General features: G+C 41.0%; 3 protein-coding genes across 6 annotated transcripts in view; all 3 read right to left on the bottom strand.

The window, feature by feature from the left end:
- The window catches only part of HYI (hydroxypyruvate isomerase (putative)), a 2,789-nt gene extending 2,500 nt beyond the window's left edge, over positions 1-289 (bottom strand). The window contains exon 1 of the mRNA XM_072619982.1: positions 1-289. This exon is cut by the window's left edge and continues 2,500 nt beyond it. The gene's annotated coding sequence lies outside the window, so the exon portion shown is untranslated.
- Positions 290-6,901: 6,612 nt separating this feature from the next.
- On the bottom strand, positions 6,902-17,090 carry LOC140510962 (zinc finger and SCAN domain-containing protein 29-like). Of its 3 annotated transcripts, XM_072619922.1 has the most exons (9): positions 17,001-17,090; positions 15,538-16,046; positions 12,867-13,074; positions 12,158-12,234; positions 11,486-11,612; positions 10,157-10,903; positions 9,286-9,744; positions 8,464-8,571; positions 6,902-8,110 (listed from the first exon to the last, which is right to left on the bottom strand). In XM_072619922.1, the coding sequence occupies exons 2-9, from the start codon at positions 15,925-15,927 to the stop codon at positions 7,089-7,091; spliced, it is 3,138 nt and encodes a 1,045-aa protein (XP_072476023.1). In that variant the 5' UTR covers positions 15,928-16,046; positions 17,001-17,090; the 3' UTR covers positions 6,902-7,088. The 3 variants fall into 3 exon arrangements, with proteins under 3 accessions (XP_072476023.1, XP_072476030.1, XP_072476025.1); XM_072619929.1 differs by lacking the exon at positions 12,867-13,074; XM_072619924.1 differs by lacking the exon at positions 17,001-17,090 and having other exon boundaries at positions 8,464-8,550; positions 15,538-16,036.
- Positions 17,091-20,021: 2,931 nt separating this feature from the next.
- ZSCAN2 (zinc finger and SCAN domain containing 2) lies at positions 20,022-48,841 on the bottom strand. 2 transcript variants are annotated; one of them, XM_072619944.1, is made up of 5 exons: positions 48,691-48,841; positions 46,893-47,374; positions 31,692-31,783; positions 31,237-31,363; positions 20,022-23,742 (listed from the first exon to the last, which is right to left on the bottom strand). In XM_072619944.1, the coding sequence occupies exons 2-5, from the start codon at positions 47,293-47,295 to the stop codon at positions 22,313-22,315; spliced, it is 2,052 nt and encodes a 683-aa protein (XP_072476045.1). In that variant the 5' UTR covers positions 47,296-47,374; positions 48,691-48,841; the 3' UTR covers positions 20,022-22,312. The 2 variants fall into 2 exon arrangements, with proteins under 2 accessions (XP_072476045.1, XP_072476056.1); XM_072619955.1 differs by lacking the exons at positions 31,237-31,363; positions 31,692-31,783 and having other exon boundaries at positions 48,691-48,835.
- Positions 48,842-71,541: the final 22,700 nt, after the last annotated feature.

Here is a 71,541-nt window from a genome sequence, read left to right on the forward strand (position 1 = left end):
CATCCCACAAGAATGCACCTACCCTATGTGCCAGGCAACCATGCTAGATTACAAAGGCAAAAATTGGCCAGTTCCTGACCTCTCTTCTGAGAGAAAATAAGTACACATTCCAAGTAAATACGAAGTAATAGGGAAGATGCGAAGGGAATGGGGAAAATCAGCAAGCGTCTCCACCAAAAGGTGGCGTTTGAACTTAGCATTGTAGTGAGAAGGTGCATTCCAGGCATGAAGAAGAGCCTAGGCAAAAGTGCAGGTGTTGAAAGCTGCGTGTGAGGAACGTCAAGAAAGCCACCATTTTTGCTGTATAAAAAAGTGTGTAAAGGGGAGTAATGTATAGTAAGGTTAGAGAGGTAAGTGGGAACCAGGTTGTGAAGGGCTTTAAGTGCCAACTGAGGAGGTAAAAAGGAGCTGTGTGGGTGACCTTTCAGACCGTACTTAGGTTGCTAGCTGTTTACTGCGTATTTCAAACTGGATGCTCCCATCTTAAACACAGTATGTTCATATCAGGGGTCATTATCATTCGACTCAAACCTATCCCTTTTTAACCCTCCTTGTTTATATCAACGACATAACGATCTTTTCAGTTACCCATGTCTGCAAGCTTGGCTTCATCTTTAACTTCGCAGTCAACTGCCAAGTCATAGCTACTTAGTTGCCAAATGTTGTCATTTTCACTTTCATAACATCTCTTCTGTCAGTACCCTTTTCCTCAACATAAAAACATTCTGGTTCAGGCCTGTGTCACAGATATTGATCCTCACTGGTCTCACTGCCTCTCCTTCCCTACCCTCACTCCGGTCTATCCTTCACACAGCTTCTTTAATTATTAACCATGCTATTCAGTTAACTCCAGTGGCTTTCTATCCGCAATAATCATAAAGTTTAATAGGGATGCCGCCCCTGGTGGCCTTACAGACTCAACATGCTACCTTCTTCAGGAGGCCTTCCCCCATCCCACTCAAGACTAGAAGCCGAAATCTTTAGGTGTTCTTTCCCATCAGAATTTAAGCTACTACTACTTGAAAGCAAGGGCTGTCTTCCTTTTCTATTTGTATCCCCCAAATCAGTGATGTGTACTTTTCATTCCTGTATTCCACCAGCTTCTTGGGCTTTCCCCTCTAAGGCTACCTGCCGGCTGCTCTGTAAATCTCCGTGTTCGTCCTTCATTGCCGAAGAAGACCACACCATCAGAGATGACATGACTTGCACCTGACTTTGTTTTGAGTGAGGGAGGGCTGTGCAGGTCACCAGCCTCACTTCTCCTCCAGAGCCATCTGAATCCAGTGACCAGATACTCATCAGGATGACTGGAGATGACCCAGGATGAGGCAGTTGGGGTTAAGTGACTTGCCCAAGGTCACACAGCTAGTGAGTGTCAAGTGTCTGAGGTGACATTTGAACTCAGGTCCTCCTGACTCCTGCACTGGTGCTCTATCCACTGCACCACCCCGCTGCCTCTGCTCTGTAAATATACTTGTATAGACCTACTTTGTTTATACCCGGCTTCCCCCGTTAGAGTGGAAGCCCCTGCAGGGCTTTCTTGTCTCTCCATCACTTATCACGGCGCACAGACACGAGTCACCCTTTAGCGTGCGGAAGCTGACTGAAGTTCGGGCGAGGAGTGGGTTTGGAGGAAGAGGGGTTTCATTTTGGATGCGTGGGCTGAGGTGCCCACAGGACCACGCGGAAGACGCAAGGTCCCGGGGGCAGCTGGGGAAGCAAGTGCGTTATCTCATCTCATTAGGGGTGATTCTACACGTGAGGAGCTGGGGGAGCGGCTCAGAAAGCCTAACTGGCCTGCCGGGGCGCGCACGAGGCTCTAACCTGACTCCCGGGGCCGCGCGCTGCCCGCCAGCCTGCCTGCGCGGCCCGCCAGCCTGCCTGGCCCAGATTCGCAGAGAACGGCGGCCGCGGAGGCCCAGATAGCGCGAGAGTCGCTTCCGCTTCTTTCCTCTAGCACCGCCCCAAAGCTCAGGGTTGGTGGGTTTTAGAAGAGAGAGGAAAGCACGGGAAAGAGGGAAGTCCGAACTACGGAAAACAACCTCGGATTGGCCGGCCAAGCCACCGCCCCGGAAGCTTTTAGAGGCAGTGGCGGAAGTCCCGCCCCTCCAATGCGAAGCTTCCTCGGAAGCGGAAGTCGCGACGCTTTGCGAACAAGCTTGGGGCAAAGCCGTGGGCGGGGTAGGACCCCGGCTCTGTCTTCGCCTCCTTACCCCTTGCGCGGCCCGTTTTCGTCCCTCGCCTCATCTCCTCTCGCGGTGGCCGGAATGGTGGCAGTCCTTTAGTACGGGCCTCGCCAGGGTCTTTCCCTAACTCCTCAGCACCTCTGGAATGAAGCGCCCAACCGGGGAGCCTTCCGAAAGGAACTTGGTTCCCGTACTTACTCTTTGCCTTTCCCCTCACGTGGCTGAGGTGGACAGAGGTTTTGCGTGATTTCTCGCGTCTAACGGGCGTACTGCTGGGCTTCTCAGGTGAGGGAGTTTGGGAATACGGTTTTTAAGACTGAATGACAGAATGAAGTACAACTTTTTTAACGTTAAAAAAGAACAAACCTCGACAATTAGACTCCGTCGGCGGTGTTGCCAGACGCACTCCGGTCAAACGGGGCTCCCTGCTGTTTGGCGCAGGGATGTCTCCCACTTCCACGACCCTGTACAGGCTGTGCCCACCGGACCCGTGGAATTCCGTTTGCTTCAAGGCTGTGCCCCTGGTGTTTCCCCCCGATAGAGTGGGAGCGCCTTGAAGGCAAGGCCTAGTTGTAACTTTTATATTCCTATTTCCAGCGTCCGTCATAGCTCCTATGCTTGTTAGTGGGCAGCCTCTCTAAACTTCCTTAAAATTCTCCTCCCGTTACCATCTTTTCCCTTAGGTCTAAATGAACGGTGCCATCACTCGTTTGAAAACTTTCCTTATGCAGCCTTCTCTGGCCCCCCAAGCTCCTACAGCACCAAGTACCCCACAGATCTCTATGTGGGGTCCAGCGCCAAAGCTGAGGAGGCCTAGCTCTGGTCTGTTGAGCAATGGCATGTATTGCTTTAATCAATATGCTCAGAAGCTTGAGCCTAATGCCTATAATACAGATGGTACGATGCCTTGAACATGCTTGATATCTTTTGACTGAAATGGTATTATCACCGCTGACAATGCTTCAAGTCAGGCTGTGTGAATTGATACAGACCTAACATATAAGTAACCTTAGACAAGACATCTATAAAATGCTTATGTTCCAGGCACTGTGCTAAGCACTGGGAATTAAAAAAATTAACCACATGTGGTGGCAGCTTCTGACCTATTAATCAATGTAGCTTTCAGCCAACAGTAGACACATTTAGCCTAACCCTTTATTCTAGCTTCCCTACAGAATCTCTGAGTATAGGTCATCCCTTTAACTTCGTGTGGATGGGAAGGCTCTGAAAGCCTTAAGCTGTATATCCAGTGCCAAATCAAGTTCAAATAATTTGCCTCAGTGTCCAAGGAAGTAGGATCTTGTTGTTCAGTTGTGTCCGACTCTTTGCGACCCCATTTGGGGTTTTCTTGGCAAAGATACTGGAGTAGTTTGGCATTTCCTGCTCCAGCTCATTTTACAAATGAGGAAACTGAGGCAAACAGGGTGAAGTGATTTGCCTAGGGTCACACAGCTAGTAAATGTCTTCAATTATGTTTGAACTTAGGTGTTCCAGACTTCAGGCCCAGCATTCCATCCACAGTGCCACCTAGCTGCCCAGGTGAAATGATAAGCCTTCAAACATTTGGTTGTCAAGTGAAAATGGAATTCTTTTATCCCTATAGAGAATATAAGAGCAGTGGTGGAAGCCAAGAGGAGGTATATTTAGGTCCACTCCTGCCCATTCCCCCCAAAAAGCTAAACAATGAACTGTGCTGCCATTGATTTAGTGAGCTAAGTACTTGTGTATCAACTGGATGATCATGTGAAGATTCTTGTAGAAAATTCTAGTACTGAGCCCAAGTACTAAATAACCTTTAAAATCCCTTCATACTTCAAGGTTCTATGAAGATAAAAGTCAGGTGGTAGACTCAGAAATACTTTTTAATAGTTTTGTCTTAAGAATTTCTGTCATATTGGTCTACCCAGCCTAGTATTTCTGACCAAGAGATGTTCTGTAGTAAAACACAGTAGTTCTTTTCAACTATGTTCAGTTTTTTAAAGGACATCTCAGTCCTTAGGGGGTTTTGAGGAAGATCTTCAAATACTCAATTATTCAAAGCAGAGGTTATCTGTTTTGGTTATGGATATAATTCAATATGAAACATTAACTCCAGGACATAATTTACATACTGTATTTCTAATAGTAGAAAAGCTTTATGACCTTGTTTTAGTACATAAGTATATCTTTTCCCAACATGAAACCATTCAGGAACCTCAGGCAAAAATAGCTGGTCAGACATTGATTGAGGCAAGTAGGTTGATTCCTACAGCTTAAGCCTCTCTGTAACCAGTGTTTTATGGGGAGACCTCATTTAGCCTCTTTTTCTTATTTTGGAGGGTACTAAAATTCTGATATTATTAAGAAGCACCAAGGAAATTCTGAGAATGAGGAAACGAGAGAAGAACAGACGTGGGAAGTCAGGGCTGAAGCATTATTTGTGCTATATGATAATGACTAATCAGTTGTTACACTTAAGAGGAATTTCAGTTAGTTTCTGACCCTTCCTTGGATCCTAGGTATGTAGGGATAATGACCTAACAAAAGTGTTTCCCCTCTAAACCTTTTTATCCCAGCTTCATGGATACTCTACCAAGAAAGAATCACAGAAACAGAATTAAGAGTAAGATCTGGAGTGTAGGCCAAGCTGTCCCTATTACAGAACTGTGATGAAGCAAGAACAGCTTGAGAATTGTATTAATCTTAAACTAAATTATTCTGCCCAGTATTACTTATTACTTAATTCCCCAGGCACTCTAGGTTTCCCATAAATAAGGACAGCTAGTATCTACCTTGCTAAAAGGGAACCTATCACACCTATTTCTGCAGACTACAGCCCTTTCAGGTTAGTCACTGCACTGCTTCATCTTCAGTAAGGAGGTTAGCATATAACATCTTTGAGGGAAGTAACTCTTCACAGATGATTTTTCCCCCATGTCTTTTCTGGAGTTAACTTTGGTCAGCAGCCTCGATAGAGATCCTTTGAGAATGTGATTTTTTTTTTTCATATTACCATTACAAAGGATGGCCACTTAACTGAGTCCCAATGAAGATAAGAATGTTAATAGCCTCTACAGAATTTCTCTGGCCACATGGGTCTATTGCTCCTCCAACAGCACAAACGTTGGAAAATGTATACACATTTTCTGGGATCCCTAGACCTCCTAATTTCTCACTTCCCAGGTGGAGGTGTAACCAAAGGAGACATTTTAAAATTTCTCAAGGCAAAAAAAAGCAAGCACTTATCCAAATATGCCTGAGGTCTAAAAGAAATTGATAACGGGACAGAGTACAAGTATTCATGGACAGTGCATTCTCTTAGATTAGTGAAATGAAGAATAACATACTGGGAGAAGAATGGCAGGGGATACAGTGACTTCATTTAATTGTGTCTGATTCTTCATGATCTCATTTGGGATTTTCTTGGCAAAGATACTGGAGTGGTTTGCCATTTCTTTCTCCAGCTCATTTTATGGACAAGGTTAAGTGTGACTTGCCCAGGGTCACACAATTAGTAAAGTGTCTGAGGCCAAATTTGAACTCAGGTCTAGGATCCAGACTCCAGGCCCAGTGCTTTATTCACTGCGCCACTTAGCTGTCCCACTATACTTACAGGTGTGGACGAAAATTTGATGGAGATGATAGATTTTTTTGGCTGACTAAAGTAGCACTGGAATACAGGAATGAACCAAGAAGAAAATAGAATTCTGTTTTATTAAGACAAAGGGAAATTGTTAATTTTGAAGCTTCCTAAAATTTTCTGATTCCTAGGGGCAGGGTATAGAAACAGCTTCACCTTCAGAATTTTTCATCTTTTTGGGATATTACTGAGCCCATCCTGATTCCCTTGTTGTTTGGTGGGACTAGCAATGAGACACAGGGAGCAATCATGGGATTTGATGGGGGCAAGGGAAAGGAGTGCTCAACCTATCTATAGTCCAGGGCACTCAGGCCTGTCTTAAAACTGAGTCAGTTCTTAAAGACGCTGTACTATTTAGTTATTGCTCAGGACGCATTCCAGTAAACACTTCACCACACTGCAAGAAACCATTCACTTTGTCTCCTTTATAACCCAGTTAGTTACACTATCTTAAGACACAACCCCAGGTTCCAAAACCAAAGACTGTAATTCTTCAACATTATGGGAGCAGAGCTATAATCTGGAACAATTATTTTTGTATTTCTTCCACCCCCCTACCTATAGTGCACAGTGCAGTGCTTTGTGTGTAGTAGGCACTTAATATGATGGCTACTGACTTGAGTTAAATATAACACCATTACCCAGAGCCATACCTCATTAAATAAGAAAAAAAACAGGCTGGCAGGTGGAATTTGTGGTAGCTTAGAGAACACCAACCTTTGCCTCTGATGTTTGCTTCCACCCTCCCCTGGAAGAGACTCTAAGAGATGTGGCCTCTCTTTTATGTCCTTAGATGATGCTGGGCAGTGATAACTGCACACGCAGTGTGGGTCCACACTCCTGCTCTGCAGGTAGGTTATCTGACTGTTATTGTCACTGCTCTGATGGCGATAATGCCCGTCCTCTCTCCAGGCAGGGAGAGCATTCAAGGACAGAACTTCCCTCTTCCTATTTCTGAGGTGTGGAAGCAAAGGCACAGTCGTACAGGAGCCATACAGTGAGATGGTGACTGAGCCAGAAAAGAACTCTGGTCTCTAATGGCTTTGGAAACATGGCTTCAGCGTCAATATCATTTAAAAGAGAACCCTGAAGAATATTTTCTAAGACAAGTGCACATTTTAATAAAACAGAAACATTATTTCTGTTGGGTAGTGAACCTTAACTACTATAGTCTTTTTCAGATGTGGTACAGAATTAAATACAATGGAAACTTTTCTTTTGGGGTTGATTACCTGGTATGTGAAAGGAAGTTTTACTGATACTTTCCCAACGTTTGGTGCCATTTAGCGTTTCTCTCCCACATGAGTTCTCCGGTGTGCACTGAAGTGTGAGCTGTTATTAAATCTTCTGCCACATTCACTACATTCATAGGGCTTTTCTCCTGTGTGTATTCTCTGGTGTATAATAAGGCTTGAACTCTGATTGAAGCTTTTCCCGCACTCACCACATTTATAGGGTCTCTCTCCTGTATGAATTCGTCGATGTGTGATGAGATTTGAGCGATCACTGAAACTTTTCCCACATTCAAGACATTCATAGGGTTTTTCTCCTGTGTGTATTCTCTGATGGCTGGTGAGGGTAGAACTCTTACTGAATCTTTTCCCACATTCGGGACACTGGTAGGGTTTTTCACCAGTGTGAGTCCTCCAGTGAGCATTGAAATGTGAGCTATTAGTGAAGCTTTTTCCACATTCACTGCACTTATGGGGTTTTTCTCCTGTGTGAATTCTCTGATGCATAATAAGGCTTGAGCTCTGATTGAAGCTTTTCCAACACTCACTACATTTATAGGGTTTTTCTCCTGTATGGATTCTTTGATGTGCTGTGAGGTTAGAGTGATCACTGAAGCCTTTTCCACATTCAGGACATTTGTAAGGCTTCTCTCCTGTGTGGATTCTCTGGTGGCAAATAAGATGTGAACTTCGACCAAAGGTCTTGCCACACTCATCACAATTATATGATTTCTTTTCCCCAATATGAGCTAATCGATGTACAGCAAGGTGAGAACTCTGACTGAAGTTTTTTCCACATTCAGAACATGTGTTTGGGTTTTCTCTTATGTAGGTTCCCTGAAGACCTATGAAATTTCCCAGATTTCTTTCCTGAGGAGATGGTGGCCCTTGTGTCTCCCCTGGGAGCATTTCCCATTGCCTTTCAGTTTTATATTCACTTTCCCAGGCTTTCCTCCAGTTATGATAATGGGAAACATTTCCTTTGGAGCTTCCCAGTAATGCTGCATGTAGTTCTATTTCTTCAGATATTTCCTGGCTCGGATTCTCCTTGTTCTCATTGCACATTTCCAAATCTGAAAAAATGAGTAGAAAATAGATATTACTGATCTCCTTAATAGAGGGGAATAAAAACAGTCTATTTAAAACACTGGCATAAGTTCGATGAATGCTCAATAAATGCTCAATGACAAGATTACAAATTCAGCCTAGTTCTATAAGACAGCCATTGTCTTAGGTACAAGCCTCAAGAAGAGTGGAATAGGTCTTCTTGGGCATTCCTTTCTCCTGTAGTGTTCTTCTCTGTGCCACTTTGGCACTGGTGGGGTAAAGCAAGTGCAGCTGAAATAAATCTCCTTTGTGAATTCCCTTGTTCCCAACATGTCTCTTGTGTTCACAACCACAGATTTGACTGTTTCTTTGTTCTTACCTATCTGGGAAGTTCTCTGAATTTCCTTGGAATCAGGGAGACTGACATTCCACCGCTCTTCCTCCCTCTCTGGCTTGCAGTTTGAATCTGGCTTGGGAATGAGAAGTTCTGCTCAAGAAAAAGCAGACGAGTTCCATGAAACTTCTCTAGAACTCATTCTGAGGTTTCCTCTCCATAGAAAGTATGAAAAAGCATAAGAAAAAAATCTAGGAAAACTTAGTAAAGTTTGCTGTATAGAAAGTAAGTTAAAGATGTAGTAAAAATTTGCATTCTGAAGTCAAATGGGCATATGGACAGAGCTTAGGATTTAGGAGATGGAGAAAAAATACATATTTGTGCAATACAGTACCTATACCAGTGCTTGTCAAGTACTTTGGAAATCAGGAACAGCAAAATTTCTATCTCTGCTCAATAAAATTACTCTCTTAACCCATTCCCCATTGCTTCTGTAGTTTTCATTTCTATCAGTGGGAGGCATGATGACATTCTTGAGCCAAGAAAAGCAAATCCTGTCTGTCCCCAGTATCAGGCTGCTCATAGCCCTAGCACCTAGGGATCTTAGTGATTCACCCAGGATAGCTCCAGAGTCAATAGAAAGATTTGCATATGGAACATTTTGATGATGAGAGGTCAACAGCTTAGAATCAAGACAACTATACTAAAAAAGTGACTAGTTTCCCACCTAATAAGCAGATAGTGTTCTTGACAGAGAGCAGTAGCAGGGTAGGACTACAACCAATGTATCCTGATGCCTAGATCATGAATCTTTGCATTAAGACCATCAGGGAGTGAATATAAGGTCCCATAGAAAGAGCTGCTTACCACTGGGATTCTGAAATAGATCCTGTGACTTAAAGCTCTTGAGCTCCTCTGGTGATGCCTCCACTTCCACATGGTTGCCATATTCTGTTACTGTCTCTTGGTTCTCCCAGTTAGTGCTCTCCTTGGATTCTGCTCTCTCCTTTAAAAGTCCCCCTGCCATCTGTAGGACATCAAAGGGAGTAATGGTGGTCCATGGACTCATCAGGGCATCCATCTCCTCATAGAAGGGGCAGGTCCCTGCAGTGTGGCCACTTCTTGCTTTTCGGTAGTGTGTCTGAAGGTTTTTAAATCTGTAACGACACTGCTCCAAAGTTCGGAGGAAGCCACATTCACGAAGTCGCTCAGCCACAATTCTGTACACTTGACGGTTCCGATGACAGGTCCGGAGTTTTTCATAAATACGAGGCTCACCAAGAATCCCCAGAAAAATCTTGGTTTCTTCATATCCCCAGTGCACTCCTAGAGAAGAGTTTAGACCTGTCAAACAAGGGCTGTGTATTGTGGGGGTCAGTAGAAGAAGTTTTCTGAATCCTTCCCCCACCCCAATTCCTCTCTAATCTTTTTAAGCAGCAACTTTCTAAAAACAATCAGATTAGAGTTGTTTCCTAAGATTAGACTTTTGATAACCTATCTAAAACTTTAATTTGTTTTTACTTACACAAATTATTCTGATGTAATGGATGTTCTGACTAGTCCTATGAATGAGAACTTTTGTACATGTACAAAACTCTGGCCCACATGCCTTCCTCCTATCATCATAATGCCCTGATTCTATGACACTTCTGAAATATGAGGTTAAGACAACAAGACATCATCAAATTCCATGAAACCCCAGGAATTCCCAGCTTTGCTCCTGACATAGTAGTCTTACCTGTAGCACTCCGAAACAGGGTTGGGGTACCAGGGCTTTCAGATGTTTCATCATTACCCAATTCGTCACCATCAGAATCCTCTGTTACAGCTCCTGAATGCAGTTCTTCCAAAGATGTGGCTGGATGGCCCAGGTCCAGTTCCCTGGATCCACCCTCTAGCACAACCCCTGCCATTGCTATCTCCTCATGTTCCCAACTATCCCTCTCAAGTTCTTCAGTTTCAACATCATGGTCCCCCTGCCCAAGGAGATCCCCTTCCATCTCTGGGGCAGTGACACTGACACGGGGGCTCATCAGAGCATCCATCTCCTCATAGAAGGGGCAGGTTCCTGGGGTGTGGGTGCTTCTTGCTTTGCGGTAATTTGTCTGAAGGTTTTTAAATCTATATCGACATTGTTCCAGAGTCCGGAGGAAGCCTCGCTCACGTAGTCGTTCGGCCACAATCCGGTATACCTGACGGTTTCGGTGACAAGTTCGGAGTTTTTCATAAATCCAAGACTCGCTGAGAATCCCTAGAAAAATTTTGGTTTCCTCATAGCCCCAATGTACACCTGCCACCTTCTCATCTTCCAAGCCCTGACGCTCCAGATCATCCCAGTGTTTCACTTTCTTCATTCCTGATGCTTGAACAAGTTTTGGTCCACCCATTTGAGAATCTCTTGAATTTTCCTTCTCCTTAGAGTCTTGAATATCTGGGTTCTGTGGTTTCTCCTCTTGCTCTAACTGGGAGATTGGTCTGGGAAATCCTGTTCACAAAGAAACAGAGAACGTATATAGAAAATATAATAGAGAAACATATCTAAACTTCATGTAGGTTTCCAGAGGTGGGGTGTGAGGGGGAGGGGAAAAAAGAACAAAGTAAAAAAGTGCACAGCAGAGAAGAAAAGAACTCATAAGGAAGCAAAGAAAAGATGGATAATTTTCAACACAACAAGCATTATTTATCATACAGGTTTTCTTGAAATGAAAATGTATTGTTACATAATTTGAATCCTCTCTTATGTTATGCTATGCACATGATGTTTTTTTCTTTTTAACTTTGTATTTAAGTTCCAATATTTAAGTTTATATGTTTTTGTTTCTTTTCTCTATTCTGTATTTGTGTTCCAGTATTTGAGTCTAAAATAAAATTTAAAAAGAAAAAAAACAGACAACGTAGTGGTTTAGGCTGATCAAGAATGTGTTGGGTTTTTTCATTTTTTCTGTGCCAAAGGGAGGGGGAGGGAATGGATGCCTCTTTGTTATCTGTGATTAAAAGAAAACACTGTCAAAGTTCCAAGGAGATGAGTCCTACTGAATAGGAGTTAAACAGGGATGAGAGTTCTTACTCTGTGAGACACCATTCTCATAATTCTCCTGAGTTTGATCTTGGCAGAGCTCCTGTGGAGTTGAGTCCAACTGTCCCTGTGCCTCCTGAGAGAAGTATATGGCCACATCTCCAAAAGTCACCAGCTCCTGAAATAATGAAAAAATTGTCCCACTTTGAAATGAGCGACTCTAGAAAAATATAACTGCCTTGTCCAAAAGCAAAGGAATTTATTTCCAATTCTGAGTGTGGCAAGCCTCTCTGAGTGAAAGAAACACACAAGGAATGAAGAAGCATCCAGTAATTTAAAACAATCATACAAATTTGCACAAGTCCAAAACTTAAGCAGTTAGTGTGGGAAAATAAAAATTTTCATAAAAAGTAAGAACATGTTCCTCAACCCTGATTTTGATCTGGTTTTTTTTTAAGGATACTAATATCTACATAAGAAGTTTTAAGGTTTTTAAGGATACTAATATCTATATAAGAAAGTTTGTAAGCTAATGAAATATCGAAATCTATTTTCCAGGACAGTCAGGCTAGATATAATCACTGGGTGGGGTGGGGCTGGGGAAGGTGGAGAGAGGGAAATTGGAGCAATATTCCTCATGTGGTAAACAGTTCTAGGTGGAAGGAATGGCAAAGGACCATATTCAAATAGCAGTGATAGGACAAAGAGGAAATAGCAGCTTACCTGGGACCCACTCACCATCTCTTGGTTACCACTACTTGCTTTTACAGGAAGATCAAGCACCTGAGAAGTAGGTAGGGCTAAAGGAGAAAAGAATTATTAAATTATAACTGTTCCCATCCCCTTTTATGTATCAGTACTTCTAGATAACTTTAAAAAGGAGGAGATAAGCTATTTTTGTTATGTCCTCTTTCTGCCAAAGGGATTTGGTGAAAAAATGAAATGAGAAATATCTAAGGGATGCAATATAGATTTTGTCATTTCCAACCATTATCCTCCCTCCTTCTGTGGCACACCTGTCATCTGAACAGTTCTGTAACACATGACTGAGAATTATTGCAAGCTTCTCCTGTGGCTCTGCCACTAACCAGACCTGGGTTCCCTGCCCACCCTCATCTATTGGGATTATATAACCTTTGCCACCCTTCCCTTTTCCCTTCTAACTCCCACTTCTCTTTCCCATCTTAGAATCTATACACTGACTTCACAAGATTAAAGAAAAGCTCTTCCTCTTTAACTACATATAGATACTACTGGAGGTCTACAAATTGAACTTCTAAAGATTCAAATAAAGGTACTAGTTCTGTACACAATTCTTTCCAAAAGGCAGGAAAATGTCCCCATCACATATTTTCTGTTCTCAAAGCTGTCCGGATTCTCACAACTCCATAAACCTCCAAAAAGTGTTCCCTCTTTTCTTCTAGTTACTTACCACTTTCCTGAAGGGAATGGGGCTCTATCTTAGGATCACAGCTCAGTTCTTTCTCTGGTTCTAGGTGTAATCTCTCTGCGTTCTCCTGGAATGTACATTTGGATTTTGTCTGTCTTTGCTTCAGATGGACACTTAGTGAATTGGGTACTGATCCTGCAGCTGTTACCATCTCTGTGAGTACTTCCTGCCCTTTCATAACGACTGGGACCTAGGAAAAGCCCACAATTCCTGTCACTGCAAAGCCTGCTAAAAGTGGGCAGAATCTTGTAAGTTAAAATATAACCATCCAGACTATTCTAGGTAGGATCCCCTAGGATAAAAGGAGAAAACCAGGCTTACTGAAATTCTTTAAGCTATCAGTGAATAATATAGAGACATTCAAGAGTAGCTGCATGCACTTCTGCTAGAATCAGGTTCAGCAGTCAGGTGCCATGCAACTTGCCTACCCAGTTTTCCTGACATCCATTCCTACTACCTTTGAAACACTGACCATCCCTACTAAGTATCCCTTAAACAGTCATACCAATAATAGTAAAGTGATGCACAGGAATGTTCATGGGACTCTGTTTTCACTGTACTTAGGTGCTATTATTATCCCTATTTAATCAATGGGGAAACTGTTGCTGCCCTTGTAAACTTTTTTCTTCAGATGATGTGTGGCAGAAACTGTTACTTGTATAGTTATCCCAAGATTTGCCATTTACAAAGTTCTCCAATTCCATTTAATATTTAGGGAGTGTCTGTAAAGTACAAAATCTTCCATAAAATTCTATTGTGATGTCTCATTGTGCCAAGGAAGTGACCTGGTGTTCCTAAAGATGATGGTGGTGAAGAACAAATTTTGGCAGGTTCTACCAGACTATAAAGCTTGATAGATGATCCCTACTATAGGCCTTCTACTTTCCCAGGACCAAATTAGCTAAATGGGTAAAGGCTTAATGCCAAGAGGTTGGACATTTGTAAATAAATTTTTTTCCATGACTACCTATGAAATAAAAAAACATAACAAAAGGGCCTCAGTCCTACATAGTGCCCTCCTTCAGCAATGATGGTAATAGAGTGGTGTAAAAGGGAGCAGGGAGGGAGTACTAAGAATCACATCATTTTTAAATTATAAACATCAACTTAGCTACCGATACTCTAAATGTGAGACCTTTGTCCATTGATCAGTGAATGGTCATATTCATGGAAGTACTCAAGCATGCCAAGCTTGACATCTTCAATATCAAAGAAACAAGAAGAAAAAAAGAAGCTGTAATTAAATGGAAGGATTGTGCTTAGGTATTCCTTAGAAAGATAAGTAAAGAAGTTGGCAGAACTGGTTTTATCATGCATCCAAAGGAAACAAGAAAAATCATTTCATGGAGCATTTGGTCATATATTTTTGCAGCATTTATGATAAGTATTTGTAAAAAGGCCACCATAATAATTGCAGTATATGTCTCAACATCTATTGCAAAGGATGAGAAGAGAGAGGAAAAGTAAATTTATTCAAACACTGATTACTGATATTCAGTGAAGCATAAAAAGGTAGATGTTTGCCAAATGTGTTGCCATTTGGAGGCATGGAGGAAGTCCAGTACAGAGTCTAAATGAAAGAGGGATTCCATATGTTCCTGTTTGTGGATGATTATATCAAACCTGGGAACACTGCAGAGCCTCCTAATGAGATCCCTAATTACTCAAGTGTTTGGCCTAACACAAGAAAAATGAAATGGGTGAAGAATACCCGTTGTCCAGACAATGACATGTTGCCAAATGGACAACAACAAAAGTGGTCCATCAATGCCATACAGCTTACAAGACACCGAAGATGGACAGGGAGTTGGTCCCAGAATTGAATGGGAGGAAAAATGGGCTGGATTGCATCTGGAAAATTGGGTAATGCTTTTAATGAATCCAGGGTCTTCCCTGAAAAAAAGACCTTTCTTTTAAAGACATATTCTTCTGGTGGTGTTGTATGTATGAGTCATGGAATATCAGTCTCCAAAGAATTAAAGTTGCTATTCCCACAAAGACATGGAGAGACATGGTAGACATACGTATTCTGTAACATATTAGAAATGAAAAACTGTTCAAAAGAAGCAGTTAAAAAGATGTCACCAAAGAAATGTGTTACTAGAAGAACAGGTAAGTTAGTCATGTAGAAAGAAGAAGGGATAACCAATGAACTGCTCCTGTGGTATGCCTGCAATGTCAAGAGGTCTAGCAGAAGGTCCCCAGTGCTACCCATTGGGTTGACCCCTTGTGGGAAACATGAACAAGGGTAGTACAGAATAAGGCAGGTTTAGGTTGTGATCTGTGCCATTGAGGGGAGTACTCACATCGACAAGATCACAAATTCACTGAATTATTTGTAGGACATTTCTAGGCACTGATGACAAAAAAATGAAACAACCCCTGCTTCAAGGAACTTATATTTTCATTGATAACAATGGGATGGGCAACCTTTCAAGCTATTTTTCCATTCTGTATCAGACAGCAAGAAAGATTCAGGAAAGTGCTATATATGCTCTGAACATATTCTCTGAACACTGCAAGGGAAAATTCCTTTCACCTAAGCATCAAAATCATCCCAATGAGCATGAAACAGTAGGATGTCATGTTTTACCCATGTTGCCTCCAGCTCATATAGTTCTATTTTTATGAAACAAAGGTATTCCATTCTCACCTTCAACCCTGACCTTCCAGGTTCTCTTTGCAAATTTTCCACCAGGCTCACCGCCTCCTCTCCACTCTCTGGATGCTGTTCTCTAACCCAGGTCTGGATTTCTCTAGGAAGAACAGTCAGGAACTGTTCCAGCACCAGCAGCTCTAGAATCTGCTCTTTGGTGCACTTCTCTGGTCTCAACCACTGACGACAGAGTTCACGGAGTTGGTTCAAAGCTTCACGTGGTCCTGCTGCCTCCTGGTATTGGAACTGCCAGAAACGCTGACAGGAAGACTCAGGACCTTGGTCATTTCCATGAAGGAAATGAGGGGAATCATCTTCCAGTTTCACTATTAGGAATCCATCTTGTGTTTGAGGAGGCTGGACCTGAGGGTCCAAAACTACAGCCATTATCCAGTTCAGGAATTAGAGGTTTTGTTCCTATGGTAGGATCTCTTCCTTTTTTTTTCCTGGCAAGCTAACTCTTGCCTCTGGCTAGGCACCACTGAGTGGAACTCTTCCAGAGAGCTCTAGGTACAGAAAGACACAACAGTAGTATCAACAGATATTAACTGATGGATGTTAACCCATCCCAGATCCTTGTAGAGCTGTATAAAATACCTCTGTGCTTCTTCCTTTCCCAGGCCTCTTCAACAGAGAGAGGTCGGTCCCTACCTATTCCTCCATTATGATACCAAGTTATATTTGTCCCCAGAACTATAAATTGGAACCCAGAACAACGTTGAGAGCACATACAAGATAGCACCACGGAGAGCAGCCCCTGAGCACGGCATGGGATTTTAAAAAAGGTTAGGCTCTCTAGAGCCTACTTAGCTGGTAGAATGATTATCTGCCTCACGCTTCTCCATACCCTGTTCTCCTTGGGTCCCAGGTCCTCTGACTGAGCCAATGAATCACAAATTTTTAGTATCGGAAAGGACTTTTGGAAACGGAGTACAATCTCCTCTTTGTCAGGAGAAGTCAAGAAATTTGCCTATAGTCCCGCAAATAAATGAGTGTCAGAAAAAGAGCTCTGGGTTTCAACTTGCATTAGGTGATTCAGACACAGACAGGCTCCTTGGCTTAACACGTGCACTCTTTCACTGGAAGTTCTATGACGCACATACGCTTGGGACCACTTCTCCCGGAGCCAGCCAGCTAACTTTGGTGAGGCGGGGAGCGCACGCAAAGCACGCCGGGGACTGGGGACACGCCTCGGCCACAGCTCAAACCACGGGGAAAAGAGAGGGAAAAAAGGGGGCGCCTCTCCGGAGTCGAGAAGTAACGGTCAGGACGGGTGCTGCCCCCGGGGTCCCTCCCTGCCCGGCGCTGGCGAGTCTCGGAGCCTGCCGCCGGGGAAGCCCCCCCTCCCCTCCCTCCGCAGGCCTGAGGGCCCAGGGCAGCGTCAGAGCGGCCCGGGCAGCGTCCGGTCCCCTCCCCGAGCTGCTGCCGGAGTCCCGCCCCGCGCGGGGAGGTCTGCTCACTCCCGAGGGATCGCCAGCTCTTCGGAGAGCCCGCGTTCCCCGCGGCCTCCTCGCCTGCCCCTCAAGCCGCCTCAGCTCACGGCTCCGAGCCGACGGACAGACACAACAGCGGCATCACAGGAAGCGGAAATGCGGACCCTGTGAAGAGGGACCCGGGCGGAGTCAAAGCGACTACGTCTCCCAGAAGACTCCTCGCTCTCTTCTTGCCCCACAAGACCAACCAATGGGAAAAGAGTGAGTTCGGGTGCGGCTTCACACGGACCTATCACCGGAGGGGAAGGGTGGGAGCTTCTGACCTCACGATTCCCAGGTGCTTGGAAGCCGTTTGGCGGACTGGGCGGTTAGAGTCGTCTGCCGCCCCGCGGCTCTTCTCCAGCCGGCCCGCCACAGTCCAGAGCCGCGGTCCCGGGGCGGGGCCTTGTAGGGGGCGAGGTCGGCCCCGCCCAGCCCTGCCCTGCTGTAGGAGTCCCGGCCGGAGAGAGGCGGCTCTGGAGAGCGAGATCCCCGCCCAGTAACGATTTCATTCATTCGTTAGTTCGAGGAGCCCTGGTTCGGCGCCGGCGACCAGCGAGGCTACCCGGGCCGGCCCGGCCCGAGATACGTGCGGGAGGCAGCCAGCTGCCGAGGAAGCGCCCCCGCCTTCGAGACGGGACCGCTGCGTGCGAACGTCGGCTCCGCCACGAACTCGCTGTGTGACCACGGGCAAGTCGCTCCACTCCTCTGGCCTCTGTTTCCTCGCCTGTAAAATGTGGGGGTTGGACCACATGACCGCTGAGGTGTCTAAACCCTGGCATCCTGGGTCAAGTGATTGAGAAAGAGGTGACCCGACCGCCCCCAGGGAAGGTCCGGCCCTCGCCGCGTGTCTCAGACAGAGAGGGGACAGAGGGGGGCAGGGTCACAGAAAGGGGCGGGTTGGCCCCGTGCTGGGTCCGGGGGCCCGAGCTCCGATCCTCGTGCCGTTGGCTTGTGCCTTGCCCATCCATGCTTTGGGCCCACCTCGCGGGCAGTGGGGAAGGGTCCGGGAGATCATTTATGGCAAGGTGGTTGGAAAACTGTACCGTGTTAAACAAGTGAAGGCACTACTGTTGGGCGAGGAGAAGAAGCTGGACTGGGCTTTTTCACCTCCTTTTCCCGTGGCAAGCCCGGGCTCCTCTCTTTTGGACCGTCGGGCTCCCATCCCCATCATCTCTGCTGACTTAAAGAGGCAGGGCACGCACAGCGAAGTGTCTGTGATTACCCTCCTGCAGCTCTCCTTCTTCACTGGTGTGTGAAGGGCTGGCTTTGGTGGTCCCTAAGATCTCCAATTCTGAATCCTGTGGAGTCCATCTTTCTGTAGGGGGCGCTGGACAGAACATCAGGTGTTAAGCAATCCAGTGATAGGCACCTGGTCAATCAACATTCCTACCCCGACCGAAGGAAACCAAGACTCAACGCGTCCTCCGACTAGTTAATTTTTGTCGTTTTGGAACTTTTAACTAAGAATTCTATACATTCAGAACCTTTGAATTCTAAGATCTCTGCTACATAGATGCAACTTCTATAGAACATGTTTAATTGAAGAAACCAGTGCTGGAGTTTTCTTTTCCCCCAGTCATTTAGCCTTTTTCAATCAATGGGTACCTCCTCAGGCCTTCCAAGGTCTTTTAGAGAAAGTAGGGACCGTGATAAGGAAAACGTCAAACATGGAGACTATAGTCATACACTTCATCCCCTATCTTCAGGAGAAACAATAGATACCATTTTTGGAATTACTGTGTTTTGAAGTGTAATACCTGAGGGCTGACATTGGGTACCTTCTGTGTTCCATTCCCATTGGGCTTTTCCAATGGAAAAAAAAACTGGTTCTACCTTGATCAGTGAACCGCAATCTCCTCATCTCAGAGGATGCTTCTCAACAAAACCCTGATAATTCATCCTTGTAGAACACAGCTTACCTGCTTACAGCGCTGGTTGCTATGGAGACCAGATCCCCCAATGATCATTAACTGCCAGTACAACATCATTTAGAAGAAAACATCTAGCTAGTTCCTCTGCCCCTTAACTAAGAGCAGCAGAAGCAGTAGGGGCCAAGTAGGAGGGGCAGATTCAACAAAAAGTTTTATTAGGGTCAAGAAGGGGTTATGTGAATGGAGACTATGGGAATTCACAGATTTGTTAGGATTATAAGGTAATTTAGAAACATTATATATAGCATTATGTAAAAAAGCAGGAAAAATTCAATTTGCTTAGATTTAATGTTTTTGTTATTAAAGTAGTTGGGCATATATGCAGTTTTTTGAGAGACTGTTGGGATGTTCTTTCGTTATGAAAGCAATAGATTTATTGTAAAAGAACAATCTTTTGGAAGAACTATATCTGAGTTTAAAATGTGCTAATGAATATAAAACAGAAGTGCAACTAACCATAAGCTGTGGAGCATAGTTTTGACAGAACAATGGATAAACCTGTAAAAACCTCTCAGAAAACTAAAATTGACAGATTAAATTAAGCAGACATATGCTTCAGTTAGTACTTCATGCTATTTCTCACTGATTTAGTCATTTTATGTGCAGTTGTTTTATGATTTGTTTATAACCATGCAGTGGTTCATTTTGTTTGAGAAATCTCTATGTCCAATTATACGTAAAGTATCCAGGCCAGCAAGCCACCATCACCAGTACTTGGCAATACCTTTCACCTGACAGAATCAACCTGGGGTAATATAAAATGACTTACAAATAATTAAACACTCTCATTAGGACTTGCCTCAAACCCTACGAACTAATAAAAATGAGGGCAGACTTCCTTAGGAGTACATTTCCATGGAGCTATTAGGATTACATTACCCTTATAGGATTTAGAGCTCAAGCTTAGAGATCATCTAGTCCAACCCTGTCATCTGAGAACTTTGGTTATTTAAATGAGGAAATAGAAAAGAAATGAATGCTATGTGCTTATACTGTCAGTTACATTTTAAACTGGTAAATAGTTTATATTGGCCATTAAGGATATGATAGAATTGGAGGATGACTGTTTAAAATATGTTGTTTCAACGTGCCTTTATTTGGTTAGTGTATTTAGCTCTGAATACATTCACTAAGGCCAGTTACAAAGAATGAAATGTTTAAGTCAATCAGATGAACAAGTATCAAGGGCCAGCTCTGTCTTACAAAAGCCAAATAAGTTACACTTACACCAATGAAAAGAGTATTTTTAAAAAATCAACTTCCAGGTCATAATTCTAAACTGTAGCTGAAAATGAAGCCATGACAAATGGATTATGCATCATCTAAGAGAATGAACACTTCTGTTACATGATCAGACAGCCAAGGAAAGCTGGTGTCCTGTCCTTTACGACTTTTTTTCTCTCTGCTCAAAGGCTATTAAGAGAACAATCAACCGAAAAATATTTATTGATCACTTAATTTGTGCAAGGCACTATGTAGGGCTCTGGAATAATTAATGACTGAATATATTCTCCGTTTGCTCCAACTGGCCGGCTAGTTCCATGGGTTGGGGCTACAATAGGCCTGGTGGCAAATTCAACATACAACAGGGGTCCCAAAACTTTCTGAAAACTGAAGCCTCACCTTTCATTCCTCTGAAGTATTAGTAAGGTCATTTGGTGTGTGTGTGGGGGGGGGGGGGGCTGCGGGAAAGGGACAGGAAAAGAGTTTGGAGAATGATGGTAAAGTCTCTAAAATGGGGAGTGGGGTGAAGCAGCTTGATAATTCAAGTGCCCAAATAAGGAAGGAAATAAATACCAGCTGTCTTCCTCACCCTATCAGGACTGTTGGCAAACTATCAGAGGTTGGAGAATTATGACTGGCAGCAGTGACAACTGGCCTAATTTATTAGGTAGTCTTTCATAATCCTAATCCACTGACTGGGGCTTCCTGATATAGAAACACATGATTTTGAACCACACAAGTTAAAGGACTGAGTCAGCAGCGGGACAGGAATACTTTATTAAAAGAATGAAGGACCATGGGACCTGAGGACTCATCTTGAATCCAGGTTCCATGTGTAGAGGGAGGAGACAGCTTCATATTTCCCAGAAACACCTTCTCTGCCTGTCCTCTGCCCCACTAGTAACCCCCTTCAGCTGTTCTCCTTCCGCTGTTTTCACTGCTGAAAGAATCAGAGACCATAGGCACAAAGCCATAGCAGTGTCACAAAAAATGGGCACAAGCCACAGGATGACCTCCCGCAGAGGTCTAAACTCAGACTAGATGACATGAACACCAGCACTTTCTCAAAAATAAGTTTTTAGTATGCAATAAACTACCTGATAGAATTCTAGAGCTGGGTATACAAGAGAAATAATCTATAGGGAAATACAAGTGCATAGAATGAGTTACTATAAAATGATTATAGGGCTACATATCTGTGTGTGGCGTAAGTGAAAAAAAGTTTCCTCTGGCAGTGAGTGTCTCCCACTCTATGAGGAAGAAAATCATTAACTACTAGTTGTAGAAGTCACTGGGTCACAAAAGGCCTCCACCCTTTTAGATATATATTCTCAACAACAAATTCTACTCCCCTGTGTAGCCTCCTTATTCTAGCAGGGCTACTACATGGTTAGCTTAGTGGGCCAACTGTTAAATTCACTTCAGTTCATCAATTTCCAAACCAGGGAGACCCAGCCCCTCCCAGTGGAGTACAGACCAGTTTTAGGCTGTACCTACTCTATGTGCCTTCTCTGTGCTCCTGGCATGTTCCAGAAACAGAAAAGGACTCTTTACCTTGATGTCTATCCCTCTTTTTTTCATTACAGGGCTCTATTGCCTTATCTTTGTCTTTGACCTTAGAGATGTAGCCTAATATACTTAATCCAAGAAGAAAGTATTTAGTGGCAGCGCAACAGAATGGAATGAAGGCACCATAGCAACAACCAAGCTGGGGAAAAGGACAAGCATTCATATGGATCTCTGGCCTTTTCCTGAGCAATCTGACCCATGTTGCAGGTGTTGTTTTCTTCCTCACAACTGGAAATATTCTCATTTTACCAGGAGGAAATCTTAGGCACAAAGAGACAGGGAATTAAGCAGTGAATTGCTGGCAGAACAAGATACATGATCCCCATTGCCTGACCTTCCATTCCTGTCCTATTTCTTTTGAGCTCTTCAGACTACAAGACAGCATTCCAAATATCAGGTTGGGCAATGGTAGGATTTTGGCAAAAAGTTCTATAGAACATTAAGATGAATGGACTTTTCAATGGGACGTTAGATAAGACTTTTTTTTTTTGGTAGAACTATTCCCTTCAGGATGCTTGTAGCTTTCCTCTCCTACCAGTTTCCTGACAGCAGACTTTTCCCATGCTTGCTACATCAATAGAGTTTCTCTTTCATGTGAGTTCTCTGATGTGTAATAAAGTTGGAACTATTACTGAAGCCTTTTCCACACTCTGGGCATTTGTAGGGCCTTTCTCCTGTGTGTATTCTTTGATGTATGATAAGAACAGAATTCCAACTAAAGCCTTTCCCACATTCAGGACATCTATAAGGTTTGTCCCCTAGATGAGCTCTCTGGTGCATGACAAGGATTGATCCCCGGCTGAAGCTTTTTCCACACATGAGGCATTTATATGGCTTCTCTCCTGTGTGAGTTCTCTGATGGACCACAAGTTGTGATCGCTGGCTGAAACATTTCCCACACTCAGAGCACTTATAGGGCTTCTCTCCTGTGTGGATTCTCTGGTGTTTAATAAGGTTGGAACTCCAACTAAAGCTTTCCCCACATGTCAGACACTCATAGGGTTTCTCTCCTGTGTGCATTCCTTGATGGGCAATCAAACTAGAACTCTGGCTGAAACTTTTCCCACACTCACCACATTTATAGGGCTTCTCCACCATGTGAGTTCTTCGGTGTGTTGCCAGGTTTGAGCTCCGGCTAAAGCTTTTTCCACATTCGTTGCACTGATAGGGCTTTTCTCCTGTATGAGTTCTTCGGTGTGTAATAAGGGCTGAGCTCTGACTGAATCTCTGTCCACAGTCAGTACATTTATATGGTTTTTCTCCTGTGTGGATTCTCTGGTGCCTAATTAAGTTAGAGTTGTAACTAAAGCTTTCGCCACACTCTTTACATTCATAGGGTTTCTCTCCAGTGTGAATTCCCTGGTGTGTATTAAGGCTAGAACGGTTACCAAAGCTCTTTCCACACTCCAGGCATGAATATGGTTTTTCTCCTGTGTGGGTTCGCTGGTGAGCAATGAGGTTGGGACTTCTGCTGAAACTTTTCCCACACTCAGCACACTGGAAGGGTTTTTCCCCTGTGTGGATTCTCTGGTGTGTTATTAGGTTTGCACTCCGGCTAAAGCTTTTCCCACAGTCTCTGCATTTATAAGGTTTTTCCCCAGTATGAGTTGTTTGGTGTCTACTAAAGTTTGAGCCATCACTAAAGCTTTTTCCACATTCATCACATTTATAGTATTTCTCTCCTGTATGGGTTCTCTCATGTGTAATAAGGTGTGATTTCCGACTGAAGGTTTTCCCACACTGAGGGCATTCATAGGGCTTCTCACCTAAATAGGTTCCCTGAAGGCCTATGAACTGCCCTATTTCCCTGTCCTGTGAAGTAGTTTCCCCATATTCCTCTGCTTGAGAATTTCCCTGAGGCCTCTCTATCCCATAGTCACTTCCCCAACCAAAATGCTGAATGCCTTCCCCTTCAGATCTTCCTGATAACATCATATTTTCTTCCACTGCTTCAAACATTTCCTGATTTGAATTCTCTTCATTCTCACTCTGGATCTCAAAATCTGAAAAGACCAAGGAAAAAAACATATTTATAAATAATTTCTTTCACTGAAAAGAAACTGTAGGTAAAGGAAAGAAAGAAAAGTTAAAATTAAGTTTTTTTGGTGATAATAAAGAGGTTTGAGAGTTCAAGAGGGTTTAATCCCCATTTTACTTCCTTCAAGCTGATATCCCAACCATCCTCACAACCATCTCACCTAAGGAGGAATGAATATCTCACAATCTTCCTTTTTTTTTCTTCCAGAGCTTAGAATGTTGGTACATGGCTCTAATTTTTGCTTCAGTTGAAAGGTGAAGTCAGGTTTAGAATTTGGGAATCTGATCAGCAGGAAGCAAATAGGGTACACAAATGATGCCTCTCATCGGTCCCATGGTCAGTCTGCTCCACTGGAGTAGCAGGTATAGTTATCACTATCATTTAGTATCTATCTAGGGTCCACCATCATATTACTTGGCATTTTAACAGCATACGAAATGATCAGATCATTAAAACCAAATTAAGTATTTGCATAGCTGACTAGGTTCATGGTTAAAATTTAAAAAAAAAATCCATCTGTAGTACAGGTGAAAAGCTTTAAGGAGTATCTTGATCCTGTGTCCACAGATTATGATGTGGTAGAGGGAAAACCTCCTTCAATTTCTGTAGCCCTGAGATAAATGAAGGGCAGAAAACCCTGGCTACTGCCTTGAAAACATTAAGCCTCTGAAAACCATAGCATTCACTGGGGTTCAAGAAAGAGAGCACGCAGTTCTTTAAGCTGAATTGCAGTTATGGTCCTCTTGATAAAGTTAGAAGTTTGGGGATTATTTTGCTGACGGTATTGAGTTACAGCACAATGCTAGACAGAACTAGTCAGAAGTACATCATTATCTGAGGGCTCATGATAAAGGTCAACAATAAAAAGTACCTGTGAGCTCAAGACTTAGGACAGTGTTGTCAAACTCAAACAGAAACAGGAGCCACTACCCTACATAAATTTACCTATGGGTCACATGCTGACTTAGTTTTAAAATGTAATATTATCTGTTTTATTGTATTCGTGTTTATTTTGTTAAATATTTCCTGATCACATTTTAATCTGGTTCAGGCCACACTTAGGAGTGCTGTGGACCACATATGACTGAGTGTCTGACAGCTCTGCTATAGGAAGGAGATGCAAAGAATACAGAAGATACAGTCCCTGCCACATCTTATAATCCGATTGGGGAGAAAGCAGGAAACTATGCACAAATAAATACACACACACGTTTAAAATCATATAATCATATTAAATAGAGGACCTGGTAGTATCTAGTGCAATGCTGATATAGTTTATGAACGTCACGGGGATTCAGAGGAAGGTGATCCCAACATGGGCTGGAGAAGTGAAAGAAGGTTTTAGAAGAAGCAGGAAGTAAATGTTATAGGGACTGCTGGGAGGGGACGTTACAAGTGACAAGAACAGCAAGAATACAGAAATGGAGTTGGAAGCGAGCACCACAAAATTGGGGGAAATGGATGGAAATTAAGATAAACAGTTTTACTGTGCCTAAGGGGAATAAAGTTGGCTAAGGGCTGGGGCTGAACATGACCTGAGAAAGAAGCCAGTCCAGGCTCAAGACGTAAGGGAGAGAGCATCTCCACGGAATGTGCAATAACCTACTTGCTCCAGGTTAATGATGTATTTATTAAGCATGCTATCTCAAGGATAAAGGGGATATGACACACAAAGGACAGATGGGGGTTCTTTATCCTTGAAGCTGACACATGAGATATACAAGACATCTAAGGGAAGACACAACAGGGAAAGAGAGCCCCATGGAAGACCCCAAGAATGCAGGGTACTCAGGAAGAAGCCTGGATAAGAAAACCAGAGAATGAACTGAGGCAATGATCTGAAGGTATAATAGGACAGCTCCCAGGACAGCAGAGGAACCCCTTGCCCCCACTGGGTCTTGGACTGGACATGTTCAAGGCTATGGGAATTGTAGAAAACAACAGACCTCCGATGTCTGGGACTAATGCTTGAATGACACTGGGGGAAGGGGAAGGGAGAAGTGACGTCTGTGAACGTCATGGGAATGGGAGGAAAATGAGATATGGCTTAAGTATGGTCCTGTACCCAGAGGAGATGTGGGACTTGAATGCATGCACAGCAAGTACATTCCCCACATCTTTTAGCAGGAATCATGCAGGCTTAATAAAGTACTTAGATAAATACAAGTTTGCTTTATGTTATTCTGTGAACAAATAGGAATAGAAGGTTCATGCTGGAGACCAATGGCAGATAAAATTACACAGGTAAGGTAAGACTAAACTATGTACTTCCAACAAGTCACTGAATCTTTACTGAGCACTGTATTAGGCACCTCAGAGATACAGGATGTGTAAAATACTTCAGCGAGTTTTTAATCTATTAGGGGGACTATGGGAAGAATAAATAACACAAATAAAAATTTTAATTCCAGACTGAGCAGCTAAGCTTAATTTTAATTTGTTAGGTAACAATATTCTGCAGAAATGTGCTGAAAGTTTTTAAGCAAACTAATCTGGTAGCAGTAACCAGAGATTGGAGCCAAGAAGACCAGTTAGGTTATTCAGTAATCTAGGGTGGTGGCAGGGATTATGGGGAAAAAAATGGAAAAATCTTAGAGACATTTTAGAGCAGGACTTTGGTGACTAACTAGAAAGAGTCAAAAATATTTTTAGGCTGTATAAGTCGTAGAATGGTATGGTCATTGACCAAGAAAAGAAAGGTGGAAAGGGAAACAGATTTGGAGAGGGGAGATGAATTTGATTCCAGACATAAATCTGAGTTAACAGTGGGACATACGGAGAGAGATGTCCTATAAGAAGTCAAGACTATGTGACTGGAAGTTGGATGGGAGAGGTCAGTGCTAGACATATGTAACTGGGAGTTATTTACAAAGATCTCAAAGTTAAAGCATAACACTTGTTGAGTTCTCTAAGGGAGTAAGAGAACAGAAAAACTAAGAAATGAAAGATGGTGGACACCTACAGGTATAGGACAAAAGAATTAAGCAGAGTCAGAATAGGATAATAAGGAGAGAAGTAATCATAGAACATAAGAAAGATGCTTCAAGCAGTGGAGTCCCCTCTGCAACTTATACACAAACTGGCCATCCAGCCTGAGTAGTGGTCTGTCTTACAGAGGAGAGTCTTTTTCAGGTACAGGCTGGACCAGAGGGCCTCACTGAAGTCCCTTCCAACTCTGAGCTTCTAGGCTTCTGAACCATTGTAAATAAGGTTAATTTTGTGTACAGTTTTATTGGAGGGAAAGTTATTATTTCTACGAGAAATGTCTGTAATTACATATTTAGTAATATCACTCCAGCCATTTTCCCTGATGTCTCTTTCTTCAAAGTCTTCAAAAATTTGAACACTTCTAAGAGATATTCCTAGTTTCTACAAAAGTTTTGTCTGCCTATGGCTAAAATAATATTTGGAAAATGAAGTGATCTGAGAGAAAATTACACAGAGAATGAGAAACAACAAAAATAATCACAAAGCAGTTTCTTGAAACAGGTTTTTCTCAATTCTCTGGGAAGCTATGAACTGTAAACAAAACTGAGCGATCTCAAATAGACAATTTCTTTCTCCTAAAATGGTAAAAAATTGAAAAGGGACAATGATATCTGACTTTTTAAAAACAGGGATATGAGAATTGCCAAACTTTTTGTAAAAAAAACTATATACAAGTTTGCTGCCTCAGATTGTGAATCTGCAGTGACTGTTGCTTTCCAAGTCAGTCTTTGAGAGATGAACTATGTTGTTAAGAATCAAGAAAAGATTAGATATTTACCAGCAGAGGAGAAAATGAATAGAACATTTAAAAAAAATGAATATAATCCATAGTGCTATATACCTGTGAGGTCAAGAAGAGAGAGTTATGAGAAAGGGCTGGTGAATCTGAATAATCAGAGGGGAAAAAAACCACATTTCATTACAGTAGTGAAACCAGGTACAAGATTACAGTACGTTAATGAAGTAATGAAAATAGTAGATGGAAATTACTCCCTGGAAGAGTTTGGTAGCAAAAGGGAAAAAGTGAGATGCGAGGTTTTTCTTGAAAGGTTAATAAGCATTGCCTCTACAACTGAAGACAGGAGGGAAGAAATGGGAGAGGAAGGGGCAGAATTCTGAGCACAGGTGAAATACTTGGCTTTAGAAAGGCAGAAGAATGGGTCCTCCTCTGGGAAATGCAGAGAACATTTCAAAAATTAGGAAAAAAATTTAAAAATGTCTATTAAAATGGCAATTACATGGAACAGGTATACAAGTAGGAACTAGTACTAAAGTTTTTAAAAGCAGATCAAAACTGTATGGACATAGATTACTAATTATACAACTATGGAAGAAAGTGTATATGTATACTGTTAAAGGTTGGAAGAGAATTTGGAGTGAGGAAAATAATTAGGTTTTTTTTTATGTATATACAGTCTAAGTCCATGATAAGGAATGAAGGTAAAAAAGAGAGGGTAGATGGAGAGACAGTTATGTTAGGAAATAAAAAAGCTAGATCATCAGCTATGGTAACAGGAGCTTTTGTGAAGAAGAAGATGAAGACCAAACAGACTATTAAACAACTAGGAAGGACCAAGTTAAATTTGTGGTGGTCTAGTTTAATAGTTACACAATTTTTTTCAATAGTACTGCAGGCCTGAGAGAAGGCAGAAAGCTGAGGTGATGCCGTGTTGTGGATTAGTCAGGTTCTGTGGAAAGTCAGAGGTGGAAAGTTTAGTCCCAGAGAGGGCAGCATTCATACAGCTAACAGGGGAATAAATTTGGGGCAGAGGAATCCAGTGTAGTTCAGGAGGAGGCTCACGTCCAGAAAAGAACATGGTGAGAGAAGAAAATACTGGATTGGAGACCTCAGAGGTGAAATGACACCATGTGATGACTCAGGCCAGAACATGCTTGTGTTTCTGTGCCATTCGGAGTCAAGTGGAGATGGAGGTGAGCAAAGTCAAGAAGGGGAGGCTCTCACTCATTCGACTTTAATAAATGCATTACCCAGAACAGAAAGAAGGAAGGCGAATTATCCTGTGGCCATGTATACTGTGTTGTATTTAATCAGCACTCTTCAAAAGTTAAAATAAAGAGCTGAATCTGAGGGAACATTAACTCTAAGGCAAAATTAAGAAAAGGGCCAAACTTGGGAGTCATACTAAAATACTGTTCTGTAATTAAAAAACAAAGCAGTTTTTGGTAGCTGATACTCCCTTTCTACTAGTTCCTGACTAAATTAGGCTTAAGTCTGGGCCACAGATCTCTCTGGTGCACAATGAGATATTGTTTGGGTCATCACATTAAATTATTGCATATTTTTTCTTGGTCAGCTTTTATTTTTAAGGAATATTGTCTTATCTGAGTAGCAAATAGTACAAAATGTTCTTAAGCTAAATTTCAACTCTAACCCTGTTTTAATCTAAAAAAAAAAGGTAAAATATAAAAATGTAAACTTCGGAATTTAATATCTCCAGACTTCCAACTAATATCTAGCCCGTGCAGAAATCAAGACAAACATCTACAACTTTTTTGGGTTTCCATTAAATGTGTATCTCAGTATTGTTCAGGTCTTCCCTGATAGAGCACCATCAACTTCCACTGGAGGCAGAAATCTCCTTCCTCTGTGTTTACTGCCTCTTCTCATCCTTAGGCCCTCACTACCTTCTAGATCTGTTCACCCAGTGACTCTGTAGGAAAATGCTGATCCTACCAATCGAGTGGTTTGGTTTGATTTTTTTCCCTTTTGCCGTCTTCCACAATGACCAAAAAAAAATTAGTTTCTTGTACTCAAAGGATGGGACATTAGGGAAGGAAACAATCTATCTCCTTACAAAGCAGTTACATTTCATTAAAAAATGGCTATTAAGAAATTTTCTGAGCAACTTTTTATCCGTGTCTTAAGCCCCAGCCTGTCCTAGATCATCTCTTTAGTTTCTTTGTGTGCATTTCATACCGTTTACAGCTACAAGGCAGCAAAGATAAATAAATACACACAGAATAAGTGCTCAATACTCATTGATTGACTGATATATAGCATTGCCCTCAAACCCACTCTCTTGGATCCAAGAACAGGGAAAAGACTTTTGTGTGCCATAAAGTTTGGGAATTATAGCTTCTGAAAATTATCTGCTGCAGTCTTTGGGTCTCCATCATAGGACCACAGATTTAGAATAAAGGTTGGTTGACTGTCTAGTCCCACTTTTTTGTTTCAAATGAGAAAACTAAGGGCTACAGAGAGGAAGAAGGTGTGCCCAACTTCACACAGTAAGTAGCAGAGCTGGGATTTGCAATCAGGTCCTTTGTCTCAAAATTGACATCGTAAAATAAGATGAACGTACCATGACAGGCATATTGATTGGCCGTTAAAAATATGTGCATTGTGAAAATAATCTTTTTAAAAAATCAACGGTGTCATTCTGTTATGTTGTAGGTGGCTAAATGCCTTGCCTAGCTCTAGCTCTCTTAATTTAATTAGAGCTACTTAGCTCTACTACTATTGTTAACCCATTTTCTTTGCCTTTCCATCCTCCCAAAGGGGAACCAAGATGCTGGTGTAGTAGAAAAAGAGTCAGGGGATGTGGATTTGAACCCTATAAGGCATATGATTTCAATGTGAAGCTCAGTTTCCTTATCTGTAAAATGAAGGGGTTGGACTAGATGACTTTTAAGGTTTCTTCTAGTCTTAAATCTTTGACTCCACGATTTTCACCTTTTGCTCTGATAGGGAATCTACTCTGTCTAAATATGTCATTTCAAAACCCCTTTTCCACCCACCATGTTTGCACATAACCTTTTATTTATTCATATTGACATTGCGCTCAACTGTCTGCTGAGTTGTGTTATTGTTTACGTCTATGCTAGTGACTAGAAAAGTTAGTTATATTGCTTTGCAGAATACCTAGTACAAAATGTCCCTTGATCAATACTTTTAGTGATCAGAAAGAAGACAGTCTGATTAATCTCAAGAGCTCTGTAAAATTAGACTTCCTGGAGAAGCAGGATCTGTTCTTAGGTAAGAAGAGCAATTAGCAAAGTTACGAAAGCCATGACGAAAGACTTCTAATGTCAAGCCTCACTGTTTGCTGGTTTGAGGTCAAATGTTTTGCTGTGGTTAAATTCTACTGGTGTCCATAATTAAATGGAAAGATGTTTGATTTCCACATGTTAAAATTGTACATATCTTATAATAAGACACAGTAGGGATCCAGGTACAGCTTACACCTTCAGTGAACATAAGATCTTACCCAGATTAACAAGATGAAATGATAACAGGAATATAAAACAAATTCTGATTCAAGAATGTGGTAACTTCTCTTTTCTGGTAGGATTCAACAGCCAGTGCTGGTTATCAGCAATATGCTGATACTGATAACATACTTATGTTAACTACCATTTTTTTACTCTATCCAGGGATGAAGTTTCATACAGGGACACAATTTTGTTAAAAGAAAGATACTATATATTTCCAGAAAAAATAAATCTTTACCATGTGACATGTCATTCCCATAATTGTCCTGCATCACACCATGACAGAGGTCCTTCGGAACAGTATCTAGACCTTTTTGCTCATCTTGGGAGGAAGAAACTTCACCATCCTTAAATGTCCCCGGCCCCTGAAACAAGAACACCCTTCACTATTATCAGCCATCTCAAGCACAACCTGCCTGCAAAGATATCAAAGCTTGCAAATAATATTCAAGTAAAGTTGCTCTGCCCCCAAAGTCAGCCATTCTGGAGTAACGGAATTCCAGTGATGGCAAAGGAGAGGTCTAGGAAACAGAACAGCAGCCTGAGAAAGATACTCATTCCCCAAGAACAGAAATCTAAAGGTTTTCCAAATAAAACTGTTTTGGTGGGGTTATCTTAGTGTGAAAAATGTAGCTTTCTCAGAGCTGATAATGGGTAAGCAGCAATACTAACAGGAGAGGACCCCAAACTCACCGGAGCCCTGGCCATGAGGAGTGCATCCTCCATAACCTGGTCTTCGGTACTGTCCTCCTCAGAAAAGCCTGGAGCATGTTCAATAGAGAGAGCTAGAAGAGGGGAAAGAGAGGGCATTAGAGACCGGGCCCATACCCGTTCCTCCTGTCTCAGGAGCCCATTAAGAAGTTACAAATTATTTAACTGGTTGCATACAGACATAAATAGAGATGTTTTGACCATGGAAAGGAGTTAATAATATTCCCAGTGAGGATGGGAAAGTAGGAGCTACTGTAGTCACTATAACCACACTGCCTAGGAAAAGGAGCATAAAGAGTTTTCAGGTCACCCACTTGTTTGGGGGTCCTCTAGTCAGAAAAGCCACTTAAGCAGCAGTGGCAATAAGTTTGAAGTTTTTAATACCAAAAGTTCATTTGATTCAGACACAAGAGATGTCAAAATAAAGACAGGACCTAGCATCTGGTAGTCTCCACTCTCACACTTTGGAACTTGAAGCCTGGTCCAGTGGTCCCCAAAGAAACAATAAGCAATTATGTTCATTTAAACCAATATTTAATAAGCACCTATGATATCTACATAGTTTTATTCCAGTGCCTTATTGTGGTAAGAGGGTAGTAACCTTGGATTCTTAAATCAATGCTAGCAAAACACAAGTTCCAACAGGCTTTTAACCATGATGGAGAGATTTCAAAGTATGGATCAGGCAACAACTGTGTCAACTTTCCAAGGACTAGCCTAAGTACAGTCTTATCACTAGCAGGTCAGTCATTTGGTGATGAATACTAAATGGTCCTTAGTCCTGTGGGGCTCCCTCCTGCTTCTGCAGTGATGGGGTCCAAGTGAAGGAAAAAGGAACTAAGGGCACTATGTATCATGGTTTTTAGATTGCCGGTAAATAGTAACTTAGCCATTGAAGTCCTGGTTCAACGACCAGGAGGATGCTACAGGACGTGCTACAGAAGGAACTAAATCACATCAATCTTGACATTCTATAAATGAAATCATACTACTAAAAAAAAAAAAAGAGGAAGTGAAGAGAGGAAAAGACAAGGTCACAGATTAGAAACATTTCATAAAAAAGTTTCAGCAATATAAATCAACTGCTATTAGAAGATTTTTTTGAAAAAAAAATGCCTAAAAACTGCCTTGGCCAACAAGCTCTTGCTCTCCTTTACCAAAGTTATCCCGAGAACATTTAAGGATGTAACTAGAAGGACAGCAAATAGATGAAAAAATGTAAAGACAGATACCGATGTCTGGAGCCATGATGTATGAACTCTACCATCACAATACACAGTGTGCTATCTGAGGAAAGAAAATAGTGCAGAAAACAAAAACAGGAAGGACAGCTAGGCATGATCAAAGATACACAGAGAAGGTCCATTTAAGGGAACATGAAAGAGGGATCAGACCTCAAGGTCCATGAAAGAGGGGAACACACCAAAGACGTAGGGAAACAAAGTCAATCAAGAGAACAGCAATAGCTACAGACTTCTATGTTTACTTTCTTATCTTTATGGAAATTCTGTGACAATCTAGATGAATGTCAAGGACATCCTTAGGGAAAGCATGAGAAGGGAAGAGGTAGGCTTTTGACTACCTTTTGCAAATTAAATTCACCTACAACTTTGACCCTTTGGAATCAAAATCGCGTTCTAAGATTCCTAACCACAGAACATGAGAGAACATTTATATTTAAAAGAAAAAAGTCTAAAAAAATTAAGGACTGGCCAATAACTGTTAAAAGCACTGACTAATTTCACCATGGAAGCTAGCCTGCTTGTCTTCTTCCTACTTGCCCCCTTAGCCTGTCACCAATCCTGTCAAGCTTTAGTCTTAGATTACTCCCACCATCTGCGGGCTTCTCTCCTCACCGCTGAACAAAGCTGAAGAAAAATCATGAAACTGTGTTGACTGGGTCCACTACAAATTTATGTTACGTAATCTCAACTGAGTGTTCAGTGCAGCAAAGCAATCCTACATATCCCTATTCAATTCACTTTCTCACTCACCACAGTAGTTTTCCAAAATATTTCCATCTCTCCTTAAGCTTCCCATGGATCCTTCTCCTTCCACCCTATCAGATGAAAACATTATCTCATATTTCACTAAAAAGAAATCGAGGTCATTTGCTGAGAGCTCTCTTTTCTTCCCCTCCTTAGCTCACATCAGTCAGATGCTTTCTTCTCTGTCTCATATGAAAAGGTGTTCCTTCTCCTCATTAAGCCAAACCCCATCTATATCCACAAATGATCCCATTCCATTTTATCATCTCCAGCAGGTAGCCCCCTTTATTAGACCTTACTCTCACTTATCTTCAATCTCTTCTGTCTACCAGCTGCTTCCCTACTGCCTACAAATATGCTTATGTCTCCCTTATCCTCAAAAACCCTCCTTTGATCTGCCCATCCCCCATAGCTGTAGGTCTCTATCTCTCCTCCCTTTCATGGCTAAACTCCTTGAGAAGGCCTGCTACCATGTGGTGTCTCCACTTCCTTTCTTCTCACTCTCTTTTTAACTCTCAGCAGTCTGGCTTCTGACTAAATCATTCATTCAACTGAAACAGCTCTCAGTAAAGTCAGCAAAGGTCTTTTCCTTCTAGACCTCTCTGCAGCCTTTCACATCTGACCACCCTCTTCTCCTTGATCCTCCTTTCTCTCTAGGTTTTTGTGACACTACTTGTTCCTGACTTTCCTCCTCTTTGTCCTCAGTCTCCTTTACTGGATTTTCATTCAGTCATGCCTGCTAGGCATTGATGTCCCCCAAGGTTAGGTACAAATTGAAGGACCTTCTTGCCTTAGACTTAATTGGCTGAATTAGGATTTAGCCTAAATCTATTATTTTCCCAAGGCTCAGTCTTGGGCCCTCTCCCTCTAGACTGTTTCACTTGGTGACCTCATCAGCTCCCAATCGATTCAATTATCATTTCCATGCAGATGAATCTCAGATCTATTTTATCCAGCCCTCTCTTCTGTCTTGCCATCTTCAGATGCTCACTGAACATCTTGAACTGGATGTTTATTAAATATCCTAAACTTGAGTCCAAAATTGAAACTCATCAGCTTCCTTCCAAACTCTACCCTCTTCCTAATCTTCCTAATACAGTCAAGGACACTGCTTTCCTTCTAGTCACCCAAGATCACAACCGAGGTGTGTCTTCTTCAACTCCTCATTCTCATCCTCTATGTCCAATCTGTTACCAAGTCCTGTTAATTCGATCTTCAGAACATCTCCTAAACCTCCTCCCCCCACCTGGCTTCCCTCCTGTCCTGCTTCTGTCCTCTGATACTACCAAGACCCCAGGGCAGGCCCCCATCACCTCATCAGTGGACTATTTCAACAGCCTGTTGGTCTCCCTGTCTCAAGTCTCTCCCTGCTCCACTCTATCTTGCACAAAGCCATCAATGTTATCTTTCTAAAGTGCAGGTCTGACCACATCACCCTTACTGAGTAAACTCCAAGGGCTCCTTACTACTTCCAAGATCAAAAATAAAATCTTCTGTTTGGCTTTTAAAGTCCTTCATAACCTAATATTTCCCTACTTTATAGTCTTCTAAAACTTGACTCCCCTCTACTGACACTAGACTCCTTCCCCTGGTTTGGAGAAAACACTTCATTGCATGACTCTACATTTTCATTGACTGGAATGAAAATGCACAGAATGCTCTGTCTTCTACTGCTTGGCTCCCATGGCTTCAAGTCTCCGCTAAATTCCCACCTTCTGTAAGAACTCTTTCCTGGTCCTTCTTAAGGTTAATGCCTTCTTTCTGATAGCACCTCTAATATTTCATATATACACATGTATATATATATATATATATATATATATATATATATATGTATATATACACACACATCCATGTATATGTGTGTATGTACATATATGCACATATGTACATACACACATCTTGTTTGTACATAGTTGTTTGCATGTTGTTTCCTCCACTGTGACTGAGCGCCTTGAGAGCAAGGACTGCCTTTTCTCTTCTCTGTATTCCCAGAGCTTAGCCCAGAGCCATGGACACTTAATAAATGCTTCCTGACTTGGCTTGTGCAGTGTCTGTCCCAGACAGCTGTACTGAACTCCATGGCCTGGCCTTCCCACTGCATGTCCTAGTCTGAACAATAATCCCTTTAGTTTTGTCTCTAAGGTTGGATTCTTTTGAGCAGAGTTGGGGAATCTGCCTCTAGGTCCTCAAGTGCGGCCCTTTGAATCCAACCTTCACATTCTGTAAAATTTGGACTCAGTCTAAAGGACCCAGAAGGCCACAAATGACCTCAAGGACACAGGTTTCCCATCCCTGGATGATCCTTCAAGTATCCTCCAGCTCCAGATCAGTGATCCTATCATCTCATGGAAGATATCTGAATGCTCAATACAAATCTGCAAACAGGATTGCATGAACCACCTCACTAATCCAGCCTCAGACACTTACTACTACCCCAAGCACGTCATTTAACTTGTATCTGCCTCAGCTTTCTCAGTTGCAGACTAGGGATGATTGCACCTACTTCCCAGGGTTGTCATGGGGTCTCAAATGAGATATCTGTGAGGTATTTAGCATAGTGCCTGGCACTAAGCATAGTGCTTAACAAATGCATGTTTCCTTCCTTCCTTGGACCTTGTGCAGGACATCCTGCATGACAGTAATGAACATCTTTGATGAGTTCGGTTCTTCCTTTCATGTCTCGTTTCATGCTAATAGTGGGTGTCACTGTCTTCGTGTCTATTTATTAAGGAATCTTGTATTATCTTAACATATGCTTGAGAGATTCCTTGTTGGAGGAAGAGATTGAAGGCTATACTTTGCTATTCCAAATCAAATGAGTTTTCTTTTTTTGTAATAAAACAGTGGTATTTTGTTTTCTCTGAAACTTTCAGTTAGCTGTGTGATTGTAAAGATATGATCTACTATAAAAAACTGTTTGTGAAAATATACCTATTCCCATCTCATATTTCATCGAGGATATTCCTCGTGTAGATCATTTTTATAATGATTTCATAAAGATGAGAAAGGAGGCATATGGGCAAGTAGTTACTGATATCTTAGCTATCATTCCTTATAGAGATTAACATTGTGGTTTTTCTAATTCCTGTTATGTTTCTTATGCCTTGAGAGATATTTATTATTTTCAAGGTTGTCTTACCTCTGGCCTAGATATCCTTAGTGTGAACTTGGTTTTGGCCCAGCTGCTCTTGTGGATCTCATCTTGCTTTGGAGAGAACTACAGAAATGCTGATAAATCTGTTTCATTTTCTAGCATCCTCCCTGCTTCACCTATGCTCTTGGGATACAGCTTTAGTAAGGTCTCACATCAAGCTATTAGCTTATTTTCACCTCTACAGCTTTATGCTATTTTAAGAGGTAATACTGTTTATAATCTTTTGCTTCCTCCTGCTCCTCTCACAGTGTTTGATAAATGAATTTGTATTCTTAACTGGTATCAACCTTGGCTGCTGTCTCTCTCCACTTGGCAAGGAAATCAAGGGTTTGCTAGCTAGGGCAACTTTGGTTTCCTCGTTGTAGTGAATGCTTTACAGAGATAATATTTTTGCAAGAAATAGTGAAAGTCAAGGTTAATCTGTCTTCTCCCACTTTCCCCTTTGTGGCTAGTTTGAATAGGTCAGGTCAAAACTGCTGCAATGTATCATCTGATCTGGGATTCTTGTTCTAATTGATTAATGATCTAATAACACATTCAGCTGATGCTAAAATAACTACCTTATCAATGATCAGAAACCATTAGATGGCACAGTGGATACAGTGCTAGGTCTGGAGTCAGGAAGACTGGACTCAGACACTTAACCAGCTATGTGACCTTAAACAAGAAGCCTCTCTTTACCTCAGTTTCCTCAACGGTAAAATGGAGATAATAACAGCACCTACTTCCCAGGGTTGTCTTAAGGACTAAATGAGGACACATTTACAACGTGCTCAGCACAGTGCCTGGCACACAGCAGGCACTACATAAATGTTAGTTATTATTATTACTGCAGTTATTTTTAAGTGGCTACCGCTTAAGAAACGGCAACCAACTCATTCTATTTTCTGTGACATGTCCGGAATTACAAAATAGCTGAAAGGCCCGCTAGTCTAATCTGTACCTAAAACTTCTTCTGCAGTGTCCCCAACAAGTGGTCATCCAGCTTTTGCTGGAGAACCTTCAGCAAGAAGGAAATGCATCACCTTCCACGTCATCCAATTATCAGATATTATCTTCTAATCATTTTTTTAAAATCCCCTAAAGTTTTTCTTTACATCAAAGCCAAATCTGCCCTTCTGTAACTGCCACCCACAAGTCCTAGTTCTTACCTCTCGTGCCAAGCAGAACAATCCTGTTCCACACCAGTCTTTCTCTGACCTGAAAACAGCCATTCTTTCCTCTTCTAAATCTTATCTTCTCCAAGCCAAACCATCTCAGTTCCTTCAGCGGACTCTTCTATGGCATGTTCTCCAGTTTTCTAATCATAATGGTCCCCTTTTCTGGACAGGCTCCAGAAAAGTGCTATTTTAGTGCTCATCACATCCAGTGTCTCCTGACTCTTCTTGAGGAAAGTATTCATGACATAAAGGCTTTTGAGGAGCCTATAAACTTTTGATCTAATTTACTAAACCTGAACCACATATTCTGACATAATTTTGCCATACTCTTTTGTGATCAACCCTGTACTGAAGTCATCAAGTATCAAAGTATGGAGTGACTAGGTTTAGAGGATCTTGTAAACTTCTTTATGAAATTGGTCTATTTTTTCATCCTTTCCAATAAAGATTGGTGTACTAATTGCAAATATCCTTACAATGTTCTTTTAACTGCTGCTCATTACGAGTACTTCAAGATGAGATGACCCAGTATCCCATTAAAATGACATTTATTATTGCCTTTGGCTATAGGCTAAAACCAATTCAGATAATTCCTTTGCTTCTCCAAGTAGAACCTCTGAGCCATCCTACCATTTAGCTGTAACTTCTTTTGTCTTATTGCTTAATCAGAAGAAAGGCAATCTTGACACAGTTCAGTTCTTCCAATGGTATATTAATTCATTGGTCAATGAAATACTGTACACTTCCCAGGATCCTCTGCAACCTCTCTACCACTTCACTGCTGTCACCATGGAAGCAAAAGGGAGATGTGTAGGACTGAAGGCCATTTTTCATTGTTCCTTAGATTATCATGCCCAAAGAATTCATCACCTAGTGGTCAACCTACTGAAGTTTCTCCAGACTCAGCAAAAAGCCTTTTCGGCATGATAGAACTTGCCAGAGTTTGTGTTCTGCAAGCATGGATTTTGGGAACCTAGGTTCATCTCCACACCAAGAGAAAGCATAATTGCTGGGACAAAGAGCAAGTGTGTCGGAGCATGCAAATCTCGGTGCCTCAAATCTCTGAACAGCTGTAGTCCAGAGAAAAAGATCTAAGGGCTCCTAAGGCCCCCCACCCCTTAAAGTGACCAAAATTTTGGTTCTACTAAAACTGTGGGGCATAGTAGATGGAGATACCTCCCCCACCCCCTGCAGTCAGGAAGATGTAAGTTCAGGTCTGACATTTCTTGATACGTACTGTGTGAATCGGATCAAGTCACTTAAGTCACTCAGTACCCTAGGCAACTTTCTAAAGCTACCAATTACACAAGAGCTGGGCATCTGCATCAGTAGAGGGAGTTTTCAAACCAGCATTTCCCTAGACCAATAAAGTCAGTTGTGGATAAAAATATAAAAGGATTATTAATCTTTATCTGACAAAGCTGTTGATGGATGCTCTTGTTAATCAGATTATTTTATACACTCAGTTGCACAATGAAAATAAGGTCGCTGGTCAAAGTTTCTATTTGCTTCGTCCCCTATTAGTCTAACATGGTAGGCAGCTAGATGATGCAGTGGATAGAGTGGTTAGTCTGGAGTCAGGAAGATTCATCTTCTGGAGTCCAAATCTGGTTCCAGACACTTACTAGCTGTGTGACCCTTGGTATGTCATTTAACCTTGTTTGCCTCAGTTTCCTCATCTATAAAATGAGCTGAGAAGGAAATGGCAGCCAATCTAGTATCTTTCCCCAAAAAAAACCCCAAATTACCATGAAGAGTTGGACACAAGAGAAAAACTACTCCACAACAATAACAGCAGAAGTCCAACATGGTACGAATAATAAGTGTTCCCAAGAAGGGAGCCAGTTTCAGGTTGAACCTATAAGAGTGCACTATTGCCACTTTATTTTTAAGTTTCGAAGTTTGACACACAAAAGGCTATTGACCTCCTTTCCCACTGCCTAAAAGCACTTCGTTGGCAATTAGGGTAAGCTTCAAGATGTTCAGTGGTCTTGCTTTTGGCTGCATGGTACAAACAACCAGGCTTTAGTGATGGGCAAGGTAAACTAAGAGATTAATTTCCCATTTTTAAGTAAAAAATTCTTTATTAAAACAACTAAATAGCACATCAAAGAACCCTGAATTCTAAATTATTTTATAAGTATAAGCAACCTTTTCTCTCCTTGTGATGAAATGGAGTATTGTACCCAATAGAGGCAGCTCCAATTCAGACAGAAGACTCCCCAAACAAGGTTCCTTGTTTTCTTGTGGCCCTTGGGTTAACCTTCCACAGTCACCAACCAAGAACAGAAACAGAACAAGATTTCTTCACTAAAGGCCACCTGCACCTAGATTTGCACAACATTTGTCCAGTTTTTCCTACTCTTCGGTGGTAACCTTTTGTTCACCTTGAACACTATAATTCAGCATGCACAGTCAGTGTAAGTACACAATTCCTTACAACACAGTGAATTTCACAATACAAATAGGTAAACATCCAGCTACTGGGACTGTAATATTTGCTATAAGTTAATGTGCTTAAAAGTACAAGGTCAGTTCCATGGAGAATTATTTCCTAACTAAACAGCATCTCCATTCTCAATTGTGCTGTTGAAAGCCTATGGGCCTAATGGTATTGGTTAAATACGAGAAGGAATAAGACATGCTTCCACTCTCAACTGTGCTATAGAGAAATATAAAAGTAAAACAACAGAAATACTGAATGATTCATTTCGCGTGCTAGCCAGAAAACTAAAGCTGGATGATGAGGCATGGAAGGGCTGTGACTTGGGTTTGTAGAGAGAGTAAAATTATGGATCCATTAAAGTTACCAAACACAGTGATCCAGGAGGTGACACAAGTTAAACAAAACTACACATGCCTAGGTATAAACTGAAGGAACTACTCTCTTTAGACTGAATTAGATGAGCTGGGATTTAGCCCAAATTTATTATTTCCCCAGGGCTAAATTACACATTTTCCCTGACTCCTTTCCTCAACTGAAAAACCATCCAGACCATGCTTATTTCAGTCATGCTTCTGAGTCTGACCCCTGCCATCCACTGCTGGGGAAAAATAAAACAAAACAGGATTTTAAGTAGCCAGTTTGCCTCTATCAGAGCAAAAGTGTCAATATTAACAAGTAGGCAACTATCTGCTTGCTTCCTTCTGGAAACCAGACAGAAAAGCTCATATTTACCCCTGCCCACCATGTTTTCTTCATTACTTCATTAATCTGGTCAATGGATAGCTATTAAGTGCTTACTAAATACAAGGTCCTGTGGGGGAGAGAAAAATAGATAAAATAATCACTGTCCTCAAGGACTTTTAAGTCCTGTAGGGGAGATAAAACTTGTTAAAGCAAATAAGAGAGAAGTACAAAGTACGAGGGGAGCTCAGAGTAGGCTGAGCTCAGTTATAGGAACACAGACATTCAGAACAGGAAGGGACCCTGGAGTCTTATTTTTATAGACAAAAAGACTGAGACGCAGAAAAAGTCCAGTCACTTAACCAAACAGTCAATATCTAAAACAAGGTTCTCTGACTCCATATCCAAGGCTTTTGCCAGTTGGAATGAGATGGTTATGAGAGAGTGCAGCAGAAGTGAGGAAGGCTTTATGGGGTGGCATCTGAGTTGGGTCTTAAAGAATGGATAAGATTCCAACAGGAAGAGATTGGGAGAATGGATTTCAGATCAAGGAAACACTGAACAAAGTCACAGACATGGGGCATGTTAGAACATCAAACAGTCCAGTTTTGTGATAACAATCTATGAAAAGGATAGGGGCACCATGAAGATGTGCAACAATACGGCTAAGAAACATTTACCTGGACAGAATGGAGTCAGGTTTAGGGGACGGGGGAGTGGCCTTCTTCCAAACTTCCCTATTCCTGTGGAAGGCAGAAATTCCTCCCATTTTCCAGGTTTGTAAACTTGGCTTTTTCCCTCAACTCTTCTCCCACATATCCAACCAGCTGCCAAGTCTCACCATTTCTACCAACACACCAATTCCTAAATCCAACTCATTCTCTTTAGTCCTGTGATCACCATCTTAATTCAGGCACTCATCACCTCTGACCTAGACTATTCTTGCCTCAGTTCTTTTCTCATTCCAATCCATTCTCCACATGATAATTCTCCTGGGAGGGTCACTTCAAATGTCTGCCTCAGTTTCTTCATCAGTAAAAATGGGGATGAAATAACACCAGCTTTACAGTGTTGCTGTTCAGATAACCTGTGAAGCAGGTTTGAAAACATGAATATCCTATGTAAATGCTACATATTGTCATTTATTCTGCATAGACATATATGTTGTCTCCCTCAATAAAATGCAACCTCCTTGGGAATAGAAATTGTTTCCTTCTTTTTATTTGTTTTCCCAAGTCCCAGCAATCATGCCTGGCATTTAGCAGATGTTCCCTAAATACCTGCTCAGTGCTGATTGATTAGTCATACAGAAGACTATTGAATAGTTCAGGAAAGAAGAAAGGAGGGCCTGAGCAAGAGTGGTAGCAGTGGCAATGGCATAAAGGGAACAGAAGCAACGCTGAGAAAGGAGGCACAGAACCTGGGAACTGATTAGACTGGAGGTAGGAGGTTCCAAAGAAAAAAGGAAAGCAACAAGCAGCTATTAAATGCCTACTATGTGCCAGGGACTGTGCTAAGCCCTTTACAAATATCCCATCAGGGTACCTTCAAGGTAGGTGCTATTATTACTCCCACTTTACAAATGAGGAAACTGAAGTAGACAATAATATCTCATCCTCACAACAACTCTGGGAGGTAGGTGCTATTATTACCCCATTTTAAAGTTGAAGAAACTGAAACAGAGGTCAAATGATCTGCCCAATGTCACACATCTAGTGTCTGAGACTAGACCTGAACTATGATTTTCTGACTCCAGATCTACTGCTCTATCCCCTGTGCCACTAGCTGCTTCTAGGCAGAAAGAGGAAAGAGTAAAAAAATGACTCAAATTTCATGTATTCTCTAATACCAGAGGTAGCTCAATGTTTGGGAATCCTTTGTGAGGAATTAAAGGTGGTTTTTAATTTTTCCTGATGGAGAGGTCAGAAGAATCAAGGAATGAACAGAAAACTGTTAATGAAGTACAAGGGAAACTTGGGATGATAGGAGACTTGCCTGCAGCATCAAGCTAGAAGAGACCCTAGAGGCCATCTGGTTCAATCAACTCATTTTATTGATGAGGAGGTTGTAGCCCTGGGAAGTTATATAACTTACTCAAGGTAACAAAAGCTACTGGAGTCTGAGGCAGGATTTGAGCCAAGGTCTTCTGATTCCAGAGCAAGAAATACACACATGATATGCTCAGTACATGAAAAATTTAGGACTTCAAAAAAGCTCGATGCCCTCCCCATCCCCATGCCCCTTCAGCTTTCACAAATCCACTTCCACCCACCCCAGGGTACATCCAAGTTTCTCTTTGAGCTGCTTCCTTCTGGGACCAGTCTGTTTCCCTCCCCCTTTTTCAGCCAGTAGAAGCTGGAGGAAGGAGACAAGTCTGAAAGAGAATTACAAATGACACCAAAGGAGGCAAACCTGGCCGATCAGTGAGAAAAGGATGAAAAAGGAGGCCCTGTTTCTAAATGCTGGCAGACAGTACACCAGGGAGAATAAGCACTCTCCTATTTTTTAAATGTCTTTTTATTTTTCCCTTTTGACCTTTACAGAAAAATAAAGGTAGAGAGAAACCTTGGGAAATACGCTCAGCTGCAGTTTTAAGTTTGAAAAACCTTCAAAAGGAAGTGAAATGTTTTTGTTTAATGAAGGATGCCAAAGATATTGAGGGGGCACACCCAAAGGTCCCCTGGGCCTGGACCACTCAGCGTTCATGAGAAACATCTCAGACCGTGCCCCTCCTTGCTCCAGCCCCTTGCCAGACTATCCGTTCACATGTTTCAAGGAATCCAGAGGGCAGAAAGTCTCTGGGTTCAGTAAAATATGCTACCACCACTGCTCCTCCCCACCAGGGAAGAAGAATTAATGGTCCCCATGGCTCTCCCTGGCCCAGCTGAATGAGTGTGAGCCAGGCTGAAACAGACACAGAAGGAAAATGAGGAGGACTCCCTGACCCCTTTTTTCTTTTCTTTTCCCTAGAGTCAGGGTCTCAAGGACTGAATACTGATTCCAAAGAGTGGCTGCTTCTCCACTTTCTCCTACACTTGTGTACGCTGAGTGCTCTTGTGATTCAGGTGTGTAAACAGCTGTTTCTCATGTATATAGAAGGTCACAGGGACGGATGCTGTGATTCTCTCAGACCCTCACAACAGCCTTAGAGATTACCCTCTATCTTCTCACCTTGACTCCACTTTGGGGTTTTCCAACTGCTTAGAAAACCTCTACTCTTGCTATGAATTCAAATTCTGTCTAAATTTGAACCTGTCTAAAATTGAACTCATCTTTAGATATGACCAAACCAGTTCTCTGATTTGTATTAGGACTACCACCTTTATTACCATTTCCCAAACTAGAAACCTGGAAGATCACCTCGGACTCTCTCCTCTGTTCCTTTCATTTGTCACCACATCCTGTCATTTCTTCCTTAAGTATGTCTCAACATCACATATTCTTCTCTCTTCCTACTGCTACCACCCATCTAGATACTAACCCTTCATGCCTTATGCTCTCCTTTCCCGCAAGTGAAATCCCTCCTGTATTCAGTTTCCAAACTAATTTTCCTAAAATATATCTTTTATCCCTGGTTAAAAAACCCCCTCTAATAATGGCTCCTTGTCAAACTCCTCTATGTGGTCTGCAAGACTTGATGTAAGAATGTGGTCCTGCCCTTCCCTAGACAACTTTATTTCCTACTATTTTTTTAAATCACAGATCTCCTAAGTTATTCAACATCTCATTCCAGTTGTCTCATTTTACAGATAATTTGTACCTTATACTCCAATCAGGCCACCTCACCAATCTCCTTTAATCCAACCCAACCAGCACTTATTAAGTGCCCACTATGTGTAAAGTCCATTTGTTCCATCTACTGGCCATACAAACCCAAATTAAAACTGGATCAAGCAGTCCAGGAGAAGGTGGAAGTTACATCCCACTTTCCTTCCTGCTTTCGTGTCTTAGATTGTGCTATTAAGAAAACTCTAGTTGTCCACATCCTAACCAGCCTTCCAGGCCCAATTCAAGCAACACCTCCACCATGAAACGTTCACTAGAAACTACAGTTCACATGATGTCCTACCATGATCATATAGCTAAGCACTTAATTATTCTGTTTCATCTGTCAAAACTTGTCCCCAGTCCAACTCTAAACTCCTAGAGGGCAGGACCTGTACCTCCTGATTTGACTCCATCTGGATTTCCTACAGCAATGGACACACAGTTTAACATAAAATAAGAGGCTTCTCTCATCTCTCAGGTCACTGCTGGCCTTCCTTCCCCCTTGGATTTCATGAAGCACTTTGTTCTGTGCTTTATATCTATCTGAATAGGACTGATATAATGCCTACGCACCAGGCACTACACCAAGGACTTCTTCCCAATAGGATCTCATCTGAGCCTCATGCACACCTCATGGTAGATGCTATTATCCTTCAAGTCATTTTCAGTCACATCTGACTCTTCATGACCCCCATTTGGGATTTCCTTGGCAAAGATACTGGAGAGATTTGTCATCTTCTTCTCCAGTTCATTTTATAGATGAGAAAACTGAGGCAAACTGGGTTAAGTGATTTGTCCAGGGTCATCCAGCTAGTGTTTGAGGTGATTTAAACACAGGTCTTCCTGATTCCAGGTCCAGTATTCTAGACACTGCTCCACCCAGATGCCTTTATTACCCCTATTTTATAGATGAGGAAACTGGGGCAAACAAGGGTTAAGTGACTTGCCTGGAGTCACACTGCTAGGAAGTGTCTGAGGCTAGATTTGAACTCAGGAAGGTCTTCCCGCTTCCAGGCCCTAGGCTCTATCTACTGCACCACCTAGCTACCTCTAAATGGTGTCATCCCTTTGCTAAACTGCAAACTCCTTGAGTGTAGTGACCAGGAATATCTCTCCTGGCACCTAGCACAGAGCTCTGCACACAACAGGTGCTTAATACTTACTAAACTTCTGCAATCCAGTTACCAACAACACTGCCTTGAAGACAACCCAACATCTATATTGATCATCAACTCTTTACAGGCAGCCTGGCCACATAGGCTTCCTGCCTGGCCATGGGGAAGCTGGGTGCAAAAGCATGGGCTACCTTGAACTTCATGTACAGTATATCCCAAAGGCTAACAGGTTACTTTCATATGGAATAAGTCCTTTCTAGAATGTGAATTTCATCAATTTAAAAAGTATGTGTTACCTGTGAGTAGGGCCACAAAACCTCACTGGTACCCATTTTACAGCCCATCAAGAGCTGGTTAGGAATAACTAAAGGGCTGAATATATACTTTAGAAAACTTGATTATCAAATTAGATCATTGAAGAGCAGTTGTTTAAGACTTGGCAGGACCTTGGGGATTATCTAGTCAAATTCCTTCATTTTTCAGAAGGAAACTGAGGCCAAAAGAGGTTGCCACTTATATACACCTTCCATTGCTTTCCATCCTTCTCCCATCACTCTCCTTATTCCCTCAGTAAGTGGCAGGTCCATTGATTCCAAATACAGGGCTCATTCTACTACAACCCACCGATCCCATTGCCTCTCCTTGCTCACTTGTCATCTGCTGTCTTTCTCCTTCAGGCAGAATACAAGGGCTTGGGTTTTCTGGTTGATATGTGAGCTCTCTCAGAGTTTACTATTCAGTGTTTAGCCCAATACCCACCCTGCTGATGCCAAGGAAAGGGATTTAGCTACTCCTCTCCCTTCTAGTTACTTGGCTTCCAATTTTAAGGAGACCTCTTTCCCTCTCCCAATAAACTTCGCATTCTCACCACTCTCCCGAAGAGTTTCGGTCAAGTTCTCCACCAGAGCCACCGCCTCCTTGCTGCTCTCTGGCCGATGTTCCCTCAACCAAGCCTGAATCTCCCCAGGCAGCAGAGTCAGCATCTGCTCCTTTGTATGCAGTTCTGGCCTTAACCATCGCTGACAGAGTTCCCTGAGTCTGCTAAGAGATTCCCTGGGCTCAGTGGCCTCCTGATACTCAACTTTACTTTTAATCTGAGGGAAGGATTCAGGGTCGCAGCTGTCCCCTGGCAGGGCTAAGCCAGGCTTCCAGGAGGAGTCCTCATCTTCCAGTACCATTGTTGAGGCATCCTCCTCCTCCTCCTCTTCCTCTTCGGTTGTCTGAGCCAAAGAATCCAAGGCGGCAGTCATTCCTGGGACTTCTCCAGCCATTGTCCAACTCTGGAGGAAGATGTCCCTCTAATGGCTGCTTGACTTGAAGGCTCAAACCTTGACCTCTGGGGAGTCACTTCTAAGAGAGATTTGACAGAGTGACTCTGTTAACAGCAGTACTATAAAATAGTGTCACTTACATAGTCAATCAGTTAGTAAGCACTTGTGGAGCTACTACATGTCTGGCAATATGCTAAGCCCTGGGAACACAAGGAAAAAGTGAAAACGACTTTGCCCTTACATCCTAATAGGCAAGACAACATGTACATATAGATGATGCAAGACATAAAGTTGATAAAAGGTATATATGAGACATAAAGTTGATCCAAGGTAAACCTAGGGGTGAAGGCACTGACAACTAGGGTCCCACATCAGGCCACAAAATAATCTGTATATCACTAAACTAACAGTACCCCCTCACTAATAAAAGAAGAATGATTTTATTTCTGAGTTCAAATTTATTTCCCCATGGAGAGTCAAGTTGAAAACTCCCACCACCACAAGGACCACTTTACAAACTACAGACCATATTTCTTCCCTCAAGGCCAAAGGATGGTTCCTGTGGGAAGGAGCCGGGACTAGACATACTCTGGCAGTTGTAGGGACAGCAAGGCTGAGTCCTTGCTCTAGGGCTCACCGGAGTCTGTGACCTTGGACCAGTTACTGCGGCTCATCTCCCTCAAACTTCTGTGACTGCCTTTCTAGACCTCTTCAGTAGAGAGATGATAATCCTTACAAGCAGGGGAATCAGAACCACAAAAAATGAGAGATCAACGTCCAAGCGCTTTAGCTGTTCTACAAAGCCCACAGAACACTGCATCATCATCCAGGAGCCAAAAGGAATCAGAGCAGAGAAAACCTCAGGCAGGTTCCCCGACCAGAGGAGAACTCCTCAAAGTAAAGCACGGACGAGGGACCAGGTGTGCCTGCCACTGACTGACTTGGGGGAGTCACCTAACCTGTTAACTCAGTTTCACCACCTGTAAAAGAAGGGAAGGCTGGGGATTGGCCCGGCCAACGTCCCAAACTTCGGGGAACCTCCCCGTCCCCCGGGGGGTGCGGGGGCCGCCTGCCTCGCACCAACTCTCATGCCGTTTATTATGGGAATGGTCAGGAGGCTGCGACGCTCCGAGAGCGGGGGCACCACCATTATTAAGCCAGGGTCCGGGGCAGCAGTTACATAAAGCCAGGCTGCAGGGAAGGCTCCGAGCGAGAAGAGGTTTGGAAGCCGGAGCTGCACGGCGTGCAGAGGGCAGTCACGCAGAGCCAAGCAGTCCGGCGAGGACCCCCGCCCCGGGTGGGCTGCGGGGCCCGTTATTCCTCCACACCCCCCTCCCCCGCACCTCCCCCGCAGGGACCCGCTCTTCCCTCCGCTCCCGGCGCCTCCAGACTCACCGTGGCTCCAGGGGCCCGGCGGGCCGGGGGCTGGCTGCGCTTCCCCGCGAAGGGCGCCCGGGACGCGGACACGGAGGCGGCGCGCGCCCCCGGGCTCAGCAGAGCTCCCGGGCCAGCTCGGGCTGGACGCTAGGGCGCCGAGAACAATGGACAGGAAAAGCCCGCCCCTCTCCTCTCCCGATTGGTCTCCCTGAATGCAGCCCTGGGAACTGTCCCCAGCTACTGGCAGTAGCAACTGTCAGGTGGTCTGGGATAGGGAGGGAATTGACTAGCGTAGAGCTAAGGCATTATGGGAGTTGTAGTCCGAGCTCTGAGGACGAAGCTGGCTGTGGGCTTTGAATGACAGATACGAGAATAGGGAGACCCAGGTTTTATGGAATCCAGGATCGAGCAGTTAGTTTCCTGAGGCAAGACATTTCCCCTAGCTATGTTTCAGGCTCCGTATCAGCTTTGTGTAGTGGAAAGAGCCCAGGCTCCAGGTTGCGGACCTGAGTTCAAATCCTAGCTCTTGTACCTCTGTGATTAGGGGCAAGTTAACTGGATTCCCTGGATCTCTGTTTCCTCCTCCATAAAATGAGATGATTGATTTAGATGATCCTTAAAGTCCCTCCCAGACCTAAATGTAATGATCCTAAATTAAGACGCATGGATTGGAGCCATGGGTTATCTCCAAATACCCTTTCAATTCCTCAATATCTATGAATGCTGGATTAAGCAATTCCAGGCAATATTGTTAGACTAAACCACAGTATCAGAGAAATAAGCTAATGAAAGATACCTCAACTCTGTCTATTCAGACTGCCTTGGACATGCACTGGACAGAAAGACCAAATCTTTTCTGTCACTAGCGTCCCCTTACTCTTTATGAAAATAAGGGAGCAGCTGCCTGGAAAACTCAGTAACAGGAGAGGCCTGGTGATTGAGATAGGGCTTCTTTAAGAAGCCGGAATCCAATCCCTGGCTCAGACTACCTCACTGGCAGGGCCAGCTGTCTAGTGTTGTAATTTCAGAGGCCCCCTTTCTTCCCAAGAAAAAGACACCCCACCTGCTAGCTAATTCCTGAAATTCCTTTATGTATGGAGACCCAGAAATAGTTATGGGCTGGTTAAAAAATAAAAGTGCCATCTCATAGCTCTGCCACTTTGGGACAGTCTTTTGGACTTGAAGTAAGGATGAGAGATGGATTCTTCCTGTATTTGATAATTACTAGTTGTGTGGTCACCGTCATGAGTAACATTTATAGAGTTCTTTAAAGTTTGTAAAGTGCTTTAAATACATTACCTAATTTGAGCTTCACAACAGCCCTTCAAAATAGATGCAATTGTCCTCGTTTTACGGATGAGAAAAAGGGGGTTAAGAGAAGTTAAATTATTGTCCTTGGTCACACAGCTGGGGTCTGAGGCAGAATTAGAACTGAGACCTTCCTGATTTCAGCACTAAACCTCCTATGGCACCTAGATGCCATAAGAAAAGTTATGAGTATACAACTCCCCAAGTCTCAGTTTCATCATCTGTGAAATGATGACACTGATGCTTGTGGTGCTTCCCTGAAAAGGCTATTATGACACTGAAATGAAATTAGGTATGTAGAAGACTTTGTAAGCCTTAAAGCACTATATAAGTATTCGTTGTGATTGTTTGTGTTACCCATGTGACCCGGACTAAGTGATTTCACCCCTCTGGGTCTTTTTCTTAATCTATAAATGAATAGTGTTGGAATAAATCAGTCAACAAGCATTTATTAAGCACCTGCTATGTGTCAAGGCACTATACTAGATGTTGGGGACACAAATACATAAATGAAAGTCCCTGCCTTCAAGAAACTTACAGTCTAGTCAGGGATACAATAGGTATATGAATGTGAAGATTGATGATGCAATGGTACTAAGGGAAAGGCTAGAACCCTGGTCACCTCTCCCTCTGCTCATAGAGTAAAGGTGATGCTCCTGGAAAGGACTTCAACAGTCTGTGTAAGAGGATGGATGGTCCTCAAGAAGCCTTGCCTATAAGATTCATTTATCATGGTGTAGACCTGATGTCAATGCTCTCCTCTAAAATTTCCTTCTGCCCCCACATTAAGTCACATCATCAGTTTAGATTCCTGTGATTCCAAATCTTGACTAGAATATGGAGGGTTTTTTTGTTTGTTTGTTTTCTGCTTCTCACATGAAAACTCTCACTTAAGGTTCAGGTGGTATTCAATTCAGGGTGTCCCAAAAGTTTTAATTTTTAAAGCCTAAAATCACACTAAGACTTTTGGGATAGGCTCCAACCTGAAGACAGCAGTTTCCTAACAACCCTGAGAAGTAGGCTGGACAAATGGAATTGTGCCCATTTTACAAATGAGAGAGCTGAGACACAGATAAGTTGAATGACCCAGCATTACACAATGCTCTTTCCACTCGTTCATACTGCAATAACTATATTCTGATTCTATTAGTTTTTTTAACTTTTGATGGGCCTCTAATGAGTGAGGTTAAACAAAAGTCATTTTGGTTGAACGAAGAGTTCAGAGAAGAGGATGTGATGCTATATTCAAATCTCTGAAGAACTGCTAAGTGGAAGAAGAAATAGACATCCTTGTATCTCCTGATTAATTAATTAATTAATTTGATCAAGATTAGGACCAAAAAGTACAAGATACAGCTAGGCAGATTTTGGCTCAGTATAAAGAGAAACTTTCTAATAATTAAGACTGTCCAAGAATGGAGTAGGCTATTTTGTGAAGTAGTGCACTCTCTGTCCTTGGAAATGTTCAAGAAGGCACTTGACATCCTCACATCCATCCTTCAGAGGAATTGCTGTAGGACTTCCTGCACTGAGTGGGAGGTTAGACTAAAAGACCTCTAAGATTCCTTCTTATTCTGAGATCTTTATGTACTCCCAGAGTAGAAAAAGTTACTGTATCATCTAAGTGGATCATTATTTGATCCAGTACAAACTTTAGGGTTTTGCTGGAGTAGATAGGTAGGAATTAGGAAGTTTGCTTCCTGTTTAGGCAGCTACCATGGCTAGAAGAACCTTTCCTTGCTAAAACTCACTTTTTTTCATAAATTCCCTGTTTCTGTCAAGGACATCACCACCCTTTCCATGACTTTGGCTTGTATCTTTGAAGTTATCCTTGACTCTTCAAGCTCCCTCAAATCAGTGTCCAATCAGAATTGCCCAGTCTTGTTCTCTCTTGATTCCACATTCCTTTCTCTCTACACTTTACTGAAACTCAACTCTGATATTCTGCTGTTCAAGAAATTTGACCACTCCTTTTAGTCTCTAAGATAAAATACTGACTCTTCTATTTATCTTAAAACCCTTCATAAACTGTTTTAACTTATCTTTTCAGACTGATTTCTTATATAACTTGTCCTTATGTATTCTCCATACTAATCAAATTGAACTCACTGTTCCCTGTAGAGTCCATTCTATCTCTCACCTCCATGTCTTTGCACAGGCTATTCTTAGGCTACCACATCATCCTTCTCTCTATACCCCTCTCCCCCTCACCCCATGTCAGGCTTATTATGTGATATTTCCAGAATTCTTCATCTGTTACCTTCTGTTAAGTAGTACTACCTGTAGTATACTTTGGAAACAGTATTAATTTTATTTCTGCTTCCATTAATCTTTATCCAAATGCTACCATGCTTCTACCACTGATTTTATAGCAAATTTCATCAGTTGTATGAAATTCCTTGTATCCCAAATACACACCCCCCCAAAAAGTGGACATTTTTTGAATTGCTCTAGGTAGCTCCTAAGGAAGTAGCTCCTTGCCTAGCTTCCTATAGGTCTTGATTTCCAAATATCCCATCCTCTAATCCATCTCCCCTCATCTCTATCCCCAAAAGGAAAGGGAGGAAATGTGACATGGCAGTCAAAAGCTAAAACAATCTTAGTTTTCATTAAGAAAGACATAGTGGATTGGGAGAAGCCAAGATGGTGAAGTAAAGACAGGGACTCACATGAGCTCTCCTAAATTCCCCTCCAAACAAGATTAAAAAATAATTTGTTGAAATGAATTCTGAAGCAGCAGAACCAACAAAAGCATGTATCCAGCCCAAGACAATTTAGAAGGTCAGCAGGAATGTCTGTCTCACTCGGATGAGAGTAGAGTGAAGTCCAATGCAGACCACTCTCTAGTAAGCCAGCACTGGGTCTCAGTGTGACTGAATCTGTGGCAGTGGCTTCCTTCTGGACCTCTTAGCCCACAGAGTGATGGTGGGGGCATGGATTATACAACTGTTCATAAGGAAATTACAGGGGACCCTTTGTCTTTGACTGCAAGCAGGACTCTGTTGAGTTGCCTATACAGGGTTCTGGGTCAGAGTCTCAGGATGAGGCAGATCACCAGCAAAATCAGGAACCCTGCATACATTTCTGGGGCAGAAAAGAGAGCTTGTGGTCACTCAGAGAGGAGCACAGGCTAGGAAAGTAATGACCACACCTTTCCTTAGGTCATACCACTTTGGAAGAACCAGAAATCTACAGAGCATCCCTTCTCCTGCCCCTGAGATAGCTCAGAAAATAGGAACATGAAAAACCTGAATCTTGGGACAGTGCCACCTCTACCAGGGAGGTAAACCCAACTTAATATAAAAGCAAGGAACCTAATAATAGAAAGTTACTACAGAAGCAGGAAAGATCAAAGTAAAAACTCAGAAGAAGACAACAATGTCAAAACAGCTCCATGTAAAGCCTCAAAGAAAAATGCTTGAATTGGTATCAGACTCCCCAACCCCCAGAAAGAACTCCTGGAAGAGTTCAAAAAGGAATTTTAAAAATCAAACAAGAAAAGTAGAAGAAAATTTGAGAAGAGAGTGATGCAAGAAAATCATGAAGAAAGAGAACACAGTTTAGTAAAGGAGAAGGAGATGCATGCGCATGCATGCACACACACACACACACACACACACAACTGAAGAAAATAACTCAAAAAGTGGAATAAGCCAAATGTACAAAAATTCACTGAAAAAAAGAACTTAAAAAGTAGAATTGACCAAATGGAAAAAGAGGTACAAAGGCTCACTGAAGAAAAAAATTCCTTAAAAGTTAGAATTGAGCTAGGCGAAGCTAATTACTCCATAAGACATTAAGAAACAATAAAACAAAGTCAAAAGAATAAAAAAAGAGAATAAAATGTAAAATATCTCATTGGAAAAACACTTGACCTGGAAAATAAATTGAGAAGACATAATCTAAGAAATTATTGAACTACAAATCACTACTTATTAGAGAAATGTAAATTAAAACAACTCTGAGGTACCACCTCACACCTGTCTATCAGATTGACTAATATGACACCAAAGAAAAATGACAAACGTAGAAGGGATGTGGGAAAATTGGGACACTAATGCACTGTTGGTGGAGTTGTGAACTGATCCAATCATTCTCCCAAGTAATCTGGCACTACACCTGAAGGGCCATAAAACTGTGCAAACCCTTTGACCTAACAATACAACTACTAAATCTATATCCCAAAGATATTTTTAAATGTTCTAAAACATTTGTAGCCATTTCTTTGTGGTGGAAAAGAATTGGAAACTGAAGTGCTGCTCATCAATTGAGGAATGGGTAAACAAGTTGTGGTAGATGGTTATGATGGAATTGTGCTAAAAGAATTGACAAGTAGGATACTTTCAGAAAAACCTGGAAACACATGAACTGATGTAAAGTGAATTGAGCAGGACCAGAACATTGCAATGTAGCAATATTATACAATTATCAGCTATGAATAACTTAGCTATTCTCAGCAATTCAATGATCTAAGACTTATGACAAAAAGTATTTATGATGAAAAATGCTATCCACATCCAGAGAAAGAGCTGATCGAGTCTGAATGTAGATTAAAACATACTTTTTTAGATTTCTTTGTTTTTCTTGGTTTTTTTTTGTTTATTTGGTTTGGTTTATACTTTTTTCCCCCACAACATGACTAAGATGGAAAATATTTTGCATGACTTCACATATATAAGCTATATCAAATTGTTTCCTTATCAATGAGGGAGGATAAAAGAGAGAGAGCTCTAGAATTTGGAGCTCGACATTTTAAAAAACATATATTAAAAATTATTTTTACATGTAATTGGGAAAAAGTAAAATATTATTCTGAAAAAAAGAGTAAAGCATGGTTTCCACAATTTAGGAGGTTATAGTCCCTTGGTACCTAGTCCCAACTGCCTTGCAGTTTGCAGAATCCCTAAGCAGCAGGGCACTGGGCTGGAGAGCAGGAATGATAACAGAATGAGAGTGTCTCTGCTTTAGGGAATGGGGAGCAGGAATGTCTGGACAGATACCAGGTACAAACAGCACTATTCTCCAGGGGCATGCAATCTCTATTGTGGCCACAGGGTGGAAGCACCAGGTGGTATTATTACACTTTGTCCTATTGTGGTACTGAGGCTACAGCATCTGCAGGTGAATGCTGTGTGACGCCATAGGATTATACAGACGTAGAGTTGGAAGGGCCTATAGAAATCACCTAATCCACAGGGATCCACAGACAAGGGATCTGTGGATTGATTTCAGGGGTCCATGAACTTGAATGGGAAAAACATTAGACTGTCATGATTACTAATGTTTGGTTTCCTTGGTAATCCTGTTGGTTTGTTTGTTTTTTAAAGTGCATTTAAAACAATAATTCTGAGGAGTCCATTGGTTTCTCCAGACTACCAAAGAGATCCATGACCCCAAAAGACTAAGAACCTCTGGACAGGTACAACCTCCAACTGGCAAATGAGGAGGCCTGGAGAGGTTAGACATTCACAGTTTCAGTCACACAGATACTAAGTAGCAGAGTCAGAATTTTAACTCACATTCTCTGACTCCAAATCTTGGGCTTTTTCCAAGACTCTAACTGCCTGATTATATGTTTCCCCAACTTTAACTCATTCATTTAATAAACAATTATGAAGCACCTAACATGTATCTGGCCCCATACTGGATCCAGGGGGATAAAAAAAAACAAAAAAAATGAAACTATGTCTGTCCTAGAAGAACTTATATTCTATTTGGGGGCGATGATAAGTAAATACAAAATATATACATTTGACACTGAATGTATGAGCCGTGGGAGTTGTGGCTGCTACAGGGATACTATCTATCTATCTATCTATCTGTCATGAATGCATGTATATGTGCGCATGTATACACATATAGGTATCATTACATATATGTAAATAGATGCATATATGCACATGCACATTCCCATATGTATATATCACGTATAATCATATGTGTACATGTGTCTTGAATATTTGTGTATATGGGAGGATGATAACTGGAGGGAGCAGGAAAGATTTTGAAGTACTTTAGCTGAGACTTGGTAGAAGCTAGGAATTTTAAGGAGTGGAAGTGAGGAAGGAGTACATTTCAAGCACAGGAAATGGTTTGTACAAAGGTGTGGAGGTGGGGAATAAAATGTCCTCTACAGGGAAGGGTAAGTAGGTTAGTTTGACTGAAACATAAGGTGCATGGAGGGGAGTAATTAGCACGAATCTTAGGCAGATAGACTGGAACCAGATTCCAAAGGGCTTTAAATGTCAAAAACAGGCATTTGTATTTTATCCTAAAGGAAACAAGGAGCAACGAAGCTTCTTGATCAAGGGATTGACATGGTTGGACCTGTGTGTTAGGAATACAAATTTGGCAGCTGTGTAAAGAATGAACTGGGTAGGAGAGAGACTGGAAGCAGGGAGACCAATTATGAGGCTATTACAATTGTCCAGCCAGGAGATTTTAGATGAGGCACTGTTTTTCTAACCTGCAAAGATAAAAAAAAAATGTATTTGGGATTTGAGGAGGTAAGGGGATAAAGAGAGAAAAAGACTTGGTGGCAGAAATGGAAATCTTTGCTAAATCTTGCTCCAGCCCCAAGTGTGTTTTGTAGTGAATTTCTACCACCTTGGTTCCCTCCTTTATTTATTTATCTATTCATTCATTCATTTTTATTTCTCCATTTATTTATTTATCGGATTTGGTCTCTCTATCCCATTCAGACTAGAAGTATAGTAATTCACTGGCCTGATCCCATCTCTGATTCTCTTGGAAGTTTTGAATCAAGCTTTATTTCTGGCCTGGACTAGTTTTACCGCCCTGTCCCTCATATTGGTGTCAAATTTGTATCACCTTGCCCTACCTATGGCTCAGAATGCTCTGAACTCAAGTAATTCACCAGCCTCAGTCTCTCCATTAGCAAGGCTTACAAGGCTGTGTGCCATCATAACTGACTCATTTAAAAAAATACTAAGTTTTATTCAAGCATTTTGTTTTTATATCACAATCGTTTCTAGATATACCCACCTCTCTCTCCACTCACTTGTAACAAAGAAAAACAGTTAAGCAAAACCAATGGACATGGCAACTGAAATGTTCTGCGGCCATAGTCCTTTCTACTGAAAGGAGAGAGATATCTCTCTGTACTTCACTCTGCATCAGTTCATACAAATCTCATGTTTCTCTGAATTCCTCATGGTCTTGGTTCTCTACTCCTGAAGCTAAGGAGCTCCTTTGTGGGGGAGGTCAAACCCATTTGGAAACAATGATTACCAAATGCTTCCTGGGCCTGAAGGTTTCCCTGGTCGCTCCAGTCACTGGGCTTGCCATTTTTCCCCCAAGTTCCTATATTCCTGAAGAGATCATTGTTACTCACGCAACATTATTTTCTAGCCCTTTTCTCCTCTTCATTGGCTCCTTCCTTTCTGTTTGAACGCATGGTAAGTTCTTTCCTTTCCCTTCCTTCTGTTCTGCTTGGGCTGTCATCCCATTTCTCCCTTTTCATTGCCAACTAGATGTAGTATAAACTATATTTGAAACCTCTTGTTTTTTTCCAGGTTTTCTTTTTTTTAGCATTCCATTGAATCATTACTATCCTGAAGATGTCAAAAAGATAGAAATTATATGGTTCATATAACCTCAGGGAAATTAACATAAATGGAAGCTCCAAAAATGTAATGATATTATAAAATAGCAGGATGTTCTTAAAAGAATGGTCACTTGGTTCACAGAAGATGAGATAGAGGAGGACCCAGGGAGAAAAATGTGTAACCCCTATCTTCTTCATTGCATACCAGTGACCCCATGTATGATTCCGGGTAAATCACTTAACCTCTCTCAGCCTCAATTTCCTCCTCTGCAAAATGAGTATAATAATATTATATTATTGCAGGGACATTAGGACAATTGAGATGATACATAGAAATCTTAGATATAAGCTGAAGGAGTATACATGAAAACCATGGCTGGGCTTTAGAATGGACATTGAGATGGCAGTGTGGGGAGAGTAGCTGTGGAACATGGGGCCATGGGCAGAGAACAGAGTGATTATAGAAGCTTTTAAAAGAACTAATAACCACTGAGCTCCAGGTTTTCCCTGGCAATTCAATAGGAAGTGAATGTTATCTTGGTGAGAGTTGGGGAGAGAATTGCCACCTGTCTTTTTCCTTATTTTGATTTTAGAGAAGCTTATAACTCTCTTCTACAGGCAGCCTCTGGTTGGGGCTGTTCTTTAGGCAAAAGTGGAGGTAAGTCCTCAGATCTTAACAGAATTAAGGTGAGATTTCAAACTTTTAGCTCAGCATCTTGGGAGTTTTCATGTATCTTTTATTTTTTATTTCATTCAGTAAATGTAGTTTCTAATGTGAGTGTGTAGTCTTTTGGATCACACAGAGATGGGAAGATTGAATTTTTTTTTTGGTGCATTCTTTTTTATTTTGAGTTCCAAATTCTCTCCCTCTTTCCAGGCCCTCTCCTACCCATTGAGAAGGTTAGCAATATGATACCCATTATAGATGTGAAGTCACATGAAACATATTTCCATATTAGCCAAGTTGCAAACAAAAAAAAAGCAAGAAAAATAAAGTGAAAAAATATGATTTAATCTGCATTCAGAGTTCACCAGTTCTCTCTCTGCAGGAGAATAATGTTTTTCATCATGAGACCTTGGGATTGTCTTGGATCATTATATTTATTGCTGAGAATAGCTAAGTCATTCATAGTTGATCATTATTGCTGTTTCTGTGTACAGTGTTCTCGATTCTACTCGCTCTGCATCAGTTCATGTAACTCTTCCTGGGGTTTCCTGGACCCATCCTCATAACCACTTTTTAGAGCACAATAGTATTCCAACACAATCATATACCACAACTTTTTCAGCTGTTCCCCAGTTGAAGGGATTCTCCTCAGTTTTCAATTCTTTGCCACCATGAGTGGTTATAAATATTTTTGTATATATTTTTGTATATTTTCCTTTCTCTTTGCTCTCTTTGGGATGCACACTGAGTAACAATATTACTAGGTCAAAAGGTATGCACAATTTTTAGCCCTTTAGGCCTAGTTCCAAATTGCTCTCCAGAATGATTGAATCAGTTCACAGCTCTACAAACAGTGCATTTGCGTCTCCATTTTTTTACATCCCCTCCAACATTTGTCATTTTCCTTTTCTGTCATATTAGCTAATCTGATAGGTATATGGTGGTAGCTCAGACTTTTTAAAATTAACATTTCTCCAATCAATAGTGTTTTAGAGCATTTAAAAAATATGACCATTGATACCTTTGATTTTTTCATCTGAAAATTGCCTATTCTTATCCCTTGACTCTCAGTTGGAGAATGATTGAAAATTACAAATAGAATAAAAGCCCCTTAAAATAATTAACCTGTTTTCTTCTTTTTGAGAATGTTATTGCTAGTTTCCTTTTCCCCATCCACTTACCTCTCAAGCTGGGGTGGAGGGAGGAAAAATAAAATCCTTGTAATAAATATTTATAATCAAGGAGAAACAAATTCCCACACAGACCAGATTGTAAAATGTAGGACTTCTTCTGCATCTTGAGTCTATCCGCCTCTGTCAGGAGGCAGGAAGCATGTTTGTCATCAGTTCTCCTTAATCATTTCTGGTCATTTCATTGATCAAATTTAAGCCTGTCAAAGTTGTTTTTCCTTACAATGTTGTTGTTTTTGTATAAGTAGTTCTTGTGGTTTTGCTCATCTCACGCAGATCTTCCCAGGTTCCTTTTCATCATTTCTTATAGAACACTAGTATTCTATTACATTCATATACCATAATTTATTCAGTCATTCCCTAATTGATGGATACCCCCTTAGTTTCCAGTTCTTTCCTGCAACATATAGAGTTATTATAAATATTTTGCATCTATGAATCTTTCCCCTCCTTCTTTGATCTCTTGGAGGTATAGTTCTAGCAGTAGTGGTACTAGATTAAAAATTAGTCACTTTTCCAGTATAGTTCCAAATTGCTTTCTAGAAAAGCTGGACCAATTCACAGATCCACCAACAATGCATTAGTGTAGCTATCCTCATACATTTCTTCGTACAACTGTCATTTTCCTTTCTTAAAAAAAAATCATTTTTGCCTATCTAAAGGGTATAAAGTTAGATCTTAGAGTTCTTTTGATGTGCATTTCTCTGATTATTAGTGATTTGGCTCACTTTTTCTTTTTTTTTCTTTAATTTTTAAAAAATTTATCTATTTATTTTTTGATTTCAACAGATAGTTCCACAAGATTTTGAATTTCAAATATTCTTCCCTTCTCTCCCCTCTGCCCGCCCCAAGAAAGCATGTATTCTGATTACCACTTCCCCCAATCTGCCCTCTCTTCTATCACACTCCTTCCTTGTCTTATCCCCATCCCCTCTATTTTCTTGTAGAGCAAGATAGATTTCTATATCCCATTGCCTGTATATCTTATTTCCTAGTTGCATGTAAAAACAACTTTTAACATTCATTTTTAAAATTTTGAGTTCCAACTTCTCTCCCTTCTTCCCTTCCTCTCTCCCTCTCCATCCCCACTGAGAAGGCAAGCAATTCAATATAGGTTATACATATGTAATTATGCAAAACATTTCCATTACAGTCATATTGTGAAAGACTAACTATATTTCCCTCCATCCTATCCTGCCCCCCCATTTATTCTATTCTCTCTTTTGACCCTATCCCTCCTTAGAAGTGTTTACTTCTAATTACCCCCTCCTCCCACATGCCCTCCCTTCTATTATTCTCTCTTCCCCCCCCACTTATCCCCTTCTCCCCTACTTTCCTGTGGTATAAGATAGATCTTCACACCAAATTGAGTATGCATGTTATTCCCTCCTTAAGCCAAATGCAATGAGGGTAAGGTTCACTCTTTCCCTCTCACCTCCCCCTCATTCCCCTCCATTGAAAAAGCTTTTTCTTGCCTGTTTTATGTGAACAATAATTTGCCCCATTCTATTTCACCCTTTCTCTTCCTCTCTCTCACCCCTTAATTTTATTTTTTTAGATATTATCCCTACCTATTTAACTCACCCTGTGCCCTCCAACTACCCGAATACTGAGTAAAGTCTCAAGAGTTACAAATGTGATCTTTCTGTGTAGGAATGTACAGTTCAACTTTAGTAAGTCCCTTATGGTTTCTCTTTCTTGTTTATCTATTCATACTTCTCTTGATTCTTGTGTTTGAAAGTCAAATTACTATTCAGCTCTGGTTGTTTCAACAAGAATGCTTGAAAGTCCTTTATTTCATTGAATGACCATTTTTTCCCCTGAAGTATTATACTCAGTTTTGCTAGATAGGTGATTCTTGGTTTTAATCCTAGTTCCTTTGACTTCTGGAATATCATATTCCAAGCCCTGTGGATGATCCCTTAATGTAGAAGCTGCTAGATCTTGTGTTATGCTAATTGTATTACCACAATACTCAAATTGTTTCTTTCTGGCTGCTTGCAATATTCTCTCCTTGACCTGGAAACTCTGAAATTTGGCTACAATACTCCTAGGAATGTTCCTTTTGGGATTTCTTTCAGGAGGCGATCAGTGGATTCTTTCAATATCTAGTTTACCCTCTGGTTCTAGAATATCAGGGTAGTTTTCCTTGATAATTTCTTTAAAAATGATGTCTAGGCTCTTTTTTTGGTATTGGTTTTCAGGTAGTTCAATAATTTTTAAATTGTCTCTCCTGGATCTGTTTTCCAGGTCAGATGTTTTTCCAATGAAATATTTCACATTGTCTTCTATTTTGTCATTCCTTTGGTTTTATTTTTCTAATTTCTTGATTTTTCCTAAAGTCATTAGCTTCCATCTGCTCCATTCTGATTTTTAAGGAATTATTTTCTCCAATGAGCTTTTGGACCTCCTTTTCCATATGGTCAGTTCTGCTTTTTAAAGCATTCTTCTCCTCACTGCCTTTTTGGACCTCTTTTGCCAATTGAGTTAGCCTATTTTTAAAGGTGTTATTTTCTTCAGCATTTTTGGGGTCTCCTTTAGCAAGCTACCCTCTTTTCATGATTTTCTTCCATCACTCTCATTTCTCTTACTAATTTTCCTTCTACCTCTCTTACTTGATTTTCAAAATCCTTTTTGAGCTCTTCCATGGCCTGAGACCAATTCATATTTTTCTTGGAATCTTTGGATGTAGAAACTTTGACTTTATTGTCTTCTGTTTGTATACTTTGGTCTTCCTTGTGTCCAAAGTAAGATTCTATAGTCTGATTCTTTTTCTGGTTTATGCTCATTTTGCTAGCTATTTACTTGACTTTTGAGCTCTTTGTCAAGGTACTTCTCTGCTTCCAGTGGGGGTGGGGACCTACTGTCAGCAGCTTGATTCCCCCACAATTTGTGGGCCTAGAGCTCCAGAAACATTTACTGCTGCTGCCCCTGCTGCTGCTGTGGCTGCTGCAAGCTCCTCCTCCCCCTTTTCTGTTTGGGACCAGATTACTTCACTCTCCCACACTGGTCCCACAGGCTTTTTCCACTGATCTTCCAAATTGTCCTCAGCATTTTGGGGATGTGAAGTCTGGAAACTGCCACAGGTGCCTGAGATTCAGTCCCTCCCCAAGGCGTACTCAGGTCCCATCTGTGCCAGTGAGGTCCATGCTGAACTGTGCCCTGCCCCCAGCATGGAGCGATAGACACTTCCTGGTGACCTTCCAGGCTGTGCTGGACAGGAGATTTGCTTCACTCTCTCATTCTGTGAGTTTTGCAGCTTCAGAATTTGTTTAGACCCAATTTTTACAGGTATTTCCCTGGGCTTGAGGGGAGAGCTCTAGAAAGTCTGTGCTGTTACTCTGCCATCTTGGCTCTGCCTCCTTGTCTCACTTTTTCATATAACTGTTGACAGCTTGCATTTTGGAAAGATTGGGTCCTTAATGGTAATGGAAGTATAAACCAAAAAAATGATGATATTCTTTTTATTTTATGTCACAGAATAAATGAGACAAAATAGAATATCACCTGATTTTTGAGGCACTGGAATCTGTGCATCCCAGGCAAGGAGGTCCTCTCTGCGCTTTCACAAAGATTCAGTCTTGCAAAGTGGGAGAAGTTACTTTCTCCTCCCATACAGGGTATCCCCCAAAACCTCAGTGCAATTTTAATTTATCAAAGCTTAATAACAGGTACCCCAAGGTTCAGTCCTTGACTCTCTTCACTTCCCTTTTTACACTCCCTCCTTTGATGTTCTCATGTTCTATTAGGTCTTTAATAATAACTTTTATGTAGAGGTTTCTCATATCTATCCATCTAATTCCAGTCATTGTTTTGAGTTCTCATTCTCTACTGGATTCTTCCATCTGCATGTATCACTAACATTGTAACCCATTTTCAAAAACCTTTCCTGTGTGTTTCCTTTCTGAACTCATATAATCCTGGTCTATAGGGAAAGTGAGGTTTGAAGAGTTAGAATGTCCTACTCTATTGGGCAGTGTGTCTCAAGTAACAATTACTTTCCAGTCCATTTATGAAGGATGTTTCTGTGATATACCTCAACAAGTGACTGGTAACATGACTTACTTGAATATTCATGTAGATTGAATTTGAAAGCTGATGGAAGAGCAGAAAGGAAACCTATTGAAAATATCAAATCACCCAGAAGTCAGTGGTCAGAATCCATCAATGAGGGTCAGTTCTGTAGAGCCTCTGTCAAAGATTTGGGTTATGTGGTTATCTTTTCAGGTTATGAGTATGAAGACTAAGAAGAGTGAAACCCTATTTATTTGACTATGTCTGAAGAATCTTTGAGAGATGACTTTTCTAGGATTCTGTAGCTAGTGCTGAAAACTGTGAGAAATGATGCCAACATTACTAAGCCTCTTCACAATCTGGTTTATGGACATGTGGCAAAGATGAACTGAGAGAAGGAAAAAGAGGGGGTAAAATCTTGTATGCACCATCTGCCACCATGTAGAGATTGTTGAATGAGAAATGTGATCAGGTCTTTAAGAACTTGGTTAAGTACCTCATACTTATACCCAGACTGGCTTTTGCAGATCTGAACAAGACTTTGTACATAAGGGACTCCCTAGAGGACGTAGTGGCTGCTTTATACCAGGACTCTATTGCATTTTCCAGTAAAGAACTCACTGAGAGTGGGACCAGTTATCTCATCCAACAATGAGTGGGTTGTCACTGTTATATTCTGAGATAGGGCATATAGAAACTGATTTCAAGTTTGGAAAGATCACACTCCAACATGACAAATGCCATCTTTTATCATAGGATCATATAGTAAAAACTAGAAAGAACTTTATAGCCCATCTAGTCCATTTTTTTTTTTTAATTTTACAAATGAGGAAAATGAGACCCAGAGAAGTTAATTAACTCATGCAAGGTCACACAAATAGTGCATGACAGAGTAGGATTTAAGCCTGGGATTCAAAATCTGAAGTTCAACTTTTCCTAACCTGCCATTCCTATCACTAGATGTCTAGTATGCCTTGGGGTTTTTCTGGAAAGGTCAGAGTACCCTGGAGCTGAGTGGTATTCCTTCAGCGTCTTTCAATGAATGACTGATTTACATCTTTCTCTTTGGGTTGGCAAGAGAGAGAGAGAGAGTAGCTAATTAGAAGCCAAGAATAGCACTGGTAGACATCTTTTGGAACTGCAGCCACTTGGGAATGGATGTTGAGAGTGATTAGTACCTGGTTCACTTCCCTGTTATTGGGTTATTCTGTTTCATTAAAAATCTTTGCTTTGAATCCCTGGTTATCCAGTAATGTGAGAAGCATCAATGGAGGCTAATGAACTATGGATGTGAATAAACAAACATCCTAGTAGTACTAATGCCCTGGGTGTAGCAGAGAAGGCTCCTTTACTACATCTCTTGAAGTCCTTCATCAATTCTTTCAAGAAACACTTCCATTTCAATCCCTGGGATAACCTAAAGAGCAGAAACATGCCCCATCTTCTTTTCTATGAAGGATAGCAGTGCAAAGTTTAAATGTATCCATTACTTGTCATTGACAGAAGCACACTTTCTGAAGATAATTATTCGTACCTCATGCTTGCCATCTTGCTTGATAAATGTTTAGAAAGACATAACAGCTGGAAACCATCCACAGAGTGAACATCAACTAAGATGAATTCAGACTGGCTTCAAGTCCTGGCTCCATTATTAAGTGGGAGTGTGTCCTTGGAAAAGTCAATGAACATTTCTGGATCTCTGGTCTCTTGTTTGCAAAATGAAGGAGGTGGACTATATGATTACTTCAGGGTACGTTCAGCTCTAACATTTTGTGAGTCTGAAACTGACTGAAATATTTCTATCCTAAAGGAATGTTGAACTTAAACTTTTTCAACAAATCCTAGAATAGAGATGCTTCTTGAAGTTTGAAGAAGGTACTGTTTATTTTTTTTCCACATCCTCTTTAATAAACAATTCACACTGAACCACTTTCCATTTACAGTATATTTCTAAAGGTGAAAACATACAGAGAATGTCATTTGCTGGAATTAAAGCATCTTTGTATAAACTTTAATCTCTGTATATATGACAACCTTATGTTTGATGCTTTTAGAACATTCTTCATAAAACATTATTTAACAAATGCGCAGATTCCTCTGAGCACAGTGTAGTTTTCGATGGTTGCTTTAATCTAGTTTGAATACATGTAGTGTTTAATCTTAATTATGATGCTGAAGTCTATACAATGTTAATTATTCATTTCACACGTTCCTTCCACTTCATTTTAACTCCTAATTTGCTTAACAAAATGTAGCTTCTAATTAGAGCTGACAAAAAGTTGAGAGAAGAGAGTAAGTGATTTTTTTTCCTATAGGTTTGGTAGAAAGGAAGGGGAGGGGCAGGAGGATGGAGAGTGAAGAGGTCAGACATTATTAATTGAAAAGATAAAACCCCATGGCAATTTCCCTTCTCTTCATATTTAATAATTTCTGAGACTCTTATGGAGAGAGGAGATAGAAAAAGCAAAGTTGCATGAGGCTTCAGTAGTAATTACTACTTAGCTTGTAGACTGTTTCTACATGATCAAATATTGGGAAAGCAATTAAATAATTGAGTCAATTATTTGGATTAGTGGGGATGGCCTAGTAGGGACACATAAGTCCCATATTTTGAAGGACGCAGTGTCAAGCCAAATTAAAATGAAATATCCCTTCACAGGATGGGTTGCAAACTAATGGAATTTAGGGATCTGCCATTAATAATAACAACAGTTACAATAATAGTAGATCTGCCAGTAATAATTACTATTATCCCAAATCATCTGAATATAACATTGATCCATATATCTTAAGAACATTGTTTTTAATAGATGTTTCTATGCCAAATATTCATAATTTCCAAGGTACACAGAACAAAAAGCTTTCAAAATATAGAGGCCTAGAAAAGCCCAAAACTATGTGGAAATCTATTATTCCTGTTGTCTGTTCTGCTACTAGAACTGTACTGTGGATGCTCAAAGTAAATCTATAGAGGATGAGTTTATCTTTGAATGCTTTTTTATCCCAAATGCAAAAAGCAACATTTTATCTACCTGTGGAAGAGTTTATAGACCATTAATTAGAAAATAATAATAGGATAGCAACTTGTCCCAAGAATATTTACATTCAAAAAAGATGAGAAGGACAAGATGATAATTTTGACAATATTGATGCCATCCAAGAAAGGAATGAAAGAAAAAGGAAATGATTGGTCTTAGGGTGAGGCATACTTGTTGGATAGCCCTTGGTGAACACAACTCTAGAAGAGGCTGCAGGGGCAGAGGATACTTCCAGTGTGTGAATTCCAAAGCTAGTGTGAGCTTCCAGGAGGAAGAGATATCTGGAGTATGGTAGAGAAAGTCCAGAGTGCATCCTGGAGAGGAATGGTCATATGTACCACATCTTCTTTAGCTATTGCCAATAAATTTAATAAGTAGTTATTGCTTTGACTCCTCAATCAATGGGGGTCTTTGTTTTGAGTTTCCAGTTCTTTACTACTACAAAAAGTGCTGCTATAAATATTTAGGAGTATATGGGGCCTTTTTATTGTCCATTAATCTCCTTGGTGTATATTGCCTAGCATATCCCAAAATGGTCAAACCAATTGACAATTCCATCAACAATGCACCAAGTGTCTTCCTAAAACCTCTCCAACATATACTGTTCCCTTCTTTTGACTTTGCCAATTTTCTGAGTATGAGGTAAAAGCTCACAGTTGTTTTGATTTATACTCTCTTCTTATTAGTAATTTGTAACATTCTTCCACACGGTTGTTAATAGTTCGCAATTCCTTTTTTTGAGAACTGTTTATTCATATCCTTTAACCCGAGTATATCTTTTTAAAAAATTATTGTTATCTATTGTTTTTAAATTGCCTTCATTTTCAATCATATTCCTCCCTCTAGCCCATCACCAGAGTAATCTCTTGTAACAAAAGAGGAGACAGGGAGGAAGAGGAAAGCAGTTCATCATAATTAACTACACATTAACTATTCAATATGCTTGACTACGGCTCTACTCGCTAATGATCTGGTCAGTTATATCTCAAACACAGGGTTCTCAGGTATCTGGAGAAGAGTTATAGATGTCTCTTTCATCAATCATTGGCTCAACCCCCTCACTAACTATATTCCATTGCATTATTGAGGGTTCAACGACTAACACCTCAATTCCATTTGGCCACTTGACTGACACTGGACAGTTTTTACAAAGGAATATTTGCTTTTTAAATTTTATTTGCTTTATTCTGAGCTTAAAAATAAAACAAACATTTCCATAACATAGTAGAATAGAAAAAAGATGATTGTACATGAAACTGCAGATCTATTATGTACAAGTTGCTATTTCTTTTAAATATATAATAAAGTTATCCTTTCCCCCCTTTTTTTCCCTTTTTTCTTCCTTCTTCCTCATACCATCCTAGTGATGGCTACCATTAGACACAAATATATATATATGTAAAACCATTCTATACATACTTTTATTTGTTAGTTCTTTCTCTGGATGTGTCTTCCTTCATGGGTTCTTTGTAGTTAATTTGAGTATTTATAATAGTCAAAATGACTCAGTCACTCAAAGTTGTTCTTAAAGCAATATTGCTGTTACTGTATACAACATTCTTTTCCTTATGATCATTTCTCTCTTCATTATTTTGTGCAAGTCTATCTATGTTTTTCTAGGAACATCAAGCTCATAATTTCTTATGGCAGACAGTAAAATTTCATCACAATCATATACCACAATTTTTCTAGCCATTTCTCAATTGGTGGGCATCCCCACAGTTTCCAGTTCTTTGCCACCACAAAGAGAGTTGCTATAAATATTTTAGAACATATAGATTCTTTTCAAAAGGAATATTTACTTTAAAGATATGACAAGAACAAATGAACAAACATTTCCCCCAGGACTGTAGGGGCAAAATTCCTTCCTACATCACTTTGGTTTCTGGGTGAGTGGGTGGGATTAGGTTCACAACTGCATTCAATTCAATGCTAACATATAGCATTGTTTCTTCCAAGTTCACATCCAAAGCCAGCTTGGATGACATACTTTGCTTGCATAGAGCCCCAAACCCTTGCTCTTCAGGGCATTACTACTGGGCTGACTGTATCATTCAGCCTGCATTCATGGATTCCTGGATCCCCAGTGCTCTATTTCTAAATTCCTAGGGATATTAAGATCTTTAAGTCTATTTCTTGTGGGGCAAATGGCCTCGAGAGAGTAAGAGGCAAGGGTTTACAAATCTCCTTACAGCAGGGTTTTCTCACAGGAAGCTGTAAATGAAGGAGTCACTTTGATTCCTCAGATATGAATACCACAAAAGTTGACAGAAGCACTTTCGATGATGCCACAAAGCTAATGGAAAAAAACTCCTTCTAACCATGTGGTAGTCTGATGCAGAACAGCTGCACATGATCCAGTGTTCATATAGATCCAACTCATGATTCTCCTATTGTCTTATGTATGCCACCATCGTAGCAATAATATTACAACTGTGTTTGACATTGTATGCAGTCCTCTCCATAGTCCCTTACTGTTACAAAGATGGAAGAAAAGTGTCTCTTCTTTTGTCTTCTTGTAAGTGTATACTTTGTTTGGGGAATTCACAATATTTTTCTTTCTTTTTTTTTTTTTACACATTCTAAATGAAACATTTCATTCCCTTTGCAGTAGTAAGCTATTAGAGTACATGTAGCCAGGGTTACTTGGTCACTTTCCATATTACATAGGAAGGTGTTTTGGGGTTTTTTTGTTTGTTTGTTTTATTTTATTTTTTTTTACTTTTCTAGTTATTTTATTTGTTTTCAGTGTTTTACAATCACTTCCATATAACTTAGATTTTTTCCCCTCCCTCCCCCTCTTTTAAACCCTCCCTCCCCCTCCCTCCCTGAGACAGCATACAATTTTATATAGGTTCTATACATGCATTCTTATGAGATACATTTTCACCTTAGTCATGTTGCATAGAAGAATTAAAATGAATGGGAGAAATCATAAAAACAAACCAAAACATAATACAAAAGAAAATGATCTGCTACATTTTGCGATTGAACTTCATAGTTCTTTCTCTGGATGGGAATTCACAATATTTCAAGCCAAATTATTGTTGGGAGCTCTGCTACCTGACTCTCACCCCAGCCCTGAGACTGACTTTGCCTCGGAGAAGGGTTCTAGTGATAAGATTACCACAGAAGCCACCTCCACTCTCTCTCCACTCCAATCAATACTTAATGCCACCACCAGACAAATCTTCTTTTAGTATAGATCTAGTTTTGTCATTCTTTCCTTAGAAAATCTTCAATGACTCCCTATGGCCAGTTAAACTGGCCTTCTTACTATTTTTCATAAATGATATTCTATTTCCCATCTCTGTACCTTTGCCCTGGTTGTTCCCTATCCCTGGAATGAACTGTCCCCTGCCCTTTGCTTCTTAAAATTCCTACTTTCCTTGAAGACTCAGTCCCAATACTACCTTTAACATAAGGCTTTCCTAATCCCCCAACTTTTGGCACCTTTACTACAAAATCAGTAGGTATCTATTTTGTGTATACGTATGGATTTGAATATTTACCCCCATTCCTCCATTAGAATGTAAGTTCCTAAAGGGTAGAGACTGTCTTTCTATCTACAATGTCTACCATAGTGCCTGGAACATAGTAGATACTTCATAAATGCTTGTTGTTTCTTTCTCCAAAGCCCCTCCTCTTTCCAGGGGGGATTATGTACCTAGAATCAAAGATAAGGTCCCCTAGAGGATATTTATGAACCCATTCATCCAAGTTGAGGAAGAAGAAACCAAATTCCTATATGGTATATGAATAAGAGCATTGTACTTCCCAAAGTCTAACAGTCTTATTCACTTACCACACTCTCTCGAGAGGCAACATGGCACAGAGGGATCTGATCTAATCCAAACCTATAAAGCTAGGCTTAGAATCAGAAATCAGGTTCAAAGCTCAGATATGATACTTACTAGCTATGTGACTATGGATGAATCACTTAACCTCCATGAGCCTCAGCCTCTTACTTTGTAATATGGGGACAATAATACCTTGCTCAGAGATTAGACTAAGCAGCATCTTGTGCCATAATAAATTCTAATTGTATACGTGATATAAATATCAAACATCGCAAAAAAGAGAAACATATCATATACTTTTCATACCTATGGACAGAAGATAAATTCTTAACCAAACAATGGATAGAAGCAATTATAAAGATGCAATAGATATTTTTGATTACATGAAATTGAAAAGGTTTTGCACAAACAAAATGAATGCATCCACGATAAAAAAGGAAGTAAAAAAAATCTTTCCTTCAAATAGGGGTTTGATAGACAACTAACCAAAACTGTTCCTTAATAGACAGTAATCAAAGTATAAGAACAAACAGTTCTCAAAAGAAGTACAACCTATTGACCACCACATAAAATATTTTTCCAAATCACTAATATTAAGAAAAATGCAAATCACAACCCTGAACACTATACTTAGCAAACTGAAAAAGATGGCAAAAAAAGGAACTGGCCAATGTTGGAGGTATTGTAGAAAGGTAGACACACTAATGCATTGTTGGTAGAGCTGTGAATTGGTATATACATTTTGGAAAACTATTTGAAATTACACAAATAAAGGGACTAAAATATTTATACATTTTGGCCCAGAGTATCCACTGCTAGGCACATGCTGTACCAGGGTCATTGACAAAAAAGAAAGGTCCCGTATAGACCAGAATATTTGTCATACCATTTTTTATGCTAGCAAAGAATTATAAACAAAGTAGATAACCACAAATTGAGGAATGGCTAAACAAATTATGATTGTGTTGTAAGAAACAATGATGACAAGTTTGAAGAAGTATGGGAAAGATATACATGAACTGATGCAAAGTTAAGTAAGCAAAGCCAAGAAAACAATATACACAATGGCTACAACAATGTAAATGGAGAGAGCCAACAACACGAAATCATTAAAAATGAATTAGCTTGGTCCTGAAGAAGAAATATGAGAAGTTACCATGTCCCTTTCCATCCTGTTTGCATAGCTAGGTTTGGAGCATTGTAGATAATGTCAGATATTCTTCATTTTGTTGGCTTGTTTTGCTTTTAATTTTTTTTTCTTTTAAAAAAATCATTTGTGATACAA

The sequence above is a fragment of the Notamacropus eugenii genome, chromosome 1 (genome assembly GCF_028372415.1).
Source record: "Notamacropus eugenii isolate mMacEug1 chromosome 1, mMacEug1.pri_v2, whole genome shotgun sequence".
In the NCBI taxonomy this organism is placed as follows: domain Eukaryota; kingdom Metazoa; phylum Chordata; class Mammalia; order Diprotodontia; family Macropodidae; genus Notamacropus; species Notamacropus eugenii.

Excerpts from the sequence above, each read along its gene's own strand:
- ZSCAN2 (XM_072619944.1), bottom strand. The coding sequence starts at position 47,295 with ATGGCTGGAGAAGTCCCAGGAATGACTGCCGCCTTGGATTCTTTGGCT. Across the intron at positions 31,364-31,691 it reads TCCTCATGGCCAGGGCTCCG|GGGCCGGGGACATTTAAGGA; the intron begins GTGAGTTTGGGG and ends TTCTTGTTTCAG. Across the intron at positions 23,743-31,236 it reads TGGGAATGACATGTCACATG|ATTTTGAGATCCAGAGTGAG; the intron begins GTAAAGATTTAT and ends TGGTCTTTTCAG.
- LOC140510962 (XM_072619922.1), bottom strand. The coding sequence starts at position 15,927 with ATGGCTGTAGTTTTGGACCCTCAGGTCCAGCCTCCTCAAACACAAGAT. Across the intron at positions 10,904-11,485 it reads TGAGAATGGTGTCTCACAGA|GATTTCCCAGACCAATCTCC; the intron begins GTAAGAACTCTC and ends CTTTGTGAACAG. Across the intron at positions 9,745-10,156 it reads CCTGTTTCGGAGTGCTACAG|GAGTGCACTGGGGATATGAA; the intron begins GTAAGACTACTA and ends ACTCTTCTCTAG.